The following is a 72,089-nucleotide window of genomic DNA, read 5'->3' as shown; positions in this document are numbered from 1 at the left end:
TTCTCTGCAGCGTGTGACCTCCAAGTTTATAATATGTTCATGTCTGCAATATTAACTTTTTAAAACTACCATTCAAGGCACAAATCCAAATAATTCTCTGGACATATTATGAGAGAATTACAGTTACATTGGGGAAGGAGGAAAAGGGAAAAATACATTGTCAGTGTGTTCGGTTTTGAGCAAATTCATCAGAGCACTTAAGCTAAAAGGGTAATTTCATAAATGGAGATGAAAGCCATTGAAGTGATTTGTCTACATTCCAAAGATATCTTGATAGTCTTTTCAGTAAGAGGGAGCTACTTGGAGCACTGCGTTCTTGTGGGACCGTTAGCTCTAACAAATACGTCTTTTTCAGCAGGCCAGACATAATATCACTAATCTTATCATATTTACGTTGCAATAATGAAAGAATTCATGCCCAAAGTGCAGCACTAAAGATAACAAGAGGGTTATAGATGTTTTCATGAAAGATAGTTTGTTAAGAAATCCAACATGACTAAAATAGCTTTTATCTATGCATTGTTCACATTAAAGGAATGCAATCCAGAAGAAGCAATGTAAAAAACCATTGACTATTTTAAGAAACATGGAAACGGCTTTCAATAGCAGGCTCAGGCTGTCAGTCAGGACCGCTGATAGGAATTTCAGTCTTCAGTAAAACATTTGGCATTGGGGCCCTTGTAGACTACGTGATTTTGTCTTCATGATGCAATTAAAATGTTTCTGAGCTCTATACAGACAGAGGGCTGCTAAATTATTTGTCTCTTGCAGCTCCCCTGCCTGGAGTTTTTAGAGTTTGATCATTATAAAATATTTTATCATTGTTGAGGGTCATTAAGCATCTGCCATAGCAGTAATAAAACGTACATATAGTTCATCCCCTTAAGTAATTCACCAAGCCTTTAGTTGCCAAATTAGCATATGGTAACGGTTCTCTTGGAGGCCCAACCCAAATGTGAGCCAATTAATTGCCACGCAGCTTAAAATGTCAGTTTCTGAGGCTGGAGTGAGATGAAAACTCTGGAGAACTTTAACGGCCACATCGGTAATGTAAATTCATGTTTCTTCAACTCACTGGGGCGTCTCAGACTGCTAAGGACAGACTGCTGAGGTCGTACAAGGGCAGCAGGAACGAGGCAGAGCTTGAAGCTAATCGTAATCCCCCCACACTGCATGTTAGCTCTCACTTTACCCAAGAGACCTCTTATGGCTTATCAAGACAGAAATGAAGACTTAGCCTCTGCTGATCATGTTTAATTAAGAATCACTAGTGAATGCCTTTTATGGGTGTAAGAGAGGATAACATGTCTTAAGAGACAAGGGTCATTTTGGAAATACCTCTTATGACCGTGATAGGTAGATAAGATAGATAAGTCAAGATGTGGTGTGTGAAGATGATACGCAGGTTAATCATAATAGCCAGTTAGTCTTTACCTTTAATTAAAATAGTACGCATGAGCGAACATTTAGTTTCCTGTAGCCAGAAGTAGTTCTCCCAGTTCATATCTGTGAAGTATGCACACTTTCATGAAGATCTACCTGGAAAGGTAGAAAAGGTCACAGTGGGAGTATGTGGTGATTTTTCAAGGAATTTCCTATATAGAAATGAAGGGTATTTTATGGTCCCTAAATGTACTGTCAGAGTCTCCTCAAAGCCCAGCACTGTTCCTGGGGACTTGCTTGTGGTGCTAAAAGAAAAGTCAGGGGGTCACCAAAGTCAGCACTGCAAATACACACAACACAACCAAATAGATAAACGCGCTGCAAATATGAAACGATGCAAAAAGAAAAGCACACAAACCCAGAAAATAAATGAAAAAAAAACGCTGCATCCAGATTACACAACGGAAGTTCTCCAGACCTCTAGAGGGAGCAGCTAAGTGGAACAGCTTGATTTTCGACCCCACGGGGAGAGAGCGCTCTGCCTTTTTATTAGAGTCGGGTATGGCTGCAGCCGGGAGAACTCCATAGACTGTATATTAAATTAATATTATTATTATTATTAATAACATAATATATTAATAATATACAGTCTATGCTCCCGTCTCATGCCATCCCGGCTGGTGCCGTCCCCGAGCTTTGGCTTTTCAAAATAAAAGCTCACGTCTGGTCCCTATGTTTTTGTACTAAACAGTACGGCAATCATGCTAATGAATACAATAACTTTTTCAGCAGATGTCTTACTTAAAACACGTTGGAGTTAGCAAAGCAGTTTTGTCAGCGCGTTTGCTGAATGCTGCGCATGTGTTGTCAAATTAATGAAGTTGTTTTTCTTTTTGCATCACTACTTTTTACGGGGTTTGCGTGCTTTTCTTTTTGCATCACTTCTTTTTTCGGGGTTTGCGTGCTTTTCTTTTTGCATCGTTTTTTATTTGCAGTGCGTTTGTGTATTGGTTGTGTTGTGTGTATTTGCAGCGCGTTTGCTGAATGCTGCACATGTGTTGTCAAATTAATGAAGTTGTTTTCTTAATTTGCTTGTGTTTTGTCTATTTGTGTGTGTTTTCTTAAGTTGCAGGGCGTTTGGCCCTGTCGGCCACCGTATTTTCGTCGCTCCAAAAAGAAACATTTCTCCACTTGAGCTATTTTGTCAGCCTGGATTGCTACCCACAATTCCATTTCAGAGGTGAAATGAAAAGGTAATTGTTAGAATATTTTCCATTATCAAATAATAGACAGGGCCACTGAAGATATATCAAAGTTCATTTTACTTGAGAACCCAACAAGGAGGCAGTCTCCGCACTACAGAATAGTACAGACAATGACCTAACGAAAAGCTCTCTACAGCTGCTTTTTAAATTTACCAAGTGAAATGTAATAAATCATGATACAGAGCAGATGTCGTCAATTGTTATCTTGTCAGAGTCGATGACGTCTCCCCTATCTGGTCTGGGAGGGCATGTATGCCCTCAGGAACACACCGTGCTTAGACAAGGACACAAAATGGCTCCATGTTATCTTGTTTAGAGTATTCAGTATAATATTATTCTATGCCAACAGTTTAATAATAACAAGAGAGAAATTATGTAAGTCATAATTTCTCTAACATTATTTGTTAGAATACTTACATTATCAAGAATAGACAGAGACCACTGAAGATATATTAAAGTTCATTTTACTTGAGAACCCAACAAGGAGGCCGTCTCCGTACTACAGAACAGTACAGACAATGACCTAACGTAAGCCTCAAACAATAGCTTATTTATGTGTGAAATTCAATCATAACAGAATTGATGTCATCAATTGTTATCTTGTAAGAGTCAACGACATCTCCCTTATCTAGTCTGAGAGGGCATATATGCCCTCAAGAACACACCGTGCTCAAGGACACGCAATGGCTCTTATGTTATCATAAGTTCAAGCTGTGTTTTGGTTTCTTAACAATATCCACACACATCCACAACAGTTTAATTTAACAGAGAGAGAGAATATAATATTATTCTATGCAAACAGTTTAATAAATAACAAGAGGGAAAGTATGTAAATCAAAATTTTACAGTAATTCAGTCTGATTATCAGGCTACAACCCTGTAGTCACTGAAACTGTGAGACTGGTTGTACAGGTGCAAATGTGTCCAAATAAATTATATAATAAATGTGAATAAGGGAGCGTTATGGAAAAGGAATAAACATCTTACCAATTAGTAGAGTTACATTTGACAGTATATGTCATATAACTTTCCATACAGTACTACAAATGTGTGCGTTGTTCTGTGGGATTCATTCTCGACTGTCACACAGTCCATCACTGCTCAAAACACATTATTTCCTTGACTTTCATTTGTCTCACCCAAAACTTCAAGTGGGATGTATAGCCGCAGAATTTAGGATATCATTCCTAAATCCCTCCATCATCTTCTGGAGGATTTATGAGGACAGTGTCTCTGGTCAGACCTGTCGTTGTCCCCCTACATGTCTTTGATGCTTTACGATCCGTGAAATAGCCGTTGCAGATGTTGGTATTTTGAGAGCTGGCGCTGCCTTCGCTTCTCCTTGGTTTTTCTCTTCTCTTTTCTTCTCCTGCCAGGAGCTGAGTGGGCTACATGAGGAGGATGGTCAGTGACAGATAGAGAAGAGAAGGGTTATACACTCTGTCAGACAGTCAATCAGGATGACTAACGGTATAACAACGTTAGGTTACACCATCAGGTAGGCTCTCATTCCCGAGCCTTGTTCCCTGTAATTTGTTTTCGCTATCTGTCATATCGCCACAATGGCACAACACGCGCTACAGACAGAGAATGAAGTAAATACTTCATTACTTTCACTCTATCTCTCTCTTCACCATCCTTCAACACTTGCATGATGAAAACGTACTTCTTGATAAAGATCTTTTTTCTGCAACAGAACACCTGTGAAGTGCTGTGTTAAATATTGTATATTCAACACAATCACAAAGTATAAGAGTAGCAAACCACTCAGCTCGTTTTGGTGTTTGTTGGAAGTCAGATTTATTTATACAGTATAGCCGCATCTCATAAAAGCCTGTGTGAAAGAAATCTACAGAGATAAGCCAACACACATCTGATGAACAGTCAGTCAGAAAATATAACGATTGAATTCAGCAAAAAACAACAGCAAGGCAACAAACAAAGCACAACGAAAAATTGCACGACATGCAGTCTGACCGATCTAACCTTGCCCAATTTACCCATCATGACCATCTTTAGAAAATCATTGATGTTGAGCAGGAAAACCCTGTTGCCTACAGGTGTGACATAAACCAAAATGTAAGCAGATGTGACCTTCAGTTTATTAGTGTGAAAATGTGTTTTGCAAAACATTCATTTGTCTGTTAAATCCTTGAATGTTGACACTGAGATTTGCTTGAGGCGGTGCAACAACCTCTGTGAAATTCAACCGATTTGTCTCAATTTCTCCATCAAAGTCCTTTGAGCATCATTGTGATCCTATTAGTGGACGTCTCTGGGTGAAGACGACTTCATTGAGCCATGGCGAGTGGGATCTGACAGCTGAATGGGGGGTTTGAATAGCGACTCGGGTGCGGGGGTGAGGACAGAAAGGTGCAAGGAAGGTATAGTGGAGGAGAACAGTGTGTAAAAGACACTTGAATTGAGAGTAATGAATCCAGAGAGGAGCACAGACATCTCTTTCATCTTCAAGCAGACTTGAAGCGCTCTTTCATCATCATCATCATCTGAAAGTTGTGCATGCTCACAGCTCATGGTGTACACATTTACCTGCAGGGAGGAAAGACAGATTTCACTTTCAAAGAATTTCCCTTTTGTCTGCAGTGTTTAGAAGCAGAGTGAGGAGTCAATAAAGACACGATACATCCACTGTGAGGGACAGGGCCAGGTGACAATTACTTACCCTAAAATTAGCCTTGTTATTGTGCCTGATGAATGTGTGTGGAAATTACGAGTGAAGGCTTCGAATGGCATGCTTACAATGCAGCATAACAAGGGCATGGGGGTGTTTGAAGAGTCACTCATCAGGGTGACAGAAAGCAATGTGAGGAGCTACAATTTCTTGTACATTTTAAAAGCTGAAATAATTAGAGGGGACGGAAGTTTAATTCCTCTGAGTCCTTTTGGTCTGTCTGTTGTAAGAGTTCAAATCAAGGCACATCAAGTCCGTTGTATTCTTTATTATTCGTGCTAGTGGCGTGGTTCTAGGGATGGAAGTAACAGTCTGTGACCGATCCAGACTGAAATATCTCAGCATTTATCTAATTGATCGACATGAAATTGGAGAGAAAATCATAGTCCCCAGAGGATAACTCCTACAGACTGTGGTTATCCCCTGGTTTTTCACCTATCATGTGAAATATCAACACATTTTCTACACGGATTGCCAGAAACTTCAGACATTAATGGTTTCAGACATTACATCCCTCTTTGGTTTCCTCTAGTGCCACCATGAGGTTAACATTTGTGGTTTAAATGTGCCATGATATTTGAAACAGACGTTCATGATCCCTTCAGGCTAAATTGTAATTTATAATTGATGCACTGGGTAGTGACACTTCACGATTGCAGTTTTAAACACATGGTTAATGTTGTGAATTCAAACAAAAACTACTTTTTTTAATGTGCTTGTTACATAACTTAAGTTTCACGTTCACACCGGACACAAATGGAAAAACAAACCGCAGTTTACTGGGTGAAAGTCCAGAATTTTATGACCCGCCCATCCCCCACAATGTCCTCCCTGACGCTCGTTATACACCCTAACCCAACCCTAACCTAACCCTTACGTGGATGGTTTTACATTTGAGTTAGTTGAAAGCCCAGTGCGTCTCATACAGACGCTTAAGGGTGCCTTTAATACATTTCATATTAACGTATCTGTGGTTTGCAGAAACGGAACTGTATGCTATCTCACAACGTATGCGCCGACCTTGTGTCAGTGGTATTGTACCTGTGTGCATTTGTGGTCAACTTGATCTCACCATAAACTCCAGTTCGTCCTGTTATTTTCCTTCAGTCTCTTCCATTTCTCTCATCTTGTTTAGATTCACAAAGCCTTGGGATAAGTGCTAATGTTTTACTTAAGTTCCTCAACTTCATGCCTTTGCCTCGACTGCACCTACTCATGTTTTTCCATTGATTTTATATGCAATCATGCCATGTCTAAAATTCACGTCACGCATTTAGCTCAAAGGAATAAGCACAGCACAACAAAGGCACTGTCATGGCTATAGATGGCTGTAGACTAGTCTTGCCTTTGTATCTCTTGACTGGACGCAAAGGCAGGATATTAAAAGAGAATAAAAGCCTGTGCTCTCATCTCTCTGCCCTTTCTTAGGTGATCTCAACCTGGTTTGTCACTTTGTGTGCATGTGTGTGTGTGTGTGAGAGAGAGAGAGAGAGAGAGAGTGAGTCAGTGTGTGCTGCTAAACTAAAGCTCAGTGGCCTTCCTCGGTCCACAAGCAAAGACGTGATGTGACCATCTGACTGGATTTACTATGACCCAGTTAAGCTGAATCCTCGGCTACTGCTGCCACGCTGCCACCTGGCTTTGCTTTCCTAAATTCCTTCTTAATTGAACAGACAGCTTACCGAGGGAAGACACAACAACTTTCAAAAGGCATTTAGGTAGGTAGTTTATTTTTCCTTGAGGTGAGGTTTGTCACTGGCTTAGTCATCAGAAACATGACTTTACCCCGCTCCCCTCTGCTCCAAGCACACTGAGCCTCGGACTGGGATAACTATACAACAGTCATTACTATACTGGCAGACGTATAAATCTAATCTAAGTGATCAACAAGTCTACATCTTCATTTTATTTATTCTGCTGGAGAATGCCGTTCAGAGAGATGAATGGTTTGTGATTTTGAGACATAATTACATCCAGCTGAGGTTTTCGGAGCTGTCCTTAGATATGCCATTTTCCCCTCAATAATTGTCTGCACGATTCCTGGCTGTGAGATTGCTGTTTGTCCAGTTATGGCAGCTCCTGCTTTCCAACATTCCCCACAGGCCGAAAGTGCTGATCTGCGTGCTTTTATAAGAGAACTTATTCTCTCTTAATCGCAAAATGGTCTACAGATGCCTTTTTTTTGTGCAAGTCAGCCCCAGTTTGATTAATGTGATCGGGGAGCGCTGAAAGTGCTGCCAGGCTCAGAGGTGTCACCCAACACTGCTGAATAAATGAACAGAACTAATTGTTTGTTTATTATTTGAAATATTAATAACATTCAATGTATGAGGTCGTCACTTGAAATCACCATTTGGGACAAACATGGCTATGGCTGGTGTAGCTTCGTAAAACCATTAACAGTAATAGCATCCACTGCACTGGCATTAGGACATTTAATAAAAAAGGCTACATTAGTTGGACTTTGATGCAATTATGTTATTCCCTAAAGAAAGAAAAACTGTGTCTGTTTATAATTAAAGTAGCTCGCATAATGTTTTTGGGAAGTGTTGGGGGGTAAACATTTGAAGGGGAAACTGCTGGAGATGGCAGCGAAGATAGTGGCTTCTTTTAATGAGATGATGAAATATTCTCCAACAGCTTACTGCACATTGCACATCTTCACTTTACTGTATGTCATTCAAAGAGAAAAACGAAGGGAAATGCTATCACAGTTACAGTTGCACACTGCCATAGGGACCTTGAATGCAAGTGAAAGTGGCCTTGACGATTATCATTAAGTATGATTGCACTTCAAGGATCCTCAAGTTCCAAGCTGACAAGTATTCCCGAACCACTGATTAATGGACTATTATACAGTATGTTCTGCTCTAGAGCCACTTAGAGGACACTTTAGGGTTTCCACAGACAGTGGGGTAATGAGACCGTACCGTGCTTGTGTACGAGCCCTGGACATCCAAACCAAGTGAATTTGTTCTAATATTGCAGTTTGGAGCCTCATCAGGGTTTCTGCAGTCTGCCTCTCTAATGCTGCAAGTTTAAAGAGGATGATGCTGAATCTGGAGATTAAATCCCATCTCCCTCTTGGTGAAAACCCCAGGCAAAGTTTTGTTTACGCTGTGCTTTATCAGTGATCTGGGAAGCATTGTAAAGCCTTCACATCTCCTCTTTCATCTCCATACAGCACCTTGATCCTCACTGCGTCATTAGTGCTGCGGCAATAATGAGAGAGTGGGGTGAAGAATTGAAACCTTCTGGATACATTGCTTTTGTACGGTGTATATGTGTGTGTGTGTGTGTGTGTGTGTGTGTGTGTGTGTGTGTGTGTGTGTGTGTGTGTGTGTGTGTGTGTGTGTGTGTGTGTGTGTGTGTGTGTGTGTGTGGAGAGGAGGGGTGCACCGGCACTGCTCATTATAGAAAGACTTTATGTAAATCCAAAAGCCTCTGTTGTTGTTAATCTTTGTGAGGAAGCGATCCCCAACATTGTATTGTGCAGCACACAGCTCTCAAAATGAAATAAGATGATGATGTTGATTATGGCTGATTGCTATTGAGCAAATAGCCAGATCTAAATAATTCTGAAACATCTAATCAGTAACTTAATTTTGTTTTATCGCACAATGGACAATCTTCTGGAGTAGCACAACAAACCAATATATTGGTTTGCAGATGTATAAGGTGAATACTTTCCATTTTCATATATTTTATAGCAGTCATTGCCGTTTTTGTACTTTATAGTTTCTTCTCAGGCCGCTTTCGAAAATTCTCTGAAACCTGAAATGTAATGTATATCAGAATTTTTCACCTGCCTTGCTGATGGATTTCATCATTCCATCAGTCTCGGTTATTTTGTGCCATTGATAGTGTCTATAGTCCGTGCTGATTGAGAGGATTTTCCACCCTGTCAGTAAAATCCTAGGAGAAACACTTAACATTAAGACTGCTTTTGACATTAAAAAACCTTCATTTTATAGATGCATTAATGACAATGGAAGTGAAGTGCAAAAATGTCAGTATTGCATTGAAAAGCCATCAGTCAAACTCTCCATCAATCTGATCTTGGGCGATCATATGGTTCAGTTTGGATAGCTTCATGAGCAGTGACAACATATTCAAACAGCGGTGTGTCAGATCTCATTTGATTTGCAAGTGTGGTATTACACTGCTGGATCTCCCTAACATTATTTGATGTCTTATCATTATTCCAGTCTACATTAGACCCCCTATTACTGCTGGCAGAATATAGCCACACTCTTAATTTTCTAAATGAACATGTCCTTATGCTAATTGAATGGGGTTTTAATAGCTCTCAGTAGACAGCATTTAGAGTGAAGGAGAGAAAAGCTATATGAATGTCCCCATTGCCCATCCACATCTCCTGGAGACAAAAAGTGTACTATTAAGTACTGATGGCACATGTGGACGTCCAATTAGGACACAAAGCAAACAAACAGTCTCCAAGCAGCCAGAGTATTTGCAAATGTAAAGCCAACAATACAAATGGGACTCGTAGGGATCAATAACCTTTTTCCTGCTCCTTTGTGTGCTCAGTTTATCATAAAAAGGTCTAGAAAGAAGCAATGCTCTACAGTTAGTTTCCAAGGAAGGTCTCCCTCGTGGCTTTTAAAGCAAGCTGTCTGGGCTGTTCTGACGTATCGTCAGCTATTATTCCTGATGCCTCCCATGGGGTCGTCCTCTCCATAAACTCTTCCCCTTCACTGAGCCCCTGCCTCCCATCACCAGCATGCTTGTTAAACAGACACACACATTAGTCTAACTCATGTTTCCTCCGAGGCCCACAAGCCTGCCAACCCAAAGCTCATGCTTATCACTCAGCCTCTGCCCCGTGTGTGTGTGTAAGTAAATGTGTGTGCATAGCTGCTTGCACACATTTATCCTAATGTCCTGCCCTCAGATAAAACCTCTCAAGGATGCATACATTTTTCTTTAACCAAGCATACTCTTTATCACCTTGTGTGTTAGGTTTGTGTTGCTTGAACTGTAAAGAATTTGACCCAGAATCCATTAACAGAGGAGCAAAAATGCAAATGTTCTACTTGAATGAAAATAGAAATATCCAGATAAGGAATCTTGTGAAAAATTTTGATGCATAAATCCCTGCAGGTCAAGTGGAGTTTGAATGCAGCCGCATCACTGTATCTGGATACATATAAGTTCCTCAATAGCGTTTAGGTCAAGCACATCAAAACTATTCTAAAGTATCAAATAGGGAAACATACCCCAGGGTAAGCTAAGCAACTGTAAGCAAAACCAAGTCAAAACATCAATGGGATGAACTAAATCTGCAGAACTAACAGACTGGATGTGTTAAGATCCTGGCCTGTGCAGTGGAGCATCCTGTTTCCTAGGAATGTAAAGACGTCAAGTCAGCTCCTGCATGAGCACAAACAGTATGCTCCTGGTAAACACCAGAAGCAGGCCATTACACAGCTATTAGTGAGGAAATAAACAGAGCAAGCCCAGTCCAATGAAATCTTTTGGTAATTTGACCTAAAGATTTTCTCATTATTGTCTCAGTTATTTTCTAGTTGTTACATTGTGTCGGTTATTTAAAAATCAACTCTTGTTAAATGTGTGTTGGCTGGTCACTGAGGATTTTCAAAATTGCACGCGGTGAACATTTGTGTACATTTTTGTATCTGGAATGTTTGTTTCATTTTGGATATCTGACATTAGAGTTTTGACAAGTAAGAATTGTATTGTAGAAATCTAAAATGGGAGTTCTTCCTAGTAATAATTCTATTGCAGATATCTGGAATGTTCATTCTGGATAGGAAGAATGATGTGGATATCTGAAATTGAAAGCCCCATACACATGAATGGGAAACGTGACGTCATTTGTACTAGTAAGAATGATGTTGTGGATATCTGAAATGACAATTGTAGATAGGAAGAATGTCATTGTGGATATCTGAATTGTTCTTTTTGACTAGGAAGAGCTGAATTACGGATATCTGCAATAAATATCCAGTCTAGCTATTAAATGTTAAAATGGCTTGCCATAAATGTAGCTTAAATTTGTATCCAAATCGATAAAAAAATAAAAAGACATTCTCTCTTAAAGTGTTCAGTCCATTAATCTCTGACAGAAATTCAGTCAAGGATGATGCCTCCGTTATCAAAAAATTTTTTTTTAAGCTGATACAGAAAGTGAATGTGAATGTGAATGTAAAACCAAAACTGGAGCTGCTCATAACAACAAACTCGTTCTTTTTTTTTTCTTCCTATGTCTCACCCCAGAGGTACACTGGACTGCTTCCAATAACACTGCACCATATTTTCACACCCAGATGCAGAATATTTGCTGGTTAAAAAGATTTGAAAATCACACCAGATGCTCACAGTTTTACCACAAGAATTAACTCTTTACTGGGACGTGATCCAAATTCAATATCTTTCCCCTGAAGTCAATCAAAACACAAAGTACATGCTGGTAGATTTTGGCATGTTAAATATTACTACTTCCAGTGCATAAACTGCTATAAAGTAAAATAACTTTTAAATTGAGAGCCTCAGAAAAAAGCAAAACGGCTGTAAGAATGAATTTTAAAGGGTGTTTCTAATAAGCAGTATACTCTTGTGAAGTCTGACAGCTCAGTAAAAGACTTGTGTAATAGTGTGGAGATAGCGCAGCTGTGTCTTCAAAGTGGCCAATAACATTGTAAAATCAATGTTTGAGCTCAAAGGCAGTCTATGGGAGATGCTTGTAATGAAATGAGGCATTTTGTCAATCTACGCCACATAAACTGATTAAACTGTAACACTGCAGCATGATGCATCATATAGTAATCTGAATGGCAGTAAGGGTGGTGGTAGGAGTGTGCTTAGCACCTCATTTTACAATTAAAACTTCATCAAGAACCTCTTCACATTCATTCGGAACGGTAGTATCAGAGCAAACTGTGTCTGGCTTTAATCTCAGGAGAAACATGTCCGGTGAATTCTGATGAAGCTACTTCTGTGCTACAAGTTCTTCAGATGCTCGTCTAATCAAAGCCGCACCATGCTGCTAGCCTACGGCTCCGCTGTCGACAGCTTGGGGGATTCAAACTGATTTCCCTTTTGGTCAGAGTCACTCTTTTGAGGGTCCAACTCGCTCCGGCGCTGGGCAAGAGTACTATCCTTGTCATTGATACCTAGCTTACTATTGTTTGATGCTGGGCATGTCTCTGCGGTACCCCAGCTCATCTATCACAGTAACTGTGAATGGCGGACAGGAGCAGAGGAGGAACAGAGGCAGGCTGCTCCGACCCTCCCTTCTTTCACTATACACTTAGTAATCTGTGCTGAGGCTATTCCCCCAATGGAGAATGGAGACCTTGTGTTCTGAGGCTCCAGATGGGCAAAAACAACACAGCACACAACACTACAACTCTCCAGAGAGATAAGGCGATGTGAGGATATCGTGATGCGTGCTAGCTTTTTGTGTAAAAGTGATAAAAATGTAACGTGATAATAATAAGTTATTTTCTCATTCAGCTTCTTACTATGATCAAAGGGCTCGTGCATGAACTCAATAACAACAACAGTTCACGTGAGAGATTTCTGGATTGTTGTTTGTTTTTCTCACTACTTCGAAGTTGCCAAGTTTGGAAAAGGTGATGTCACGGATTTTAATGCGCCATTCAGAATCAAAACATGACAAGATTTGTCAGGTTGGTTGCTTATGTTGTCAGGCCACTGCCAATCAAATCTGATCAAACCACATCCACACTGTCCTGAAGAAGCAGATTATTAAATGTTTAACTATTAATAAATGATATTGGTGTTTTGTTTCCCAAACTTTAACTTTGATTCTTTGATTAATGCTTATTTAGTCACATGTTTCATATTATAGTGAAATACTTAAAAACTACTAAAAAAAAAGTTTTCAGGGGCTTTAATCCATAAAACTACACTAGAATTATGAAAACATCAAATTTAATTGCACATAATGTATGTACAACAAAGCCTTGAACATGTCAAACACTTGACACAAATGGATCCAGCTGACAAAGGATACGGGCCTGTCTGTGACGAGGAAATAGTACAAAACATCAAATAGTGGCCATTAACTACACAGTTTATTTGCCTCGTACTCTGCGTAGTTTGGTTGTCTGGCACTGAAAGCTTGCAGGGCAGTGAGTATTCTGGTCACGTCTGCACTGGGCAGTTTGAGTCTGTGGCGGAGCAGACAGGCGAACAGATCCACGTGCGGGGCCCCTGGAGGCGAGAGGCGGTTAACCCTGTAGCGCAGCTCCACCAGCTGCAGCAGAGCCGAGTCCTGTGATCCCTGAGTGTACGGGTAGTCTATCTGCAGAATCAGGTCCTGGATCGCCTCAGGGTCAAAGTGTACGCTGTATCCGAAAAGCTGCATGCTGTTCACTTTCATGTAGCCGATGTTGTTAGACGGCTCTGTTGCCTCCAGAGGCTCATAGTACACTGTCAAGTTTTTGTTTCCTCCTGTCACTCCCACAGGGTCCCTGATACGACTCCTCAGGTAGAAATGAACTGTCTCAAAAAAGCTCTTCCATCTGTTTCCTACAGTTAAAGTCCAATTATAGCAGTCCAACGGGATATCCAGTTTGGTCCGCTCCCAGTCAGGGTATCCGTGCTGACCTATAGGCATGGTCCAGCTCTCTGAATGGCTGCCCCCAAAGGGATTCACAAACAGAGACAACACCGGCTCCAGAGTGCTGTTTCTGGTGAGGCAAAACTGGAGGGCGAGTCCGAGGAGCATATGAACGCGGTTGGACTTCACCCGGTTGCTCTTGAGGGTAAGCAGCATTCTTTTCCTCCAGGATGGGTCAAACCAGGTGTTAACACGCACATCATTGCTCACAAACACAGCATTCAGAGCGATGCGCGGGTCACGCCGCTGGAGCAGGTAGCGCAGCTCCAGATCCTGCAGGTCTCGGTCACTCTCCAAGCCAAGGTAGGGGTCCGTAGGGTCGGGCACGGCGGGCCGGCAGGCTCCCTGGATCAAGGTGAAGCCGAGGTTGCAGCCGGAGCATCGTGTCCTGTTCTCTGAGGAACAGGAGGCACAGCGGGCACCGTCGCCCACAGAGCAGGGAATGAGGCCCTGGCAAGGCGGATGGTTGTAGGGGCAGGAGCAGCTGCGGCTCTCGTCACTGTAAACACCAACCTGGTTGTTCTCACTGCAGTATAAAACGGAGAGGGCGTAGCTCAACCAGAAGTGCAGAGGCCTGAGAATGAAATGACAGTTGTGTTAAACACTTCAAGCTTAGAGATACAACACTTCTGTATTGCCTATTAAAGAATATCTAATGCATATTTGTTACTTTGAGTCTCATGTTTTTTTTTGGATTATGCATGCAATGAAGGAAATGTTTTGCCCAAGAAGATTAATCCTGCCATTCAAAATATGTGTTGTTTTGATGTGCAGCAAAAACTATTTTAGCCAAACTCCGACTCGGCTGGAGTTCCAGAAGCAAAATCAGATCAAACTGAATAGTTGAATCTATTGAATTCCCCTTCTGTGGTGCTGATGGGTGGTGATGACACCCACATAACAGATGCACATACCCATACATACTCTTGTAACTGTCTTCTTTTCTTTAAAGTTTATACTGTTTATTTTACAGCAGATACAGCACATAACAATGTTATTTAAATAGGAGTACAATAAATAAAAAACACAATATTCTGTTCCAAAGGGATACAAAGAAACAGACTTACCCAGTGACCCTAAACTACTATTGAGTCCTTTTTTTACAAGCAGAAGGGGTGTGATAAAGATGTGTAATTGGATTGTGAACTAAGAGAGGCTGTGCCGGCATTTGACTAGAGAGCTGATGTATTGTGTCATTTAGTTAATTTCCCTGCCAGAAATAGCTATCAATATAGAGTGTTCATGAGAGTGGCATAAATCTGAGAGAAGTTATAACCACAGTGGTCTCTGGTAGGCTGCTGAAATAAAGTATCCAGGTGGGAGTGCTGCTGAAACAGCAGCTGTAACAGTAAAGAAAATACAGTAATGAATATAAGCAAAGTCATCATGTATTGCTGGCCACAGCAGCTTAAACTCCTGGATGTGATTCCGTTCAAACACATTTTCGGATGCTGGATTGATTGTAATACAGTTTAAACCTGCAGACAGTTAAATGTGTCTGTTTGGCCAAACATGATCCTGTTTGTTCCCCCCCCCCCCCACAGTGGAACAGAGGAGCAGCTTTGCTCCTGTCAGCACATTTCGCCTCACTCCACAACTTTTCCTCAAGTGCCTTCTAATAAGTACCGTCCCGCTCTGCTGCTTTCTCCCAGCACCTGGTGCATAAATCATTTTCATAATTATAAGTTTTGGGGAGCACCTTGGGTTAACAGGCTGCGGTATAAATATTCCCCTCTCTTGTTCTTGTCTTGCCTCTTACCTTGTCCTCTGCAGGACTATTTTGGGCTTTTTTCGGCATCTCTTGCTGAGGCTGAAGAGCTTGTTAGCAGCGCGGCGAGCTTTGGTGAAAAGCTGGTTGCTACTGGTCTCCAGCTGCCTGTAGCGCTGGAGCATGCTGGCATCCGTCCTCCACATGTGTTCCACAACAGATGTGTTTACAGCGTAATGGGTTGGCAGTTTCCCAACAAAGCTTTGGAACTCCTCTGGTAGGAGAAAAAGCACATGAATGAGTAAACTCTGCCTGTGGCTATGTGCCGCAGGGTAACATTATTCCCGGAAAAAAGAACTGTCTACTCCTCATTGTTTGTCCCAGAAAAGCAAACAGATCAAGAGGAGAAATAACAACTGCAACATGCCATGAAAGCATGTTTTGTTATTTTGAATTTCTTTGGAGGGAATGCTAATCTCATGAGCATGTCAGAGGACATCGTCCTTTTCATATCTTGTTTCTTTGAGAGGATACATGTTAATCACCACCTGCGTTCAGCATTTTGGTGAGAACAGATGGACTTTTTAAAATATCTGTTTATTTTCAGACATTGCACCTCTGAGCACCTAAAGAGCACCAGAAGCATCATTTGATCTGATACAATGACTGACAGGTCTCTTGATTCAGCATCTGGCAGCTGCCAGTGTTCGACAGCCAAGAATACCTTTAGAACAAAAACAAGACAAGATTAAATTTATTTTCTTTGTGAAAAATAACCTGTCCTGAAGTCCAGCATTTTGAGAGTTTTAAAAGCCAATGTTCCACCCGTGAGTTTTTGACAGCACAATTCAAGCTGACATTTCCAGGTCTCATTTTGGTGTGTCATAGTGAATTAAAGTCCCTGACTCACCGGATTCCTCAAACTTCTGGTAGGTCAGCCTCAACGTGTCTCTGATGCGCAGCAGGTTGTTTTCCAGAGTGTCCAGGTCAGAGAGAGGACAGTTACACTGAGGGAAGTCCACACTGCACTTGCACCAGCAGTCGCTGCTCTGGCAAACAAACTGGCCCTCAGATTTACAGCCGATGTAGTTGAGAGCCGCCTGAATGAAGCGGCTCTGCAAGTAGCCTGGTAGGATGACCTGCAGCCCTGTGGAAGGTATAAGACTGGATGAAGATGGGCTGAGGTCTTTATTTTGGGCATCCTTGAACAAAAATTCCATAATAATCTTTCAACATATTGTTGCATAGTGGTCTGAGAGAAAACTAGACTCCTGCGCCTCCTCTTGGCTCTGTATTCCGGCTTCAGATAATCTAGCTGTCACGGGAGACTGTGGTCAATCACAGGTCATTTCAGAGAGAGAGAGCGTTGCTATTGGCTGTTCTGCACAAAGAGGACAGAGGGAGAGCTGCAGGAAGAGCACTCTACTTCAAATTCTGCTGTTCTTTTTGCACTCTACCCACTGCATCTTTAAGTCATTTCAAACACAAAAATTAGCAATATTGTTGCAGTGGGTACAATGTTCTTTCATTACTATGAACATACACACTGTAGTTTATTTTGACTCAATGCTACATACACTCCTGTCCTGCTGCCGCAAATACTCACAACACATCAATTAATCCACGGCTGAATATAGTCAAGAACACATACTCTATTTGCTCCTGTTTGAGTAATGTTAACAAAAAAAACACAGTGCCCAGGTGTATTAGGAATTTCTTAGTACAAACAAGAAAAAAAGGAAAAGAAAAGAAACTTATACTTGTGACCCATTTTTAAATGTTTATGTCTTTAACACACAATGGGCTTGGAGCTGGGTTCTTCAGGCAAAATTGGAGAGAATTAAGAAAAGGACGCAGGACCTTTACTTGGTCTTGAGGAGCTGCAGCATTTATTCATGGTCAAACTGAAACCTACACTGTACATTACCTCAACTTGACAACTTTACCGCTAATTTGTTCTCCGCTGCGAGCATCAAAGTTTGCGTCTGGCATTTTATAAGTTAACTTATATATATACAGTGCTGCTCATAAGTATTCATACCCATGCTAAAGTTGACTAAAAAGAGGAATAAAAAAAATCATCTTTTGGAAATTGATCTTAATGCCTTAATTAAAAAAATGAGGAAAAATCCAACCTTTTAAGGACACCAATGTTTTTGTGAATGAATAATGTATTGTAAATAAATAAATGTTCTTCCTTAAAATACAGGGGACATAATTATACATACCTCTATGTTAAATTCCCATAGAGGCAGGCAGATTTATATTTTTAAAGGCCAGTTATTTCATGGATCCAGGATACTATGCATCCTGATAAAGTTCCCTTGGCCTTTGGAATTAAAGTAGCCCCACATCATCACCTACCCTTCACCATACCTAGAGATTGGCATGGTTTTATTTCAGTTAGCCTAATAGCTGGTTTGATTTGCATTGATATGGATCTTATCTCAGTTAGCACTCACTTACAGTGGGGCAAAAAAGTATTTAGTCAGCCACCAATTGTGCAAGTTCTCCCACTTAATAAGATGAGAGAGGCCTGTAATTTTCATCATAGGTACACTTCAACTATGAGAGACAAAATGAGAAAAAAAAATCCAGAAAATCACATTGTAGGATTTTTAATGAATTTATTTGCAAATTCCTCGAGAAAATAAGTATTTGGTCAATAACAAAAGTTCATCTCAATACTTTGTTATATACCCTTTGTTAGCAATGACAGAGGTCAAACGTTTTCTGTAAGTCTTCACAAGGTTTTCACACACTGTTGCTGGTATTTTGGCCCATTCCTCCATGCAGATCAGATGTTTTGGGGCTGTCGCTGGGCAACACGGACTTTCAACTCCCTCCAAAGATTTTCTATGGGGTTGAGATCTGGAGACTGGCTAGACCCCTCCAGGACCTTGAAATGCTTCGTACGAAGCCACTCCTTCGTTGCCCTGGCGGTGTGTTTGGGATCATTGTCATGCTGAAAGACCCAGCCACGTTTCATCTTCAATGCCCTTACTGATGGAAGGAGGTTTTCACTAAAAATCTCATGATACATGGCCCCATTCATTCTTTCCTTTACACAGATCTGTCGTCCTGGTCCCTTTGCAGAAAAACAGCCCCAAAGCATGATGTTTCCACCCCCATGCTTCACAGTAGGTATGGTGTTCTTTGGATGCAACTTAGCATTCTTTCCCCTCCAAACACGACGAGTTGATTTTTTACCAAAAAGTTTTATTTTGGTTTCATTCATTCATTCAATCATTTCATTCATATGACATTCTCCCAATCCAAATGCTCTCTAGCAAACTCCAGACGGGCCTGGACATGTACTGGCTTAAGCAGAGGGACACATCTGGCACTGCAGGATTTGAGTCCCTGGCGGCGTAGTGTGTTACTGATGGTAACCTTTGTTACTTTGGTCCCAGCTCTCTGCAGGTCATTCACTAGGTCCCCCCGTGTGGTTCTGGGATTTTTGCTCACTGTTCTTGTAATCATTTTGACTCCACGGGGTGAGATCTTGCGTGGAGCCCCGGATCGAGGGAAACTATTAGTGGTCTTGTATGTCTTCCATTTTCTTATAATTTCTCCCACAGTTGATTTCTTCACACCAAGCTGCTTACCTATTGCAGATTCAGTCTACCCAGCCTGGTGCAGGTCTACAATTTTGTTTCTGGTCTCCTTTGACAGCTCTTTGGTCTTGGCCATAGTGGAGTTTGGAGTGTGACTGTTTGAGGTTGTGGACAGGTGTCTTTTATACTGATAACAAGTTCAAACAGGTGCCATTAATACAGGTAATGAGTGGAGGACAGAGGAGCCTCTTAAAGAAGAAGTTACAGGTCTGTGAGAGCCAGAAATCTTGCTTGTTTGTAGGTGACCAAATACTTATTTTCCCGAGGAATTTGCAAATAAATTCATAAAAAATCCTACAATGTGATTTTCTGGATTTTTTTTCCTCATTTTGTCTCTCATAGTTGAAGTGTACCTATGATGAAAATTACAGGCCTCTCTCATCTTTTTAAGTGGGAGAACTTGCACAATTGGTGGCTGACTAAATACTTTTTTGCCCCACTGTATCTCCGGCTTGGGTTAAAATAAACCTTTTCTGGCAGAAAGCTCTGAAGGCTAACTTCTTCTGTGTGCGCCAAACTCACGGCTAATCCAAAAATGGGCACAAAAGGTGAGGCATGAGTGGAGCTAAGGTGGGCCGAATGAAGCCTACAGTCCATACTCTTCTCATGTGGCCATTCAATAATAAACTGCAGTTCTGACATTTTCACATTGGCTTTATTGTTCAGCACCAGAGGTTGCCACTGGGGTGAATATGAGGCTACTGCTGATGTCACCATTATAATCTAGGGAGCAGATTTTACCTTGTAGTTGAACCTTGTTTTCTGGACTGTGAACCAGTACAGAGCTGACTGTGTCCAGATTGTCATAGTTGCTGCATCCGAGCGGCCCAGTTCTGGTTTCCGTCACCTGCACAGAAATCAAGAGAATGTGAATCTTTTGTATTGTGATTTTTTTGTTGTCATTTCATCTCTTGAGTTTGCCAATACAGAGAACAAGACAGCGGATAAACTTAGTTTAGTCAGTGGGGAAAGTCCTCTATCATGTAACTTTTACATGATCTTTTCGTATTAATTTGATTCGTGACTCATTTTTACTTCACATGTATTTTGAAATACCAAAAGTACATTGAAAAGCCTCATCAAAGGCTTTTTATGCCTCAAATGAATTTTGAATGCAATGAGTCACAGAAGTGATATTTAAAAGGACTGTTTAAAAAGCTTTCTCAGAGAGAATAATTGGTTTTGATCTAAGAGAAGAAATCAACTTCGCTTCAACTGAAAAACTAGGAAACAGGATATGTGGGTGGGAAAATCTAACGGGGGTCTGGGGGTCCTCTGGGGGGAGGGGTGGGGTAGATGTAATTTCCTGTATTCTAGTGCCTTTTTAACAGGTTTGTGGCTTGAGGATCTCTTAATGGTTGTATGCAATTTATGTTAAATACATTTCTTTAATGCTGTCAAAACAATGAGTGAAGTGGAAAGGAAATCTGTTGTCAAAATGCCCCACTGCATTCTCCAATAAACTACATTCATCATCCAATCATTTCTACTACTACTAAGATTCACTAGGACCTGAGACCTATGTCTCAAAGCTAAATTGTGTTATCTTGGTGGCTTTGTTCACACACACATTTTACACACATACAGTAACACTGCTAGAGAGGTACTCCGGACAGGCGGGTCAAAAAGTGTCAAAGCAGTTATTTAGAACTTACAGCAACATTGCAACAATAGGCCACTTTTTACCATCTCTTCCCCTTTCTCTGTTTCTCCCTGTCTCTCAATTTTAATTATATTAAATATGCTTTATTGGCATGATTGTAACAAAGACAATATTGCCGAAGCATCAAGAAGGCTCATAATCATATTTAAAAGAAAAAGGTACAAACCATAAAATCAAGAAAATACAAAGAAATCTATGAACACTGGCACTGTGTGTGTGTGTATGTGTGTGTACTGAAGTTGAACCGCTGCAGCGCTCTGTTGTCTCTCTCCTCAGTCCTGACAATTATGCTTCCTCTGGTTTTCGACATGGTAAAAGTGTGGGTGGGACTTGTCCTTCATATAATAGCTTCGGGGCCCCTGACTGATTTACATCTCTGCTTAATTTAAACAATAATTCATCTTGATGTTAAACTTACAATTTATGACACGCTGGAACACAAAAACACATAACTTGTGCAGATTAACTCGTGCATATTAGCATCAATTTATGCTCAGGATCCATCCTATTTCCTCATCCTCAATACCATGTGTGATTTTAATGAATGGCCATGTATCGCAGGTACTGCTTTACATCCCTCATAAAAAGGAGTATTCATCTCGCTCTCTTGCTCTTTTTCTCTCGCTCTGATCTTCAATCTGCCTGAACTCCACACACACTGCAAAGTGGCAAATAAATGGAAGTCAGCCTGGCTAGAAATTAATGGAATGATATTTATAATCCATCAAGCTGATGCACAACCATAGGAACACATTCTCAGTTTAGGAGGGGAAAGGGGGGAGGGGGGTCACTTGTCTTCATCAGTGGCTACTCACTTTAGCATCTACGTTTGCTCCTCAGGCTGATTAATGTGTACACTCTAATGGCCATTTCAGATGATAAAATGGATGATTGGTGTTTCATAGTACAGGCACCGCCACTGCTGCTAGCCTCGTTCTGCTTCTTCACTTTCCTCTTTAAAGCTTGATAGCAGGGAGGCGATGGCTTTGAGACATTGTATCTTGTAATATTGTTTTCCACTGCTTTAGTCAGTCACTTAGTCTGTAATGTAGCAAAGACACGTTTGACCATCTTACAGTAACATTTCAACAAATTAATTTATCAGTCTGATGCAAATCAAATCATCCCAGTGCCTTCTGCACACATGAGAAAAAAATGTTTTTTATGTTTTATGTGAAAATAAACTGCATGCTTAAAAGAGAAAAACAGGAGAGATAGATTTGCTGAACCCCTGCAGCTATAACAGGTGAAGTCCCTGGTGCCAAGCCAATTCTGTAAATAAGCATTTGTTCTTAATCCTACCTGATTAAAAAAGTTCTGGAAGTAAATTCCCTGAGCTGGAATTAAAGGATTTTTTAGTGCATGTTAGCACTTAAAGTTGAGTTACCAAAGTGTCATGAATTTTACCAGAAAGAGACTCATTGAGATTAAAAATCTCTTTTTCAAGAGTGTCCTGGCCAAGACAGGCAGGCAAATCCTTCAAAGTCAACCAGAATCCTAAACACATCAGGCAAAACATCTGGCCAGATGTGGCTGCCTCCAAGTCAATCAACATCCTCTTAAAAGCGACCAATGAGACCAACTCAGTAAGTTTCATGGATTTCTGTAACTTGTTCCATGCAGAGGAACCAACAAACTTAAACGCCTTTTTTCCCCAGCTCAGTTCTAACCTTTGGAACAGACAGAAGGAAAAGATCCTGGGAACGAAGATTTTAAGTCCCGGTACTATTTACACTGATATAGGTCAGAAGGTAGGATGGAAGGAGACCTAAAACAGCCTTGTATATGAAGATATGCCAGTGTTGAAGTCTCCGTGTTGATAAAGAAGGCCATTCAACACGTTCATACAGTTCACAATGGTGAGTGAGGGCTTTCATACCAGTGATGAACCTCAGAGATCCATGGTATACAGTGTCCTTTAATTTAAACGTTGCTCTACACACATTGTGTGGTGGAAAGATGAAGAAGTACTGAACTTTGAGGTACTTATATGCTACTTTATACTTCTTCTCTTTTGCCCTCTTTCTGAGAGAAATATTGTATATTCGATCCACTACATTTATTTTAAAGCTATAGTTATTTGTTACTTTTCAGATTAACACTAAAATTGTGTGCAACAATATTACACACAATCCATATGATCTGTTTGTAAAATATGAGTCCTTGTTATAGATGAAACTACCAAGCAGTATACAATGCTGTTTACATTAGCTTCACCTCAACTAATTGTTGAGTAAATGTCAGTGCATCAACAATATAGATCCAATAATATAATAAAAGACCATTGTCAGGAGTCAGTCTGCATAATAACTGTGTTTTACTGCCCTCTCTTGTTGAAATGTCAAGTCCGTTGTACCTGTAACCAGGCCCAGCAGTGATGTCAAAGTGTACTGACACACCCTGGAGTACACTTCTACGTGTACATCCTTGCAGATGAGAAGTTAAACCACTGACGGTCAGCAAAAAACATGATTTTAGCAGGTGATACATTTTACATTTTGTTGCAAAAACATGTAACATTTACTTACAGCAAGTAACATTTTCAATTCAAGACTTTTACTTGTAACTGATTGTTGTGACTGTTATAAGTGTGGTATTGCCACATTTACTTTTACGTAAATTATCTGAATACTTCTTACACTACTTAGCTTAGGCTCACAGTAAAAACAATTATGTAGGCAAGTAGTATTTCGTTGGTGCCTCATTCTGGGTCAATTCTAACTTTGTGAAATGTGTGTATGCATTTATTTATTGATCAATGTTCCTCCCCTGATGACTGAATAAGTCAAGCAAACATGTTCAGTAACTTCAGCAGAACCCAAAACCAGTCCACCTCGATGCTTTATATCTTGCTGTTCCCATATGAAATGCTGGAGGAGGCTAACAAACACCAAGCCAGTGAAACCACACAGCTTTTATACACTGCCTGTTTGGCGTTTCATCTAGCAACACTTCTACTTGACCTCCACATACCCGTATGGCGGTGGATGCAATCTGGAGGTGGTGCAGCCGGCGCAGGGTGCTCTCTCTGTCGGTGAAGTAGGAAGCAGCCAGCTGGTGAAGGTCCTCCAGGGTCACCGACCCCGTAGTGTTTGAGCTCCTGTTCCGACTACCATCGGCCCCCGTGGGTGACGACTCCTGGCTGAGCTTCCTTTTGTCCACAAATATTGTCAAAGACTCCTCCCCTGTTGACAGTCAGGCAGAGGGAAAAGGAGAGCTTCATTAGGTCTGACAGAGCAGCACTAATCTTTCATCTTTCATTAGTATGTTTTCAGATCGGATAGAAAAGCGCAGTAGTGATTAAGGCCTAGTCCACACGTACACAGGTATTTTAAAAAAATCCTGTCTCCATGAAAATGCAAAAACATAATTGAAGTGCTGTCAAGAGCATGCCAAGCCAACAGACGACGATATAACCCCAGTAGCGCGAAGAAGAAGATGTTGGCAAATCAGAAGCCTAAAAAAAAGCTGTTACTGGAAGACTACCCACCAACTTGAAGTCCAACGGCCTCGTCCAAGACTGGCGACGTTGGCGGTGCCAGTGTTGGATTATGCAGCACTGACCTCTGTTTCACACATAGACTATGGTTCCACAATACAATGGAAGTTTAACTGTACATGTATGTATAAATATGTAAAAAAGTCCTGCTAGCAAGCCTGTTACCAGTACTATTTTGGCTAAGTCTGCCATTGCAAGAAATGTCGCCTCATTTGTGAAGCCTCACAAAGGAGATAACGGCACACACTCTGACGTTACAAGCCAAAAACTTTTCGCTGTCTATGCGACAATAACACAAAAACAGTGTTTCGAAAAAAGTCTTCAAGCTGGCCAGAGTTTTCCAAAAGATCCATTTACAGTGACCTAAAATGCCATTTGTGGACGAAAGGCCAAATGCATAGAAAAAGTTTTGTTTTTAAAAATATCTGTGTACATGTGGACTAGGCCTAAGTGCTATAGGGGAACTGATGGTTTGGATGATTGGATTGGATTAGAGACCTTCTCTGTCTGGCACAGAGAAGGTCTCTGCATCTATCCCAAGGAACAGAGAGCTTATCCAAGATCATTGATTAACTTTCCCTAATTGTTCTAATTATCTTAATTATATTAACCAAAAATGACATTAACAACAAAACACAAGGTCTCAGGTCCCAGGGATACAAGCGCATTCTACAACTGGAAACATCTTAATCACAAATAATTACAATTATTACATTATAAAAAGCAGCCAGGGAAACCAAACTACCACAACAGACTAATTAGGTCTTTTCACACTTTTAACAACAGTAAAGCACGTTGTCAAGTCTGTTTCAATATGAGCTCTATAAATGAATCATTGATAATCTTTCTGACATTTAATAATGATGATTGAGATGGTTTACAGGCTCATGTGATGAATTAGTGGTATGGGCGCTAGAAATAGCTACAGCTGTGCACAATGACAGCTGTTCTGGTGCTGTTGGGAGAACTTTGCCGATGCGACACAATCGGTGAAGTTGCACTGCTTCTTTGCTGTTCTTCTCAATGACTGGTCAAATAAGCCAAGTACCCCAATGATTGAGATTTAAAGAAGTATCAGGTGTATGATTTACAAATCAGACCACATTGCTGCGTTTGTGAGTACACACACAGTTTTTGTCGTGAGTTTTATGCATCTGGCCCCAGGACTTTTTTGTGGTGAAGTCATGGAATTCCCATTTATTGGGGTGTTTTCTGACATATTTTTTCTCCAAACTGCCTCATCTACATTGTTTCTAATGCAATATTTAATTTCCCCCACATTTCTCAGTATAACTTTCAAAATGTGCCCCTGAGAAATTGTATTAAATTGCTAAATTCAGCTGTGGGTTATTACATTTGCAGGTAAAAGCAATAGCATAGTGTCCACACTGTGACCTACATAACTTCCAGGTCAATTATATGCCCAATACACTTTTATTATGTAAATAAAGGGCTGAGTTACCAGGATAATACAGCTAGTGTCTCAGAGTAGTGAGTGCAATTTGACATTAAATCCTCTCTTAACTCCAACAGCAAGTGAAGGCCATTTTTTTAATACAAGTTTCATTGGCATTTCTTTTCCAAAATGGTCCCTCGCCACACTTACAGAGCGTCACTCTGGTGACATTTGTACTTGTAATGCTATACAGTTAATACACGTGTTAACAGAATTTCCCACTTGAAGACATGTTTCAGTCAAAAAATGACCAACACCTGACATCTTTTGATGTAATAAGTCGTCAATTAAATTTCTGGTTTTCCTTCAAATGTGATTTAGCTTAATCAGCAAAACTTCTGCCTGGGATTAACCTTATTGATTTTACTCATACAACACTTCCCAGTTTGACCACAGGAATAAATACATAAGCCATTGCCATTGGTGTGCCATTATGAAAGTCCTCCGAAACTAAATCAATAAATTGCCTTTGAAAGTGACACATGAGCGCTTTCTGATCTATGAAATCGGTTGTCAGTTCCCTATACATATGACTGATACAGAAATTATTCATACAACTGTTTTCTGATATGCCACTGCTATGCTTTGTTTAGGTTTAGTCACCAAACCTGTATGCAAAAAAATCACAGTCATGGTTAAAAGAAAACAATGTCTTTTTTTTGGCAAGAAAAAAAGTATGTGACTTGAACTCAAGACAGTGCTCTTTGTTTCCTGTTTATAGCAACAATCAACATTTAACTAAATCTTTTCCTATCCTTCATCATGTAGTTTTGGAGCCCAAACCAAACCACCGTAATGTTGGCAGATCAGAAAATAGTCACATTAATAGTCATGATCTAATGCCCCTATCGGCAGGATTACATTGTTTGTAAGTGGAAACCAGAAACAAACAGCGGCCTTTTGTGTCCAAGTTCACGCTTTCCATCCACCTTGCCTTGCCCCCTACGATGTTTTATAGCTTTAGAACAAAATTATGCTATTTCTACCTTTGTTTCTGACAGACACAAGTCATAATTGTCATTATCTGCTAGAGGTCCTTGTTAGGTAAACTTAAACACAGGGCATGTTAAACAGTTGAGCAAACAACATTCTCAAAAGGCGATTCCAAAGCCCCCAAAACATCTGAATTGACTGTTCAAAACTTTAGCTTGCAGCAGACTTCAACTTCGTTTGGATCAAGTTTACCACGTACAACATCAGCTACGTTAGTCAAAGTCTGACCGTCTTATATCAAGAGTTGCTCCAAGTTAAACATAAGAGTTTCACCCTGTTATTAAACAGTTCAGTGTTGCACTGCGGTCTGCTGAGTCCACTCTCAAAGGAGGTGATTGTATCTTTGTCTTTTCTATGATGGATTTCTGCCTGAGAGATTTATGAACACTGGTATGAAATGTTTAAGCTATATAGAATTGTTTTGTCTTTAGTTCTGAGATACTGACAGCCAACCCGTATGTTTACTGTAGATTTTTGGCCAGTTACTGTATTTGTGGGAATAACATAAAAGCGCACCGAACATCAAAATAATTCTGGAAGGTGACTTGCCAATAATTGTTCTCAACAAAATTTGCCTTTGGATAGTTCCTTCAAATCTGTGTTATTTTCTTTGAGCAGACACTTTTTAAACCCACACTTATTTCTGATATTGAGTTATTAAAGATAAGCCAATTGCATACAAATGATAGTGTTGTACAAAAGTGATGAAGTTTCACTTAGGGAAACGTGCTATTTTTGACAGCCAAACAAAAATATACAATCTGCCTTTCACTGCCTTCTCCAATTTATTTTTTGTACACGATATCGGAGTGATTTGATGTTTTTTGTGAGCCAAAAAACACTGATCCAGAAAAATTATTATATGCTTTGTTGTTCAGAAAGCAACAGACGGTAAAATCAGTGCTTAAAAAAGAATCACATTAGAAGCTGTGCGAACCAGGCATGCTTTGAAGCTCTGTGTACTCCACTGTACCTCCTAGAGTGGCAGAGAACAGGACGTGGGTGCCATATTTCTTGATTAGACTCTCTGTAATCGTCTGGAGGGTTGGCCGCCTCCCCAGCTGACGGATGGTGTGCATGAAGTCGGGGTCGAGGGGCAGAGCCAGGCCGCCGCTGCCACCAAAACCTTCCCGCTTCTCCACCGCCAGGCTGTTGACCTTCCATCGACCAAACTCCCTGAAGACACAGCAACACACACACATGCACAGAGACATTTGCTTACTTGGCTTAGGCCTTTAGTGGTGTAAAAGGCCCCAGGCGGCTGTTTAACAAGCTGTGTAGAAAGAAAAAGCAGAGGTGAATGTGTGTTACATACAGTGAGCGACTGTATATTATAGTGTACAGTGTATTAACCACACAAATGCACAAACATTATTAACACACGATGAAGCTGTTACGTATCCCCTGGGGAGCATATAAGAAAACCACTTCTAACTACATGCTTGTATTTTTTCTTTTACCAAAGGGAGTACAAGATCACTGTGGGCTTTAAGTCAATCAGGTAGTGGTCAGTTATTTATCCCTTGTTAAGTTTTGCCCATGCTTTTCCCCTGAGAATCACATAAAGTTTATTAGGGCATCGATGTGTCCATTTGATTTGTGTTATTTAACACTATTAATGATGCAGTATAGTAGAGAGTGGGTTGTTGATGCTTTGTACTACTCCCACTTGGAGCAGAAGCTCAACATTTCCACCATTTATCCAGCACCTTTAACTTTCCATTTAAAATTGTCTGCTCATTTAACTAATTTTGATGCACTCTTAATCGTAGCCAGGGCTGTAGCTACTATTGAGGACATTGAGGTCATGCCCCTGTTATTTTGTCTGGAAATTTGGGGGATTTCTTTAGGCTGATACGCGTAATTGTGGACCAGGATGCAGTATTCTACCAATTGATTTTTTTAGTGGAGAGGCTTTGAAACTGCATTAAGACCTTTATGTTGAGAAAGAAAACTGTAATTTCTTTATTACAGGATAATAATATCCTAGGGGGTTTCCTGCAAAGACAATAGGGAAGATAGAAACAAAATTCCGGGATAAGCAGTTGTTGATTTTCAGAGGAATTTCCTTAAAGGAATGGTTTGATGTTTTGGGAAATACGCTTGTTTGCTTTCTTGCAGAGAGTAACATGAGTAGTTTGATCCACACTCATCTGAGAGAGGTATCAATCTACTTATCTAACTCTCACCAAGACAAATGAGTGTATTTCCCCAAATGTCAATTTTTTTTAAAGAACTGCTCCAGTCTAGTAGCCTGGTCCTACCAGACTCTCGTACATTTCATTTGTACAGAGAGTCTGGCCACTCTCCATTGACAAGTGTTAACTTCCTTGAAGGCGGGTACTCTGTTGAAGTTTAAAACTATTGGATCTGCCCAGAGCCACTCTGGATCTGCCATAACCAATTGCTAACGTTTGGTCGTGAAGTATGTCATGCGCATGTTCAACAAGAGGGGAGACCGACAACTATGCATCATTAGCGTTAGCCTTAGCCAACTCCTTCACCACTAACAGAGCGAGCTGGAAAATCTACCTTTTCCCGAACCCCGTGGGGAGGAGGGCCACAACATCATGGCCACCAACACAACTCAGCAAATATTGTTCTTGCTCTGGCTTTAACTTCTGGATATTCTGCAGCGTTGCCACAACGGACTGAATGGCTTCGCTCGCATCTTTCTAGCGCACGTCCTCAACGTCATCATTCTCAGCCACTCCCTCTGTTCGCTGATTGGACCGCCAAATATTTGGAAGTACGTAGGAGGGAGGAGCCAGTCTACCAGTCTAGTGGTTCAGGTGTTAAAACATACTCAGGTTGGTTGGAAACATATTCTGTGCAGTAAAGTCCTGCATTTCAGCCCAAGCCTGATGGGGCCCGACTTATTTACAGGGCTTTGGGCCGGGCTTTGGGCCAAAATTCGGGCCAATTTTCTCGTCATACCTCCCTCTATGGTGAAATTACAAATCACAGCTAAATGCGTGAATTTCTGTTGTATAGATGTTTGGCCATTTGAAACAACAGCAGGGAATGGTTTCATACAGTTAACATAGGAGCTGATAAATGTAAGTGCAGCCCACAGCTGACTGTCAGCTACAAGTGTACTCCCTGACCCCACCACAATTTCACGAAAGTGCAAAGAAATGGCGATTGCTAAGAGAGGGGATGTGGTTGAAGAGATCAAGGGGGTCATGTTGTTGATAAATGTGGACATGACAACTGACATATGGACGGATGATCACCGTAAAATAAGCTACATGTCAATCACATGTCACTATATGTGCAGTCTGCCTGTCATAGCTAGTGGATTGTTGGTAATTGGTACGGACAGCAAATATACTACTACTAATAATAAATCATATTTCTACGTTTTCAAAATAGCTGAGCTACTTCTAAATATTTCCACATACCCCCTGGTTGTGAATCTCTGATATCTGTCACTGTTGTCTGAACAAGCTTGCCACAGCTTTAAATAACTAAAAAAGATCTTATTGGCATGCAGCACTGCAACTCCCACAGCAACAGAAAGACGTAAAACCAAAATAAAGTCCTGCATCATCGGCTGCCATTACTTGTTATCTTGTGCCCTTTGGACACAAGTCTTACTGAACTCCAGCTATTCACAAACCGTCTGGGAGACACAGCTGCTACTCTCTCTCTCTCTCTCTCTCTCTCTCTCTCTCTCTCTCTGTTCTCCCTTCTCTCCATAGCATCAGTTAATGTCTACCTCTCCCAGCGTGCTGCCCGCTCTCTGTGTACCTCTCTCCTTCTGGGAGGCAATCAAATCACTGCCATGAGAAAAATGATCAGCAGCGAAATAATTGGGGAACCAGGACAGTGTGGAGTGTGTCATTACAGCCAATCATCATAATGAGGGGACAGGCTGAGTGCCCGTCCCTGGTGGACAGATAGGCATTGTGGTTTCAGCCCAGTGTTTAGCCTACAGCTATTCCATCAGAATGCACATATGGCAAAAGAGGGGTGTCTTCTGTAGGAATGTATTCAGTTATCTAAAGATAAAGGTTTACTGTATGTACTGTAAGCAATCAATAGTGATGTAAACAAGTCAAATGAGGGAAAACACTACAAAAGGAGCAGTGAGGAGCAAATCAACAGCTTAATAACATACTGCTGCATGACTGACAGCCATGTGATGCTCATGGTGATGTTTCAGTTATTACAGAGATCACAGGAGCAGAATAAGCAGTTCAGACTCCAGTCTATTTAAGAGCACAAAGAAAAATACCAAGCATCTGCAACTCTGTGGGGACTGTAAAATATATAGCTATGTGTAGTTATAACATATTTCAAAGAATAAATCCTTCTGTGTTTCCACAATTGATTTTTTTCCTGATATCTAAAAGACAGTATTGGCCAAAACAGGCAAATGACCAAAGTTGGGTCTCATTTTGGAGTCTTCCCTAAAATCCTTAATCCCTAATCCTTATAACAGCCTTTGGGTTAGAAATGCGAGCAGGCTTCTGACAGGTTGCAGGATTGACTGCTTCAGGGTAAAAGACCCTCGAGCGGTGAGATGTCTGCCATCCGATAGAAATAGTGGCCTGTCTTCGACAGTCCGAGCTGTCTGCTCCTTTTGTCATTTCCAATGAATTTCACTAAATGTGTGACCGGTTTGGAAAAGAAGAAGCCTCAAGTCAGGGGGCTATTGGGACATTTGTGCAGCAGGTCTATTGAAAAAAAAAATGCAGCTGTCACTAAGAGATAAACACCACAGCCTAAATGATTCCTGAGAGGAGATAACGGACCAGTTGATTCATGCACGTACAGATGCGGAGCATGAAGTAACTCTTGAGGCATTAATAAGTCACCTTAATGTTAACTATATAAAAACTGCACTAATGCACACAAGAACAGACTTCACAAGAACATCTCCTTCTCCGCAAGATCCAAAAATCTCTCAATATCTACACCCAAACAACTGTAGGTAAAGCAACAACATATCAACACACAGACCTTTGACAAAATCATAAACATAAACATTAACATATGCAATTACTAATATATTTAATTCAGACCCATCTTATTGCATGTGTGTTCCCTAAACACTGACTGGAATGCATCGATCAACTTAATGGACACCTAACAGTTGTGACAAAGCAAAAATACAGTAGGCCTATACTGCATCTTAAGAATGCTTGTGAAGAATATTTAGACAAAGGCAGCAGTGAAGTGCAGCACTGCAGGAAGTCACTGAAAGAATGTACAGTAACTGTTCACACACTGCCAGGGGATTAACTCCTGCTATATAATCAAATGTAAAAACACTGAAGCAAAAACCCAAGAAAGGAATAAATCAATGTTTGGTGCTACAGTATTCACATTAATGATAAGTTTTCACTCAGAATACATAAAGGTATTTGCAAAAAGGGCACACTTTGCATTGCTACAGTAGTTCTTCAGATTTGCTCATCAGCTTGAAACTAATTTGGTACAGGTGTGATACCTGTGAGGGCTATCCTGAGAGTGTGCAGGATTTCATTCCAATCACTAGAGCAGCTGCCTTTACTTATTGCTTCCATTTTGGCTCAAAGTGCTCATTAGTGAAATTATCCAGTGGCATGTTTGGTGAAAACCTGCAAACACTCTCACACAGCCCAAACCTGAAACTCCTGAAAGAAGCATGTAAATACATACACACACAATAAACACTAAGCTCTCCGTCTGTCTCACCTGTAGATCTTGTATCGGGTGCTGAAGCCTTGCTGGTACCTCTCCGCAGCTTCAGTGAACTCCAGGGACTGATGGAAGGGCCCTTTATCCGACAGCAGCCAACCCAGGGAGCCCGGGGCGCTGTCGCCTTGTCCGGCGGCGGCTGCGGCTCCACCGGCCCCGGAGGTCCAGCAGCAGCAGCAGCAGAGCCAGAGGCTGAGAGCCGCCCCCTCCCATAGCAGAGACAGCCGCTTATGACTGATTCTCTGACAGCTCATGCTTCACCCAGCGACACCTCATTCTCTCCGGACTAGATAGAGGACAGACCAGAAAGACAGTGTACAGTTTAACATACGAGATTTGGAGGGTAGACTATAATGTGGACATTTCCTTTTAAACCCAGCATTTGAGAGTTAAAAAGACTAAGTGCACGATCAAATGTTTTATAAAAAAAAAAGACACGTAGGCCTACCTGATTTTGCAATAGGGATTAAACGAAGCGCTCTCAAGAATAAGTGAACTATATCTATCTTGCGAGAGCTGCGAATAAAACCTCTCCAGTTCATTGATCCAGCCAAATTCATTTATTCGTGATGAGTCCTTTCTATCAAGCGCTACTCCAACTTGATTCCTGCTCTCACTCAACTTTATTTCGGGAGACGATCTTCCCGCATCCGTGCACCGAACCGCTCCTCCGTGAGAAGTTGCAGCAGCGGAGACACGAACACAGAGGAGTTCATTCTAGGGATGTCCGTGCGGGCAGAGATATTTCCAGAGGTTGAACGCAAAAGATAGATTTTTCCATCCTGAGCGGAATCCCTTTAATGATCCTTCAAGTCGCTGTTATTTTTCTACATTCTCGATAAATGTTGCGTGTGAGCTGTTATTCCCCCCTCCGCAGAGCGAGCTGGTGGATGAATGAGCGCCTGCTTCAACACAGAGAGCTTTTTCTTCCCGTTTTTTTTTTCTTTTTTTTTTTTACAAGTGAGATAGCAAGAATGCGAGCAAGTGAATCATGATCAGGGAGAAATATATAGTCTAAGTGGATTCAAGTTTTCAGGACAACAGGGCGATGATGATGATGATGATGATGATGATGATGATGATGATGGTGATCAAGGCTGCTTCCATCATTCACCATTACCTTCACATAATTCATCCTCATTATGGCATCACAGCGTGTTCCTCTCTGTGTGAACGTGGCACCAAAGCGCTAAAAAAGAGCTTTGGCGAAGGGCAAATATCTGCCAGTGTTGTCCCCCCCCCCTTTATTGTTCTGTGCCACAGTTCAGAGCCTGTACCTTGCATAACTAACTGGTCCACCTCTCTTAGAGTGACATGCACATACCAGTGAGCACATACCATAATTACAGGCCATTATCAGGAAACAGGTTTATTGGATGATGTAATTCAAATTCAGGAGTGCATATTCATTTTGTCACCTCCGAGCATTATAATTTGCATAAAAAAACCTTTCTCTGTGTAACAGGATGCTTAATTTCGTAAGAAGGCCAAAATAAACGTTGACCTGTAACATGTAAATAATAAACTTTGAACACTCTAAACATTTTAGTGTGAATTCAAATGGTATTTCTCACATGGTGATTGCCGAGACAGGTGTAGGAACAGATGGTGATGTGGATTATTTTTTCACCACCTGCCTTCCTCGCAGCAACAACAAAACTACTTGACGTGCAGTTGACAAATCTTTCAGACATGTAAAAGCTGAATGACGTTAGAGGAAAGTTAGCTGCCACAAGCCTTCAAATTATGGTGGAGGAGGTAGCAGGGACATAGCTCTGTGTGTGTGTGTGTGTGTGTGTGTGTGTGTGTGTGTGTGTGTGTGTGTGTGTGTGTGTGTGTGTGTGTGTGTGTGTGTGTGTGTGTGTGTTTGGGGATGGGGGTCGACAGGTACAGCAGATGAATCTCCAATTAGACTCTTGTGTCTGCTCCTCGGGGACTACAACAATGAAAAAAAGCCAAATTCCAAAGCTAGAATTTGTTTGATGTTGTGGCAATTATACTTTATGTTTGTCAGGAGACTCCTTTGTGCTGCTCTCACAAGTAATCTTGTCATTATGCTTGTCGTTCACACTAAAAAACGCATAGACAAAGGCCTCCTGTGTTAAATGGGTTGCAAGGAGAGTGTCTGTTGATGTGGTTGAATCAATTGCCTGCTTCCATTGATTCCCTTTTTGCTTTAATGTTATTTGGCAAGTGCCCCTCAGTATCCCAGTGGACATCTTTTTTCTTCCTTTCCAAGCTCAAATTAGGACAGTCAGTTCAATAACCGGAGATCACATCTTTAAAGCCTAAATAGCTGTAGTAACCGTCAGTGCTGCTGACTGTCTCAATCAACTCAAACACTTAGAAATTTACAGCACAGGGGCAGTTTTTCTTGTAATCTTCCAGGTAGCTGATCTTGGCATTCAGGATATCTGTAATGATAGAGAAGCCTGCGTTTGCTTGTGCTACAAAAAGAACACATTAAATATTCCAACTTGTAATTTGTGTGGAGAAAGGACAGGAGAAATGAAGGAGGCTAAATGAGCTTTTCCCTCCGGGCTGCAAACTGTTATAGTCTCTTGAAATCTGGGTCTTTGTTGTCTGTGTGTGCTGTAATTGAAAAGTTCCAACCCCCCGTTTCGCTTTTCCTTCCTTTGCTTTCCTCTCGCTCTCTCTATCCTACTTTCCCAGTCTGACATCCCTTACTTCCTTTCCACCACACAAACCAGCAGTCTCTCCTTTTCTTTCAGCGTCTCGCTTCTTCTGTCTATTTGAATTCTCTGTCATCTCTAGTTTGACTCATTCCCTCCCCCTCCCCTCTTCCCTCCTCAGCCGCCTGCTGAGCTTTAGGACGAATGTAGCCGGTTTTGATCATTTGTGCCCCAACCATCCCGCTGAATCAACCTCTACCAGCAGAATTGAGCAGATGAGAAAAAAGGGCAGAATTTGTCCAGGAAGATGATGTGAAATGGCTTGATGTGACGTGTGGTGTCACTATGCCTGAACACAAGTGCGTAACCTGGTTACATGCAATGTGCCAAAGTAATCACAAGTCAAAAATGACATTATGATTTCCTCCCACACTAGGAAGTCAGGGAAAGAGGTTCAACTGCAGCTTATGACATGAAGGCTTTGGCATAAAACAGGACTGTGTGTCTGTTACTGTGTGCATGTGAATCTTGGCGTCATCTCTGTTGAAATTAGTATTTTTTCTCAAGCGCTCTGGCATCTCAGAGGTCTGTTCACTTCTTTCTGTTTCAAATAACACGCTGTAACTTTCCCTGACTACTATGGAATGCCATTGTATTCAATATTAAATAAATTAATAAATACATAAATCAATTAATAAACACATAAATGCATGAATAAATAAATAAATATGACTTTGAAATACATCATGAAATAAATAAATGAGGCATTAAATACATAAATAATTAAATAAATGTAAATATTCATTTCAGCTGGGAGGAGGCCTCGGGGGAGACCCAGGACTAGGTAGAGGGATTATATCTCTAACCTGGCCTGGGAACGCCTCGGGATCCCCCAGTCGGAGCTGGTTAATGTGGCCCGGGAAAGGAAAGTTTGGGGTCCCCTGCTGGAGCTGCTACCCCCGCGACCCGACCCCAGATAAGCGGATGAAGATGGATGGATGGATGCTAAATATTCATATATAAATGAATTAATTAGTTAAATAAATATATTAAAAGATTTTACTTTACTTATTTCATGGTACTTTTATTTCATACGTCCACGCTTATTTATTTCAAGAGGCTTTTATTTCATAAATCCACATTTATTTATTTCCGTGGACTTTTATTTTCTAATGCCACATTTATTGATTTCCCTCTCTATTTATTTCCAGTTCTTATATGCAAATCAGGGGGCATGACTATCTCTCACATTCAGAACAGATCCGTGAAAGGCAAAAAAAAGGCTGGCGAAGTGAGAGTGCAGACATAATGGAAGACATCGGTTGGCTCTGAGATAGCATGCTATCATTAGCAGATCAAATCGATCAACATTGTTTATCAGCAGATACTATTTTGGACATTGAAGAATTTTTGGAAATACTAGGGCGGATAAGTGCTCTTCAAGAAATATACATAGACAACGAAGTTTTAAATTGTTTAATTTTGAAACTTTGATTGAGCTCCGTGTTCATGTGGAAGATGTCCAAGTCCAAGAAGTCAACGTTACCGCTGGTACTACAAGCACAGGTGCTGGACGCCCGCCTCTGGAAATTCCAGGCGACATGCTGGCTAACTTTGTGTTGTCCGGTCTATCAACCCAAGAAATCGCGGATCTGTTTGGTGTGTCATCCTGCACGACTCAGAGGAGATTGGCCAAAGAAGGCCTTAAGCCCCTGACACACCAACCCAATGGCTGACCGTTGGCAGAAAAGGCAGTCGGACTGATCAGTCTGCTCCCCGAGGTCCAAAAAGTCCCTCGGAACACACCAAAGCGACGCCGTCTTGAGCGTACGTTCTGCGTGTGCGTGAGACGTAATACAAAAAATGAAAATTGGAAATGACGAACTCGTCACGTGGGTGTGGCTTCTCCAGCTGATAGTAATGGCGGCTTGTTCGAAATATGATCTCTTATTTTACGAAAATAGTTCAGGTCGACAAAGGTTAGTTTAAAAGATTTTCGTCAGATTTTGAGAGCCATTTGTCACTCATCCCGCTCGTTATTTCCGGGTTAGCAGGTGAGTCCGACTGCCCGCCCTCCGACCCAGCAAGTCAGGTCAGCCAAAATGAAGGCCGACGGCCCCTCCGACGGCCCCTCCGACGACGGCACGGAACACACCAAACAGACTTGAGTCACCAACCTCGCCAGACTATCCGACGGCCAATTATCGGGTTGGTGTGTCAGGGGCTTTAGGTGAGTTAACTTACTTATTGAGCTAAAGAGTAGGCAATGGTGGGCAAAAACATTTCTAATACAGGCCACATTTTACCCCCCCTTACGGGCTGTGGTAGTAGCCGTATATTTTATGAGTCGGCTGTTATGGGGTGCTGCCGTGCTATCGCTAGCTATAGGTGGACAAATTCATTAACCCAGCTGCTGAGTTGACACAACATTAGTTGAGGCGTTGTTAAGTGAGCTAGCGGGCAATCGGCTGTTCTAATTCACATTAAACTGAACATTTCTGTTGATGGTGAAGTGAGACAAGGTGAATAGGACTTCTTTGGGACTATTTATGTGGACGCTTCTGTATTTGTTTATTTTATATAACATTGTGTTTACAGGTGCGTCAACTGCAGCGGCTGTGCAAGAAGGAAACAAGATGAATGAGGACGCCCTAGTATTTCCAAAAATTCTTCAATATGTGCCAAAATAGCATCTGCTGTATTTATGGAATGGACCACCGGAGGAAAATAGGGGAGGGTCATGTCTTTTTATTCTTTGTTGAGGGGAGGGTCTTCCAATTTGTTTTAGTCTACGGGAAGGGTCACCCAACTTTTGTATTCATGAATAGAGCAAAATTTCAAAGTGGCTTGTTTGGTGCATATTTATCCATGTAGCTCCATGTAGATCTCTCAGTCTCTGCCCCTATCGCTAGCAGATGGATCCCTCCCTGTTTAGTCAGCCAGACCTGTAGCTTTAGAGACCGTGGGATTACCAAAACTGAAAAAATCTCGCTTGCACATATACATATACACAAAACTGCTTTGCTAGCTCAATCGTGTTGTAACTAAGACATCTGCTGAAAAAATAATTTTATTCATTAGCATGATTGCCGTACTGCTTAGTTCAAAAACATCCAAAACACCGTACGAAAACATAGCTGACCAGACACAAGCTTTTATTTTGAAAAGCCGAAACTCAGGCTGCAGACAGCACCAACCGGCAGCCCGCAGCCGGGAGGGCATGAGACGGGAGGTATATCCTTTCGGTCCCGGTGATTATTTGTGATTATTTGTGAAAATGTGCAAACGACAGCCTTTTCAAGGCATTTGAGAAGGAAGAAGTGGTAGCATGCAAGCTCCCAAATTGACGCTCATCTGAGAAATTGAGTTTTGGATAATGTTCAGCTTCGGCAAGCTTACCTATGCTAAAATATACAATGACTGAGGAAGCCTAGTGACGAGTCCATAGCAACCAGTGTTGAATTACCCAGTGTGCTTTGCTGAATGGTCTCAATGTTTTATTGTTTTATTTCATGTGAATACTAGTTCGCTAGATGAGTAACTTAGTATTTGAAGTAATGCAGTAATGCATGAAGTGTCCATGTAGTTTCCATGCTTATTGTGTTTTCACAACAATGTTAGAGAGTAAATCTAGTGAAATGGCCACCACACCATAACAGAGGAGTATGATGCGTCAGATGAGAATGCAGAGGTTTAGCTACTGTAGTAAAGTAATGGGAAACTTGTCCAAGTGCAAACCAGTACAATAAGTTGTTGGGGAGGGTCATCCCTTCTTATCCCAGTCATTTTGGAGAGTCATCCAAAATGTAATGCTGGAGGGTCAGGTCTATTTTGACTGAAGGTCCTAAAACTTCTCCAGTGGCCCATTAATAAAATAACAAACAGTCCCTAATGATAGCATGCTATCTTGGAGCCCACCGATGTCTTCCATTATGTCCGCACTCTCACTTCGCCATCCTTTTTTTGCCCACTGCGCTGTTCTGAATGTGAGAGATAGTCATGCCCCCTGATTTGCATATAAGAACTGGAAATAAATAGAGAGGGAAAACAATAAATGTGGATTTAACTAATTAATTCATTTATATATGAATATTTACATTTATTTAATTATTTATGTTTTATTGCCTCATTTATTTATTTCATTATGTATTTCAAAGGCATATTAATTTATTTAGTCATGCATTTATGTATTTATTAATTTATTTAATATTGAATAAAGCGGCATTCCACAGACTACAAATGTGTTTTTACTGAGTTATTAATTGTCCTGCACCTTTAATTGTGAAAGAATGAATTGTAGTTAATGAGCATTAAAGCAGATCATGGCCACACTGTGTGCCGTGTGCCCATTGTTCTTTGAAAGTCTCAGTCACAGAATAGAAAGGCGATGTAACTTGGCAGGTGGTGAATGTGAAAGTGCGAAGAAAATGGAACGGATAATGACGAGGTCTCGCCTTTGCTAATTCCATTTAACCCTGGAGTGAAGACAGCGATTGGAGGGAAACCTCTCTGGTGTGGGTAATTGGACAAGCATGCAGAAAAGATGTTTGGAAACGAAACAGCATATGCCTCCCACGCTTTCATTTGAGTGTGAGGGGGACCGAGACACATTAGCAATCGTTTCAGCACATTAAACATAATCTCAACGCTGATATTTATTAAAATAAATTAATTCAGGTTTGATTAGTTTTCCCCTTTACACTATTTAGTTTAGTGAGTAAAAAAAAAAAAGGTCAGCTCTGCTATTGCTTGTAATGTAAGTTGGGGAAGAACAACAAATGAAAAGTGCCGATAGATGTGAAAGAAAAATAGTGTTATTTTCCGAACGTGTCCGGGGCCCACCTGGTTGAGCGCACCGCAGCTCTTTTGGTTATTCAGGTCAGGGAACACACATGTCCGAGACTTTGTCAAAGCTTTGGCTTCTGTGGCCCAGCTGCTATTTTTGCTTCTTCCCTGTGCATGCCCTTTCATTCTTGAGTCACACTGGAGCATTGTAGGGCTGACCTAGAATACTGAAGGCCTGTCACACAACAGGACAGGAACCTCTGTGCACAGAAAAGGTAATTAAACACCACTCAGGAAATAAAACTGCTTTTCTATCTATTAAATATCCTCATGCGGTGCTATTAAATGCACTTAAATATGATTGGTGCATTTTTAAAAATGCACTTCATGGCCTCGCTGGGTACTAATTGAGTGCTAGGGTTCAATCTATTGCACATAAGGACTCTAATAAAGTGGTGTCACTTCTCATAAACCCTAAATATGATTGTTTTAGCTTATTTATCCAGTAAAGTGGTAAAAACCACACAAAGCCAATACAATTTGAAAATGTAAATCAGTTAACTTTAGAGGCAATGTTTATTTCCACACTCCTGCAGAAAAAACTGGAGTCAATCATGCCATTAATCGTGATTCAATATTTGAATCGATTGACAGCCCTAGTATTTAACAAATATTAGTTGTGCTTGTGGTTGACGTTGGTCGGGGATGGCATGTGGCTATGAGTCGCTCATCTGGAACAAGAAATCAACTTGCCAGTCTCCCGCTGACTCTGCTAGCCTGGGCTAGCTAGCCAGCTGGAGACTGGCAAGTTTTCAAATGTAAACATCAGTGTAAACACAGAGGGAAAGTTGGAGATGAGTTCAAGCTAGCAAGACCATCTCTGCAGCAATCTCATGACTACAAGTCGCTCATTAGGACAGGGAAGTCCACTCACCAGTGACTCTGCTAGCCTGGCTGGTCGACTTTTTCACGTGTGGGCATCAGAGTAGATACGTAGGAGTGGGTGAGGATGGCTGTCAGCTGCAACCTGTTGCTGAGATCCTGACTGCGTGGACAGGCAGGACCATCTCTGCGTCCATTTCCATCTCTGCATAGGAGGGGGTGTCGGGGCAGGCGTGGAGGACTGGAATTCTGGGCGTCCTGCTGGACAGTGTGCAGGCCTTGGATGGGGAGGCCTCCGTGCCTGCACTGGTTTCCAGCGGGATGTTGGAATCTTTTTGTATTTTGGTTTACCTTTTTGTTTGGAGGAGTATAAATAATGTATGCAGAGGTAACCTTTTCAAATGTGAGAGCTTTAAATTACTGACAAACATTTAAGTTAAAATTCACTTAAGGGCAAGTTACGGTTAGAGTTACTGTGCACTGAAAGAAAGAATTGAATGCTAAAAGAGCATTAGGTTTGGCAGGAAAACAAATACCTTGCCATTATGAAAATTATCTCTCACTGGGACGTCCATGCAGAGTTCAACTTTGAGTCACTTTTTTGTTCACAGGAGTGGTTTTTTTCTCTTTTAATGTGATCATTATTCGGAAATTGGTCATGATATTTTACTGCATTTAAAAAATGATGAAAAGTTCTTGAAAAGTCATTAACTTTTTCCTTTCCTGTTTCGTTATATAACTGAACTTTGGAAAGAATGAATGTAAAGTAATTTGCAAGTTTTCTATTAAACCCCCCCCCCAGAAAAAGCATGTTGTCTTGCACCAGTTAATAAGAGCCTATTTTCATCGTGAACGTTTTGTCACATTTTGTTAAATGTGCACACAAAAGAGCCAGATCCTTGTCAGCCACATTATCATATTTTATTATATTCCTGTAATGCTTGGAAATGGCATTACTTTAAAAGAATAAATCAAGGCTCTTTTCTCATTAGAAGTCAAGCTGTTCATTTTATTGTGTGTATTTTGTGAAGTCCATATTTAATCACCTTTTAACCCTGTTTTAAGGCTGTTTTATGCTTCTGTGTCGAATCGACGGCGTTCCCCCGCATACCACTCTGCGTCTACGCCAGACCCTACACCATAGCCTGACGTACACCTCTCGAAAAATGTAACTACTCGTTGCAGCGACGCACGTCGCGCGGCCGTGGCTTGGTAGCGTTGCATTTCTCCCTGCTCATTTCCTGGTTCTCCTTCTCCACAAACATGAAATCAAGGTGAGGGTTAACTTTTCCTGCTAAATATTTCCTACCTTGGTCAGAAAACACAGGGGAGACACTTTGTTTCTCTGACTATGACTCTAGTCAGTACTCGCTCCGAAGCTAATCACCGTCCACTCAACCACACACTCCCCATACACACGCATGCCGGCTCAACGCACACACCAGCGCACAAGTATAAACATCAGGCCACTTACGTAGGCTACAGCGAAAGCTCTGCGTGGAGCCTCCGCAGAACCATAAAACAGCCTTAAGTCTTCATCAACTACTGAGGGAAATTCTTTGTCTATTGAATGCTCTGTTATGTTCACTAACTTTGTCGTTCTGCCATTTGGTGCTGAGCAGGCAGTGTACAGTGGGAATTTCGAGCTTTATTGCTTGCTTTCTGAAAACATGGTGTCTGTTGCAGTCAAACAAAGCAGATTAGAGCGCTGGGAGTCAACCCTTAAAAGTAGGCCTAAAGTCCCAAAACATTGGGCTGAAATATATTATTATCAATAATCATGAATGTCTGCACAAAATGTCTTGACAACCCATCCAATATTTGCTGAGACATTTCAACATTGTCTTCCCTATAGAGCCATGCCATGGATACAGAGATTCAATGCACATACAACGGTCCTTTAACTGTTTAGCAACTTTGACAATAATAATATAGTCTCTTCTGACAAGAGGATACACAATAAGTCTGACCTTGCTGCTAAAATACATTATTATATATTCTTTTGGTGTGGGTGTCTCCTGCAGAATAATTTTTGGAAACTGAATTTTCCATCTCGAGCAAATTGCAAACACAATGTAAAATAACAAGAGCTGAAGGTCACACTTTGTTTCAGTAAACTGCCACCTGTACGGTTTGAAAGGTTTGGAGGTGCTCAGGAGAGTCAGCATACTGGTCTATTTGGAAACGGTGCAACAGGTTTTAGAATGTGTACACAGCTTTGCCCACTGAGGATGGATATATTACCAATTGTTTGGATTAGATGTGATGTGATGTATTCAAATTGCACCGCCCTCGCAAAATGCTCATGATGTTTTCTTTTCACGTGTTAATGCGCCACTGACCGAGGAATCATTACATATTCATTAAAGCTCTGCAAAGCTTCTCCTGTGCTAAGGCTCACAAAAATACATTATGAGCAATTATGATGCACGAGGAGCATTACAAGGCTGTCAGATAGAGCACTCTTAGCATTAATTTTAGCCTATATAATAATCAAATGATGACTTTGTTCTTTTGTTTGGTTTGTTCAGGACACCCCCGTCTGTCGCTTTCACGTCACCTTTTGGTATCAGCTCAGCTCGCTTGGAACCTCGACTGAGGTGGTACTAAAAAAAGTACCTGTTAGCAGGCACCAGGTACTTTTTTTCGTAATGGAAAAACAAAAAAGGCGAGTAGAGTCGAGGCGAGTCGAGCAGGTACCACGTAATGGAAAAGTGCCATTTGTGTCTCTGGGCGGCCGGCTGTCTGACTGAAACACCCGGTGGGCTCAACACTGATTCTGAGGTCAATTGAGGCGATCAATGGAGCGGCCCAGCATGGGAAGTGCAAGTTAATCAGTGTTTCACAGTTGCAGTTGAGAAAAGTAATGATTTGAAATGATTCAAAGTAATAAAAAAAGGATTGTTATATAAGGGGCTAGCTAACAGTTACAGGACTCTACCAGTGTTTTTGCATGTTTTAGCTTATTTACAAATGAAAGAGATGTAGTAGGTGTATTTGTGCTTTTTAACCTGCTAACAGCCACCTGATTCCACTCTATTCACTTTGGTATAACAACTCGCAGCGATGTGTAACTTGCTTGAGATTGAAAATCCATCAGAGTGAGCATCACACTGTGTGGGCTCTTGTTTTTGTCAAAGTTGCAATGCAGTGCAGAGCTTTTAAATCAAGCCACACTTACCACTGCATTCTCTCATGATGATAATGTAACAGACAAAAAGTACACATGATGTTCACTGTCATGGCTTATTGATCTCAAGCAAGTTGAACTTCAGGAAGAAAACAAGTGTAGTAACTTACATTTTAAAATGACAGGCATGCAGTGTAGACTTTATTCCATAAGCTGTCATTTTTTAAACAGAGTGCCGTCTTCACAGCTCAGAGTGGAAATCATGACAACATTGTATTTATAGCTTTTGGGCAACCGAATGTACTGTAAGAAGTCATCTGTATGAACTAGATAATCAATTGAATAAAAACAAATTCATACAAAATATTGAATAAGCCTTTTTATTCTAAAATTATGTAATCATACAGTAACAGTAATATTATATTTTTTTCCTATAATGGATCACATGACTAAAATTAAAAAAATAAGATGAAATGCGATACATAGAATGCATAACATAAAATGGAAAATAAAACCCACTGAATAATGATAATAAAGTTACAAATATTTAAATCACTACCCATATTTGCAGCATGCATGCACATATACATCAATAAACACTGCAGCAGCATCAAAAGGTCTCCATTGTCTCCTACTCTGTTCAAGCTATGTAAATGTTCGTGTTCAGGGATTCAAAGTAATGGAATATATTTAAATGCATTTCCATAGTAGCATAGCAGTTTTATTGATGTTTTGCTATTTATAATCAGAGGTTTTAGGTACAGAGAGTGAGAGCGCTGTATACATTGAGATATGCACTCAGCATGCATTTGAATTGATTTATATCGTTATTTTGATATTAATAATAATAATACATTTTATTTGGTTGCCTTGCAGTAGATCAAATACATGCTCAGACAGATAAAACAGTGAGACCAGCAGGGGAGGAGCACAGAGAGCGGGAGGGAGTGTAATCCTGGATGAGGTCAGGTATGAGGAAAGTGTTTGTCGCTAAAAACTGCTCGTTTTTACACTAAACTAAGTTGCTGATGTTAGCATTGTCACTGTGAGCATGTTAGCATGCTGACCTTAGCAAATACAGCCTCACAGAGCTGCTGGCATGGCTGCAGACTCTTAGTCTTGTTTGTATTTCATTTTAATAAAGCTTCTGTTTTGCCTCCACAACATCCTTGACTCCGAACAAAAGGTAGGACACAGGACATCATGTTACATTTTGTATTTGGCAATGACTTGTGCCACAATGAACCGTGTTATTGATGTGGGGAACTGTTTGAGATTGTTGAGTTTTGTGCTCATAGAAAGACATGACATTCACTCTGACCCTCGCTGTCAGGATAATCTGCCCTGTCAGCTTTCATGAAGAACCAAAGGACACTAAAAAATAGGCCTTTGACTAAAACTAAGCCTCTTACTTGAATTTTAAGTCTTTGCTCTTTTATGTGCTCTCCCATTCCCCGTCACTGTGTATTACTGTCTGTCTACGTATCTATTAATCTCTGCCCCGCAGCCTCTCGCACTCAAACCTTTCTGAAACTTTTGAAGAGGAAGCACATTTGTTGTAAACACTCCTGCTTCACTTTCCAGAGGTTAGTTAAAAATCTGTAAGCATCTGTGCACAGATGCAGTGTTTTCTTTTACTCAGTGCTCCTTTTGTCTGCAGCACACCTCTCATTATATGAAAATCACTCCCTCCCTGTCACTGTTACCTGGTCTGGGTCCTCATCCACCTTTTCAACTGCAGTTGTCTGTTTATCATGACAAGTCTTGCACCACACAGCATACATGACATGCTTTCATGTACTAAATTCTTAGTGAGTTGGAGACAGGGGGAGTGAGATTATGCTGTCCAGTGGATGAAGTGTGTCCAATCCCTCGCCTGGAAAAGAGATCAAGAGAGAGAGAGAGAGAGAGAGAGAGAGAGAGAGAGAGAGAGAGAGAGAGAGGCAGTGTGTGTGTTTGTGTTTGTGGACTCGTTTTTTTTTTTTTCCAGTTGGTGATTGAGGATTAGGATTTTGAATTAGGAAATCATTTTTAAATGAGGTTTTGCTCTGAGTAAGAGTTTAATGCAGGAATAAACTCAGAGAAGTCACGTTTAACACCTGCTCATCGAGATAGTTTACAGCTGATGTCCTCATTTCCTACTTGCTCTGGTTTAGTTCGATTTGTTTGGGGTGTGTTCTCAATTGTATTTCTTATGTCTTATCCCCAGGGACATCACTATGATTGAAAGACAGGGGGGGCTTAGCCCCAAGGCTATGCAAAACTTTCCCTTGCAAAATCTTACTTACAAACTCTAATATTAGCCTTTAGATACATCAAAGCAGCATGGGGGGGGTGGGGGGGGATTTACTTAGGCCAGACTGTGCTCCTGCTGAGTTATTCTGTAGGCTAAGACTTAACTGCTATCTATCTGCCCGTGTAAATGTGTGGTAAAGTAATACCATACATAATTCCTCTCTCTATTAGATAAGTTGCAGGTCAAAATAAGACTATTTAATTACTAGGGGTGTAACGATACACGTATTCCTATTGAACCGTTCGGTACGAGGCTTTCGGTTAGGTGTGCATTACAAACTGAACAATTCGTTGGACTAATCCTATTTCATTTTTTAAAAAAGAGCTTCAATTGTGGAAAATGTAATGTTCTCAGTGCCGCTGCACTCAACAAGGCAGCCCAAATGACGAAACAGGCAACATGCTGTCTGCCCTTCCCACTCCTAAAGAAAAACACACTACTCCAGTCAGGCATGATACGCTGAACTAGCTCGTTGCAATATGGTTGACAAGGATTTAAAGTATGTCTGAATTTAATAACCTGATGGCGAGATGAATCAAAGTTCTAGTATGTATGTATGTATGTATGTATGTATGTATGCTCATATATAGCCTAGTCTACATTTAGGCAACATCTACATACTTGTTTAATTTATTACAGCAAAGGAATGCAGAAAGTTAAGTTGGTCAGAATCAAGCATATATAATAAATATCATGAAATAATTGAGTTTAGGCTATGCCTTGGTGCCTCTCTCTCTCTCTCTCTCTCTCTCTCTCTCTCTCTCCTAAAATATCTTCCAGTATTTGTTCAATGAATTGAAGGTTATACTGGTACAATAGCATTAACAGTGACACTATGATATTTAGGGACTGATATTGTTTTAATACTATAGAGAAAGCAGGCTATATTAATGGTAAAGAATAGAGAGCTTCGGATACCTTACTTGGCGAGCTATTTCTTGTATTTCACTCGTTTACACTAGATAGACTATTGTTTTCTATAGCCAACTAAAAATATTCCTTTATCTTTACCTCAAGTAAATGTAGCTGAAGTGAAGCAAGTAAAAGTCATTAACAACAACTTACAATTTCACTCTGTATCACTCTGTGTGCGGTGGCAAGTCCAGACCAAAGATTTGCGACGAGACAAGATAAATCCTGCAGCTACTTGCAACACACCGGTCTGCAGCATTCTGAAAGCTGCCAGTTTAAACCATATCTGTTTAACTTTCGACTTTCCGGCTTTTTTGTAGCTGGATATATTATTTGTTGTTTCTAATTATGAATTTGGATAACGTTGATGATAGTGAGATACTTGCTACAGTTGCATTTCGAGTGATAAATCGGCGAAAACAACATTTTATTTCTCTGATTTACTGCTGTGTTTTAATGCTGCCTGGCGCTCTCTCTCTCTTCAGTAACTCTGTACCTCGCTCGTCCACATACCGTTACCGTGCAAGCGGCCGCTCGTAAGCCTCTCTCTAAAACACTGCCATTTCGACCAGTTGACAGTTCGTGAAATAAAAATAAAACACTGCAGTGCACGACGACATCAACAGATGAATGGTGAAGGAAGATTGATTCCATGTAGTGAGTGATACAGAGTGCACTGTAAAAAAAAAAATATCCATCCATCCATCCATCTTCATCCGCTTATCCGGGGTCGGGTCGCGGGGGTAGCAGCTCCAGCAGGGGACCCCAAACTTCCTTTTCCCGGGCCACATTAACCAGCTCCGACTGGGGGATCCCGAGGCGTTTCCAGGCCAGGTTAGAGATATAATCCCTCCACCTAGTCCTGGGTCTCCCCCGAGGCCTCCTCCCAGCTGGACGTGCCTGGAACACCTCCCTAGGGAGGCGCCCAGGGGGCATCCTTACCAGATGCCCGAACCACCTCAACTGGCTCCTTTCGACGCAAAGGAGCAGCGGCTCTACTCCGAGCTCCTCACGGATAACTGAGCTTCTCACCCTATCTCTAAGGGAGACGCCAGCTACCCTCCTGAGGAAACCCATTTCGGCCGCTTGTACCCTGGATCTTGTTCTTTCGGTCATGACCCAGCCTTCATGACCATAGGTGAGGGTAGGAACAAAAACTGACCGGTAGATTGAGAGCTTTGCCTTCTGGCTCAGCTCTCTTTTCGTCACAACGGTGCGATAAATTGAATGTAATACCGCACCTGCTGTGCCGATTCTCCGACCAATCTCCCGCTCCATTGTCCCCTCACTCGCGAACAAGACCCCAAGGTACTTGAACTCCTTCACTTGGGGGTAAGGACTCATTCCCTACCTGGAGAAGGCACTCCATCGGTTTCCTGCTGAGAACCACGGCCTCCGATTTAGAGGTGCTGATCCTCATCCCAGCCGCTTCACACTCGGCTGCGAACCGATCCAGTGAGTGCTGAAGGTCACAGGCCGATGATGCCATCAGGACCACATCATCTGCAAAAAGCAGTGATGAGATCCCCAGCCCACCGAACTGCAACCCCCTCTCCACCCCGACTACGCCTTGATATCCTGTCCATAAATACTACAAACAGGATTGGTGACAAAGCGCAGCCCTGGCGGAGGCCAACTCTCACCTGAAACGAGTCCGACTTACTGCCGAGAACCCGGACACAGCTCTCGCTTTGGTCGTACAGAGATTGGATGGCCCTGAGAAGGGACCCCCTCACCCTGTACTCCCGCAGCACCTCCCACAGTATCTCCCGGGGCACCCGGTCATACGCCTTCTCCAGATCCACAAAACACATGTAGACTGGTTGGGCATACTCCCAGGCTCCCTCCAGGATCCTTGCGAGTAAAGATCTGGTCCGTTGTTCCACGACCAGGACGGAATCCGCATTGTTCCTCTTCAACCTGAGATTCGACTATCGACCGAACCCTCCTTTCCAGCACCTTGGAGTAGACTTTACCGGGAGGCTGAGAAGTGTGATACCCCTGTAATTGGCACACACCCTCTGGTCCCCCTTTTTGAAAACGGGGAACCACCACCCCGGTCTGCCACTCCTTAGGCACCGTCCCAGACTTCCACGCAATGTTGAAGAGGCGTGTCAACCAAGACAACCCCTCCACACCCAGAGCTTTAAGCATTTCTGGGACGGATCTCATCAATTCCTGGGGCTTTGCCACTGTGGAGTTGTTTAACTACCTCAGCAACCTCCACCAGGGAAATTGATGCCAATCCCCCCTCATCCTCCAGCTCTGCCTCTACCATAGAGGGCGTATTAGTCAGATTTAGGAGTTCCTCAAAGTGCTCCTTCCACCGCCCTATTACCTCCTCAGTTGAGGTCAACAGCGTCCCATCCTTACTGTACACAGCTTGGATGGTTCTCCGCTTCCCCCCTCCTGAGGTGGCGAACGGTTTTCCAGAAGTACCTTGGTGCCGACCGAAAGTCCTTCTCCATGTCTTCTCCGAACTTCTCCCACACACGCTGCTTTGCCTCTTTCACGGCAGAGGCTGCAGCCCTTCGAGCCCTTCGGTACCTTGCAACTGCCTCCGGAGTCGTCTGGGATAACATATCCCGGAAAGACTCCTTCTTCAATCGGACGGCTTCCCTGACCACCGGTGTCCACCACGGTGTTCGTGGGTTACCGCCCCTTGAGGCACCTAAGACCCTAAGACCACAGCTCCTCACCGCAGCTTCAGCAATGGAAACTTTGAAACATTGTCCACTCGGGTTCAATGCCCCCCAGCCTCCACAGGGATGCACGAAAAGCTCCGCCCGGAGGTGTGAGTTGAAAGTCTGTCGGACAGGGGCCTCCTCCAGACGTTCCCAATTTACCCGCACTACCCGTTTGGGCTTACCAGGTCTGTCCAGAGTCTTCCCCCCACCCCTGACCCAACTCACCACCAGATGGTGATTGGTAGACAGCTCCGCCCCTCTCTTCACCCGAGTGTCCAAAACATATGGCCTCAGATCAGATGAAACGATTATAAAATCGATCATTGACCTTTGGCCTAGGGTGCTCTGGTACCAAGTACACTTATGAGCATCCCTATGTTCGAACATGGTGTTCGTTATAGACAATCCATGACTAGCACAGAAGTCCAACAACAAACAACCACTCTGGTTTAGATCAGGAGGCCGTTCTTCCCAATCACGCCTCTCCATGTGTCTCCATCATTACCCACGTGCGCGTTGAAGTCCCCCCAGCAGAACTATGGAGTCCCCGACTGGAGCCCCCATGCAGGACTCCACTCAAGGTCTCCAAGAAGGCCGAATACTCTGAACTCTTGTTTGGTGCATATGCACAAACAACAGTCAGAGTTTTCCCCCCACAACCCGCAGGCGTAGGGGAGGCGACCCTCTCGTCCACCGGGTTAAACTCCAACGTAGCGGCGCTCAGCCGGGGGCTTGTGAGTATCCCCACACCCGCCCGGCGCCTCACACCCTGGGCAACTCCGGAGAAGAAAAGAGTCCAACCCCTATCCAGGAGTATGGTTCCAGAACCAAGACTGTGCGTAGAGGTAAGCCCCACCAGATCTAACCGGTAGCGCTCCACCTCCCGCACAAGTTCCGGCTCCTTCCCCCCACAGAGAGGTGACATTCCACGTCCCCAGAGCCAGCCTCTGCTGCCCGGGTCTGGTCCGTCGAGGCCCCTGACCTTCACTGCCACCCATGTGGCAGCGCACCCGACCCCAGCGGTTCCTCCCACAGGTGGTGGGCCCATGGGATGGAGGGATGTCCGCCACGTAGCTTTTTCGGGCTGTGCCCGACCGGGCTCCGTGGCAAACCCGGCCACCAGACGCTCGCTGACGAGCCCTCCATCTGGGCCTGGCTCCAGACGGGGGCCCCGGGCTTCCTCCGGGCAGGGTCACTTCATCCCTTCCTCGATTTTTCATAGGATTTTTGAACCATTCTTTGTCTGGCCCCTCACCTGAGACCACTTTGCCTTGGGAGACCCTACCAGGAGCACAAAGCTCCAGACAACACAGCCCTCAGGTTCATAGGGACACACAAACCTCTCCACCACGATAAGGTGATGGTTCCCGGAGAAGTAAAAAAAAATAATAAATAAAAAAAAATATATATATATAAAATCAAATTATTATTTTTCTTAATATTATTTGGGGGGGGCTTAGGAACATTTTGGGTTAGCTTCAGCCCCCCTAAAATAGGCCTAACGACGTCCACAATATACCTGCTTAACAACGTCATTGTGAACATGTTAGCATGCTGATGTTTAGCATTTAGCTCAAAGCACTACTTTGCAAGTACAGCATAACAGAGCTCAAACTAAAAAAGGAATAAAGGGAAATAGGAATTTAGTATTCCCAAAAATAATTACATTAAAATAATCAAAGTTAATCAAATATTGTGATTTTCTTTGATCATTTTTACAGGGTTTGGTTGGTGGCTAGTCAAACATTTCTTAGGTGGGTGAAGTGCTGCTTGGGGGAATTTTTTGACTCCTTTTTTCAGTATTTCTAAAACATATGCACTTGTTAGAGAAAGATTGTGGTATGGGTTAAATGTAAAAAAAAAAGTCAACATGTCAAAGTCAACTAAGAGTTTAAGTTGCCTAAATTTAACAACACATAATGTGTACCCCAGGTCTTGCACAGTATAAGAAAATCAACATAGGGCAGCAATTCAATTCATGACAAAATGCATCTGGCAAATAATATGTCTAAAAATATTTTGTAGGGTAGAGTTGTTGATGTTAAGACCCCTATCTGGCCCACGGGCCTCTGAGCTGCATACTCTGTTTTGGTTAATGAATCATGATAGTCCAACAGTCTGGATCCACATCAGCTGGACTGTGTCCGCTCTGCAGCCTCTGCATTTTAATAGACAGGTTCACTGTAGGACAGTGTTTGACATACTTCAGCAAAAAAATACAAAAACTAAAGAGACTGAGAGAGAATTATGATGTACACTGATGAGTATGTTTAAAGCATCCAGTGACACATCAATTCAGGTTATTAGTCACTTTTTTTTTATCAAAAAGGAAAACATCTTCTTCTGCCGCTGTGTTGTTAATGGCTGACCTGAGATCACTGTTTCCCAAGGGCATACACTAACACATCTTTATACTTCTAAAAGAGTGCAGTCACATGGCATTTTGATTTAAGGTCTCTTTGACTGCTAGTTGTCAGTTATTACTGCTGATGTCTACTTAACAGTGACCAGCATACAGATCAGAGTTGGTCTGGAGGTAATGGCGCTGCAGGTGTGAGACTTCCAACGTGTCACTTGTGGAAATGAAATGAGAAACCATCATCACCTATTGTCAGGGATTACATAGAATGACACATTAAAAGCTCTGAACACCCGCACAGATGTTTTCAGTTATTCAGTCTGATTAGACCTCTTCCCAGGACTGTGTGAGTGTGTTTAGACTGATTGACTGACATCTTCCTGAGTCTCCTGTTAGCTCTGTTGCACCTGTTAGGGCGTGACAAATGACACCTTTATCATTCTTATTGGTAGATAAAGATTTGTGACCTAATACATCTCCATCAAAGCTCTTGCCTTCTACCTGAAAGCTTTAATAGATTTCTCCTCTTAAATCGAACACTGGAACCTCACTGAATTAATCACTTCAGATTTTGGAGAGATAAAACACAGATTATTTATATGAAAGAATACCTTTTATCAATACTGTAGCATGTGATGGCCTGTTTACAGGAACTCTCTAATCAAAAGGATTCTAATTTTTACAGCTTTAATCATTAAGATTATCATACTTCATATTAACGAGTAAGACTCAAGTGGGGATATAAATAGAAAGGGATCAAAGTGTTGTTTTTTTGTTCTTTGTTTTAAAGTGGGATGCTTTCATGAGCCCCTTGGGTTTTTAATATCACCTGCACACGTTTCATTCTATTTACCCCATGTGTTTTTTGTTACTGTATTTTGATCGTGTTGTTCTTCTATCTTTGTCTCTGTTGCAATAAGATGAACTAAACTTGTTAACCTTGGTAGAACACTCTTCAGCAGCACTGAAGTGACAGAACATCCCACACAGCTGAAACCTGACAAAGTTCAGCAGCACTTTAAGGTAAATTTCCACCTCACTTTCAACCTTATGTTTAAGATGGCGCTCTTGTAAGAATAAGTGGATTTCAAGGACCTTCTGTGGCATTGAGTGCATAAAACCGCAGACATTTTTCAGAGTGAGTATGTCATTTCACGGTGAGTTTGTGGTGTGTGTGTGTGTGTGTGTGTGTGTCTGTATTTTCTTTGCCTCTTGGCTGTTGGTGGCTGGAGGAGAGGTGGCAGGGACTCGGAGTGCAGGTCAGAAGGTGCGGACACCATCATCGATCCCTCTCAACTGGATCCCCGGGAGCTCTGGAGTCTGAGAGTACATCTGTGGGGAGTGTGCATGTGTTTATGTGTGGGTGCACCTACAATATGCATGCCTTTCTGTGTGTGAGTATCATGAGCAGTAGATGGCTGTGCAGCCTCATTTGCACCGCTTAACAATAGAGGGAGATTCCTTCTGGGGCATTAGAACAAATATTAGTTCAGAGGGATGTGACACACAGTGGCTCAGCCCTGATTTTTATGTTTATGTGAGGCAGCAGTTTAACATTAGCACAATACTGCCCTGAAGGAAAGTCCACTTATCACAGGACTTTGCAGGTTATCACACCTAATGACAATATGTCTATTTGCATATCTGTATTGGGAAATCTCCAGTCTGAGCTCATTAAGGTTATCCTTCTGGTCTGTGTCAACATATTTCTGTGTCTTGCCTTAAGCACCATATCTGGTGTAATAGAAGCCCATTTACTGATACCTCATTAAGACAAAGCCAAACAGCAAGTGCTAAAATACCAGCAGTGAAGCTCATCTGCATTCCAAATGTGCAATACAAATGGGAGTATGAAATGAACACCGGCACAAGGCATGAGTCCCCATGCTTCACTAAGCTAAATGAAAGAAATGTTTTGTGTACACACACACACACACACACACACACACACACACACACACACACACACACACACACACACTCATGCAAAGGCTTACACATATTGACACACAAACATGAACGCACACTCGCATTTTGTCTGCAGCTTAAAAAGAAACCCATCAAAACATTTCTTATAGCCGTGAAAGACTCATGATTAATATCGAAAGTGGTGGAGCGTAAAACTACGAGAAAATAAAGAAGAATGCAATTCAGAGGAGGAATGTGTTTTTAATTTTTATTTTTTAGCTCTATTGACATCTTCAGCTTTGGTGTGGAAGGAATCTGTGTCTCACATCACAATATTGATCATAGCTGTAATCATTTGGCCTTCATATCATGTGAGTTCTCATCTTGTTAATAATTTAGTCCACTGGCCAAAAGATACCTGGAAGCAACAGATCTGACAGCAGCCACTGACTCAGGGCTACTGCTGCACACAGTCTCTTTATCAGTGGTGTCTGTGAGTTGTTTGCAAGTTTCAGCAAAGATTGACGAGTTAAAGCTATAGTGCACACTATTTTATATTCATGACGGGCTGTAGTCACTGGCCAAGGGCTAGCTGTGACTGTCGAAGTACGAAGAGTACGAAGTACTCTCTAACATATTATCTGGTGTTCCCAGACATTTCTCATGTTTTACTGGAAGTTCTTCTTTTTATTACAGCAACTGGGGTTAAAGGATTTATGATGCCATTGACAGGAGGCCAAATGACACGCTCCGTTTCATTGATTAAAATTACAGATTTCTCTGGGTTTGAACATTGTTGGAAACATTTGGGATAATGTAAGTAGTACATAACTTAACAAAAAATATAACGTGTATAGTAGTTTTTAGACATTTTAATTCGGAAATATTAGATATTATATCTTTAAAACTAGCTCCACCTCGACCAACAGCAATGCATCACAATCTAATAATGTAATATGCAGTATAATAACACTACACTCAGAGGCAACATTATTCTGATTGAACAACTAATCTTACTCTTGATACTTCAAAATACATTTAGCTGATAATACCTCAAGTAGTATTTTGAAAGCAGGAAGTCATTTTAAAATGTTGTTTTTGTATTTTTTAAATCTGAGAACTACCACCACTGCTCTTTATTATTCCTGTGAATGACTTCAGGTGGATGCATGTGAATGACCTTGATCATTGTTTCACAGATTGTTTGTGTGGCAGGCAGCATCAAGGTCTAAGTGTCTTCAGAACATCATCATACATTTTGTGACTTTTGGTGTCAGCATGAGGTAGTTATCAGAGCACAAAGCGTTGTTTCAGATAATCTTGTCTCTCAGTCCCTGATTTGTCTGTTGTCTTGCATACAAACGCTTCAGCTTACACTGATTTTGATTAACATAACAAGCCCTGATGAAATGGATTTGCAACTGAATGGTACTGTATACTATATAATTCAGAAAAATAGCCTCCATTTTTCCAAAATAGAAACTTCTTTCTCCCTTTCAAAGAAATATATTTTGGTCTTGTCCCCTGCCATTTTAACTAATTAAACAGCAAAAACATTTAAATTACATTAAGCTCTCAATGTGTGTGCAGATCAACTGGCAGATATCTTCACAGACATTTTCAAACTATCACTGCTCCAGTCTGTAGTCCCCACATGCTTCAAGGGACCCTGTCCCCAAAAAGACCAAAGCCCTCTGCCTGAAGGACTAGCGTCCTGCAGTAGCACTCACCTCCAACATCATGAAGTGCTTTGAGCAGTTAGTCAAAACCTTCATCACCTTTTCCCTCCCTGTCTCACTGGACCCACTACACGTTGCATAGAGGCCAAATAGATCAACCCACAACGCCATCTCTCACCTGGACCAGAGGAACACATATGTGAGAATGCTGTGAATGTTCATAGACTACAGTTCAGCATTCATCACCATTGTGCCCTCTAAGCTTGTCACCAAGCTCAGAGACCTGGAACTCAACATTGCCCTTTGTGATTGGATCCGGAGCTTCCTGATGGGCAGACCCCATGCAGTGTGTATAGGCTCCACCACATCATGGCTGCATGGCTCCACACAGCTCCAACACCAGCATAAAGTTTGCTGATGATACAACCATCGTTGGCCTGATCGTCAACAGCGACGAGACAGCCTACAGAGAGGAGGTCAGAGCCCTGATATATTGGTGCAAAGACAACAACCTCCATCTCAATGTCAGCAAAACAAAGAAGCTGATTGTGGACTACAGGAAGCGACAGAGAGAAGGACACTCCCCTTACTCCATCAACATAGTCTCACATAGCCAGACCTTCCTCAGAAGTGCTGCAAAGGAGGGTCTGGCTAGTCCACACAGCATTCTGGGATGGGAGAAAAACGTGGTCTGGTTTATTGGCATTTCTTTAAACCAATCACAAACATCTTGACCGGTGCTGAGCGCCGGGCGGAGCCACGGTGCCGCTGCAAAATTGCCTCAGTAAGGAACTTGTTTTGGTGGGACATTCAAAGGTTGTTTTAGTCGTGCAACAGAAAACTTAGATTGGACAGATAGTCTAGCTAGCTGTCTGGATTTACCCTGCAGAGATCTGAGGAGCTCTTAACCATAGTTCTCATAAATCGACAGGAGTGTAAAATTACAACACAAAGAAAGTGGAAGTTAATGGACATCCGCCCGAAAAGAGGGACATCCGGCGGAATTTCCAGTGGCACCAGAGCCGGATCCCGGAAGTGGAAGGTCGTGGATATAGACTACCATCAACCGGACTTTAGTGGAGAGAGTCATCAGCTTCAGGTTCCTCAGTGTTCACATCAGCGTGGATCTGACCTGGACTTACCTCACCGACACCATGGCAAAGACTGCCAGACAGCAGCTCTTCTTCCTCCGCAGGCTGAGGAGGTTCAACATGGACTCCAGCATACTCTGCAACTGCTAAAAGTGCACCATCGAGAGTATCCCGACTGGCTGCAACACCGCCGGGTTTGGCAGCTGCACCACCCTCAACCGTAAGAATCTACAGAGGGTGGAGACAACTGCTAAGAACATCACCGGGACAGAGCTGCCATCCATGCGGGGTCTCTACACCCAGTGATGCAAGAAGAAAGCCAACAGAGACCCAAATCACTCAAGCCACAAACTGTTCTGCCTGCTGCCCTCCCGGCAGATAGTGCCACATCATCCGGTCCTGTACCACCAGGCTCAGCTTCATACCACAGGCCCAAATACTTTTTAACCTGTTGAACTTTAAGCTCATCGCATGTCACTTTACCCTAAAGGCGTCACTTTATATACTTATATAAAATAAGTACAAGATTGTCAGTGACAACAACTGTTTCTGTAATTGTTAAAGCTTAATACAATGTCATACATGACATGCTGTGAAAATCGTTCATAGCTTGGTTGCCTGAAGGCTGAAGACAAGCTATTTTCACCTTGAAAAACATCATGTTTCTTTTTCGTGTCTTTTATGAATGTTTATTTGCTGGGCAAATAGACAACTCAACTGTCTTTTGCAATTCATTATGAAACAATAGCCTGTAGGGATAAGAAATAAATAAATAATTCCAAATAATTTATTTAAACTAAAAGAAAACCCCATCTCAGTTCTGGCTTGCTGCTGGCAACAAAAGCAGAGATAACCTGATGGCAGCGATTATAAACCATGTGCAGTAACAGAGGAGACAAAAGAACTCAGCTGTAATAAATACCAGAAAGATGGTGCAGAATCCTGTCCTCAGATCAATGTCAAACAATTCTCTGTGTCATTCTTATAAATTAGACTAACTTGGCCATTACAACCCATACAGTATAATTTACCTGTTTTTTTTTACATCAAGTATGGGGGTTAAAGTGCACCTTGTCCAGAAGTGACTATTACTGTAAGATAAAGAATGTGAAAGCGTGCAATTATGTTTGACTCTTGCAATTTGCATGTATTATAAACAGATCATAAATGCAGCTACCGCACAATTATAATGACTGCAGAAGTCAGCTCTTCATGTGACTTGTGTTCTGTGGGAAAATAAAAGCAGGCTTTTAATGTGACTGATGTCAAAGTTTCACCTTTAATTAATGTATTGCAATTGTATAGCTTCAGATGTTTTGGTAACACTATAATTCATATTACCATATGGTCAGCACAGAGATCTCATAGTGACTTTATAGCTCTGAGTGTGCAATAACGTGGAATAATTATTATGTAGTAAATGCTTTACAGTAAAGTACCCCTGTGTCATTGGTTTGGTCAATGGGTTTATCATAGACAGAATGATCTTCTGTGTGTGTCATTACCAGTGATGGGAAGTTTACTTTGGAAATGTAATAGGTTACCGATTACAAGTTACCCTATTTAAAATGTAATAGTAGCAGGCGCGGAGGTGAATCAGAAATTCACAACAAAAAAATACTACTCTGTATAGTTAAACATGGTCAGGATATTAGTACTGTATGTGGTGTATTTTATCTATAACATGTTAAAAACAGTAAAATTATAAGTAAGCCTGATAACTATTTAAAAAGTTAAGTGTGTTGGTGTTTTCATTGGTCAATGTAACATCAATGTAGCACTATTAAATCTGGCACGAACAACGGTAACGTTCGCTAGAAGTGTCATAGTATCTTGATTTTGCTTTAGTATGGCTAAACAAGTTGCACTCACTCATTTTTGCTGAGGCTTAGCACACAGAAAGTGGACATAGTAGGCCTACTGGGAGTGAATGTCTGCAGCTGGGTGTGTGTAAACTCTCACTGTGTGCGGGTGAAGGCTGTGTTTCTCCCCGCAGGTCAGAAGCAGAAGCTCTGGCAGCTTTCTGTCGGTTTAAACCAGTCCAGAAGAAGACGCACAAACGGAGGCGAATTTATGTTTTCCTAGGAGGGCAAAGCCATGTCCCGCCCTACCCTGCCTCTGATTGGCTTACTCTGGTATTCTCTCAGCTGCCTAGATTCAGGCCCACCTCGACTTAATCCAGGCCCACCCATCTGTCACGTTCTGCATCCGCCACTGAATAGTAGTGTAACAATTTCAAATTTTTATCACAGCAATGTGATTACATTTAATTACTTTCTGATTAGTTTTGTAAATTTCTAATGAATGTTTTCAAATGTTAACCATTTTCAAATGTTTAAACTAGAGCCCGACCGATAAAGGATTTTTTAAGGCCGATATCGATACAAATATTTGGTGATTTAAAAATCCGATATTCCGATATATCGGCCGATATATATTTTAAAAAAATAATCCTGAAACGCGTAACAGAACATAAACAGATTTCCCTAACATTAGTTATTTGTAGTTATTTATGAGTCCTCACTAAAATAATATGATAATGCAGTTTAAAATTAAAGTTGTTTGTTTTATTGTCACAACAGAACAGAGGAACATCAAAATATATTAAAGTTCTGATAAATAAAATATAGTATATAGTATATAGTATAAAAATACAAACTTAAGATATGAAATTTAAAGGGTTAAACACGAGTGTTACCAACAGGGACGTTGTGGAGTGCCCTCTGCTAGACAAACACTGATAACATGGTTGAAGGGTGTTTCGTCCGTTTTTATTTTATTTTTTAAATATTCATTTATCAGCCATTATAAATGCCGATACCAATAGTTTGGAAAATGCCTAATATCGGCCGATAATATCGGCCCACCGATATATCGGTCGGGCTCTAGTTTAAACCTGGCAGTGTTAACCTAACAGCAGTACTCAACACTGACTACTGTCAAACTCCTTCATCACATGAAGAAATATTATAATAATAATTTAACTGGATATGCACCAAGCATTGTGCACATGAAAAACTTGCAAAGCAACAAAATTAATATTATTCAACATTTAGTCCAGCTTTTTACAGAAACTATTCAGATGTAATCATTAACATTTTCATAGGTAACTGTAATTTAATTACACATTTTCTCCCAGTAACTGTAACGGATTACACTTACCTTTATTTTGTAATTAAATTATGTAACACCATTACATGTAACTAGTTACTCCCCAACGTCTGGTTATTACTAATACCTCTTTCACACCACCTACCAGGGTTGGGCTAGGGTTGTTTGATCAGGGTTCAACCCTCCTTTTGGAAATTCAAACCAAGCCAGTCTACATGGGTATATCCCTCGTCATGACAATTCAGAGCTCACCTGGGTCAACCCGGGAGCAAAGAAAGTACTCTAGTATTGATTTTTGACCATTTTAAGACAAGGGGAGAACATTTCTCTTTGTTTGTTTTCATTAAAAGTAAAGTTGGGCAAAAATAAAGAGCGATTCACACTACCCAGCAGCCGCACTGAAATGCAGTCTGCAGACGGGTGCCAGAGAGAGGGAGTAAGAGTGGCGGTGCCGAGAGAATTAAACAAGACTTATTTTCAAGTTTAAAAGTTGTAAATAAGTCTATGGTTTACCCTGATCAAACCCACCTCGCTACCTGGCTCGCGAAACAGAGTAGATCAAGGAGGGTTACCCCCATTCAAACACTAGGTCGACCCGGGTATAACCCTGATTGAGCCATTGTGTGAAAGAGGTATTAGAGGCCACAAAGTCCTTGACACTAACGTAGAAAAGTTTGAGTCAACAATTGCTTCAAAGCTGTTTGTCTATATGAAAACATTATTCTATCCACTATCAATATAATTCATATTAGTTTAAAATCAATTCAAATGAAAGCATTTGTAACTTGACAAATGGTCTCGATGAGGAGGTATTTGGGTTCATCTGACAGGGCTGCGTTCTGTACGATCTATACAGAGAAATGTGAACTCACTCACACGTCATCTTAAATCGCTGTTATCACCTGCATGTTGCTAGGTTTAGCAAAATTCAATAGACCAAAGTCTGCTTAAAACCTGCCCAACAGAAGCTTAAAGTGACTCAAAAAGGCAATTGTCTAGAGACCTTTAAAGGAGCAGGCTTTGAATTAAAAAGAATGATTCTACTCGGCACACACACGCACATACTGGTGTGTGTGATCACCAACTGTACATTCACTTTATATATAGAAGCTCTCTTGCCTTAGGAACACTTCCATTTACTCTATCCCCTTCCCCTCTGCCCGCTAAGTCATTATTCTTCTGAATACAACTAAATGAAAAAATATTTCTGAATAAATGTCTCTCTTTGAGAAGTAAGGAGATGCTCCTTATTACTCAAATAGTTTTCTTTTCACTGCTTTGTGACTTCTCTCTCTTTGTTAATTTTTTTTTGTTGAACTTTTGATAATAAGTAACTTTTAAATTGGCAGACTTTCATCGAGACGGCGCACAGGCAGACCTCAAGGCTGCACAGTGGTCATAATGTTCTTTCTGTGCAGAGTTAGCAAGTGTTTTCTAAATGTTTGGGTGGGTTTTTCTCCATTTCTCTTTTCAGACACATCCACCTTATGTGAGTATTGGAAACACCATTGCCCTGACCTTGAGTGCTGCATTGTGGCTAGCCCACTGTTCATATTTAGGAAAGGTCAAATGTAGTGGACACATTTTCCCATGGAGAATATTTAAGTAAGGCTTAGATTTAGATGTATGCTGATTATTGTGAGCTTTTTTGAAATAATGATCGTGATTTCTTAAAGAATAAACAGATAAGTAGAAATCAACATTTTGGGAAATACATTCATTAGCTTTCTTGATACCACCCCCATGTAAATACAGTAATATATGAACCTACAGCCAGCAGCTGGTTAGCTTAGCTTAACATAAAGAGTGGGATCATGGGGTTCTACTACTTTGGTTATTTAGATTAAAAAAAAACACATATTAACTAATGAGCTTTAAGGGCCATCCACACCAAGAACAATAACTGTAACAACAACGATGTGAGCGTCCACACTGATGAACGTTAGCTTTCTGTAAACAGAGGCGCTAAGCACACGCTGCTCGCTCCAGCTGATAATACACACACTATAGTAGCAGATGTTGCAGCGTAAGATTACGGAGATGTCTGCAGTAATATCCTATATATTCGTGAATTTGGGTACATTAAAGGAATATAAAAACATAAGGTTATTGTGCATAGAGCGCAAAGAGCCAGGGATAAGAGCAGACGGGCATGTGTCACCACCTACTTCGTACAATAATAAAATCCAAAACACAAAATTCACTTGGAGGTTTCTGTGACATGAGAAACACTTTCAAAATACAAATGTTTGACAGAAAAGAAAATTTTTGCACACACTCCTGTTTACTTTAATTGTAACGTTTCGTTGTCAGTCCCTGTTTTACCTGATGAAGGTCTAAGGACAGTGTGCAGAAATGTTCTTTTCTCTCACCTATGGAGATTTCCTCCTATGCACGTGTCCATTATATATTGAAGGTCTGCATGTGCCTTCACAGTCAAAATGCTAATGTTTAAAAATATAAAGACAGCCAAAATACACGGAGCATGCTACGAGTCATACATTTAATAGTTAAATATTTTATTTTCTGTTTTACAAAGGAGAGATGGAAATTCAAGTCCTACATAAATGTAATCTCTCTGCAGTGTCACCTGCTGTGCCATGTTGTAAATTCAGATGGATTTCGATTGGCTGTCAGTGTTTCTATCATTCATCAAATCGCTCTGAAAGTGATTCCAACATTATTGTTTGCCACTGTCATCATTATAGTTGTGGAGTGCACTCTAAAGCTTAGATCGGGCCCAAAAGAATCAAGCCCGACCCTACCCGAGCCCGTGCACGTTGTGTCTGAGCCCGGCCCGGCCCGACACATTAACTGTAATTATGAGACACCCGACAATTTTTTAATACGTGGGCCGTTATAACTGACGTTCTCAACTACAATTTCGAATTGTTTGAACTACAGAAATCTGTTTAGACTTATCTTAATGAATAATGCAACAAGGACAAAGCTTGTAAACTGTGTTGTTTGTTTATTCAGAATGGAATGGATCGCAAATGGATCCGAATGAAGAAACGTAAAAAAAAAAACCTCCAGCCGAATAGTGTGGGCAACAGATCAAGGCAGCAACATAATCAAAGCCCTGGAACCATATAGGAGACTTTCTTGTCTCGATCACCTAATTAATAGGCCTACTGTCCTTCGCCACGGTCTGCATGCTGACGGGGACATTCTAAAACGCTTAACGTGAAAAAGCTTAACGTGGTTTAATGTACCTACACAACGATCAATCATCACCAAATTTCTCATGGTCATATCTTGTCATGAACACTTAAGCTTGTCAAAAAAACTAAACCGAAATCCAACGATTATAGAAGTTATCTCACATTAACGTTTTCTGCTTCATTAGAGCCTATTATAAGGAAAAAGCTTAACGTGGTTTAATGTACCTAAACAACGATCAATTATCACCAAAATTCTCATGGTCATATTGCTCCTCATAACCACTGAAAACGGTCAAAATATCTAACCCAAAGTCCTATTTTTAAGGACGTTATCTGACATTAAGCGTTTCTGTTTCATTAGAGCCTATTGTAAGGAAAAAGCTTAACGTGGTTTAATGTACCTAAACAACGATCAATCATCACCAACTTTGGTGATGATTGATCGTTGTTTAGGTACATTAAACCACGTTAAGCTTTCACACTCACACTCACATTTATTTGTAAAATTCAAGAAACATGGACACAGTAAGAAAAAAATATTCTTCAGGATGCAGTCATATCTCACCAATGCCTATATAACATTTCAACTCTGGTTAAAAAAATATGGCACTGTGTTGGGAAGTTTTATGGTAACCAGGTTATTGCAGTGCATGTGAATGAGTTTTCTGATTTCTTGCCTTAACCTGATTTCTCTCAGTAACATGATTTACTGTGCGCACATAAATGTAGTCATTACCCCAGAGTTAGTTTACATCTCTAAGATGTTATTGTTTTTGGTAGTTCAAACATCTGCGGTATCATTTAAAATGAGCTACAAAAGGATTATATACAGTATGTTTTCAGATCATTACTATACTTTTTCAAAAAAAGGAAATAGTATGACTTGGGTTTTCACACACATACACGAACACACACGCACACAACACACACACACAACACACACAACACACACACACACACACACACACACACACACATTAACATGTAGGCGTGTGAATTTTATTACCATCTGCTACACCATTTCATGGGCATATAAAAAGTGGCAGCAACCCTCATACATATAAATATGTACTCATCAGGTATTCCTCCGATGCAGGATTATGTGTTAACTTTCTAGACCCCAAGGTAAATTCCACCTTTGCCATCTCTGCTCTTGGGTTCGCCTATTTAATGTTAATTTAGTTACTGCGCTGACATTAACTCCAGTGCTGCTGTGATTTGTCACAGGGTGGAGAGCCAAAACTAAACTTCAAATGCAACCCTCCCATTTATTAAATCGGTCCACTCACCAACTTCTACTTCTTTTGACCCACTTTTCCCAATAGTTACTTGATGTCTTTTGAATAATGACATTGAAGTGATGGATGCAGCCATCAGTCACACGCTAACATTCAAGTAGGCCACTGCCCAGATAAACCCTGCATTCATCAACTGCTTCATGTTGCCATTTTAGGCCAAACACAGAATTGGAATAAAACTGACATAACTTGTGGACAATGAGGGGAAATGTGTGTGTATTGGGATCATAATTCTCACTTTTTATCACTTGTTGGTGCTCAGGTTCAAGTGAGGTGAAGGCCATGTTCTGACAGCCATGTGTAGTCTAGCTGGAGGTGCGCTGAAGGAGCTGTGATGGATGGATGTGGACCAGAAACCAAGGTCTTGTGCCATGTATTCTCAATGACACTACACAGTGTTACAGCATGTGGTCATGTTGACACAGTGGCAGGTAAAAGCCACTCGCAAATGACAAATGACACTGTGAAGTTGAAGGACAAAACTGCCATCACTCATTGTGTTAATTTTGTTTGACACTGATATCCATCAGCTGATGGAATCTGAGACATGACTTACAATATTACATTTTAATCACTTTCAGTTAGTAAAACAAGGTTAAACAAGGGAAATGTAAGCATATCGGGATCAGTAAAACATTCGGGAGGTCACACTCGTGGAACAAGTACGTACAGCTCCCCTGGGATCAATTGTTGTGATCATTTTCCACAGCTCTATGGCTTTTAGTCTCGATTTAAGGACAATTATTAGTGTTTTGCTATAATATATTTGTTTAATTTGAAAGGGTACATTTTGGCTGAAAGTCCTGGTAAGCAAAAATAAATGTATTCTGAGTTTCACCATATATACATATTAACCACCCAGCCAAAGCTGAATGATTAAAAAAATCGCTAAGTAGCCTATTTAAAATGAGGTTTCAAAATCTTGAAAAAATGAGCAGTGTTCTCTGCTTAATCATTTGAATGAAGGTCACAGCATGACGATTCGGTTGGTTGATTGGTGTGAGAGAGAAGCAACGGCAGACAAGCCAAGCAATACAATAGTTTAAAGCTTTCAAATCTAATAACAAATTCCCTTCAACAGTTCCCAGAATCAAGTGATACAAAACTGTGTATTTAGTTTGACCTACAATCTGAAAAAAAGAAACTCAAAAGTATCCAATTCACAAAAATATGAACAAAAGAAAAGCATCACATTAGAGAGCTGTAACCAGCTACTGTTTTAAATGTACGGCTCCCCTGGGATCCATTGTTGTGATTTTGACAAAATGCTATAATGTAATAATGTGTTGCATCATTTCCCACAGCCATAATGTAGTTGTGAAAAGCATAATTTCCCAATGTTTCTAGAACATTAATCTGGCTGCTTCAGAGATGTTACATGCATGGACATTTGGGCAAAATGGGCAAAGACTCTGCTGTGGGTCACAAACTGTGAGTTCAGGAATTAAATTAACAAGCCTGTTTCATTTACGCCTGCTGAACCTGTATGCAAGTAATTATACAAACATTACATTGTCTGATGGATTGCAGCAGTAAATGTCTCTTGGTCCCTCCCTCTTTCTTTCTGTCTGAGTCATCGGTGTTAAAACAGTTATGTCACAGCCACAATGAAGTGTTTGATTTATGATTTATACAGTTATTCTGCCTGTTCCAGTGTAGACAAGTTATGGGCCTGTTAAAAGTGGCATCTGTCAAAGCAGGGATGAAGGCTGAACCTCAACTCCTTTGCATGCAGAATCAGTCTGGATGTCTGTCTCCCCATGGAAGAATAACATTTCAAACAGCCGGAGAGTTGTCATGTGAACACAAGTGCATGTGCAAGTGTATGTGACTTGGTGTGATGGATGCCTTTACACCTTTTTAACATCTTGCTTGAATGACGGAAACCACCTTCCAAGGGGGTTTTTAGCTATCAAAATTCAATCCTTCTTGATTGCTTGTTGGATGCACTTAGCTTTTTTGAGATTCGATTGCTGTCAGGTCCACCCAAAATGCATGAAGTGACTAAGTTTTATTGGGTTATGACGGTCTAACCTCTGTTTCCTGCTGCTACATTTTCGGATGTAGGAAAGTGCATTTACTTTCCTCTCTGCCAGGATTCTATTTTCATCTCACATTTCATAACTACACCGCTATCTGGTGACTTCTATGAGTAAGGGATGATTGCTGTAGCTGTGTCTTGTGTCAGAGTGCTTTGGCATTAAGGTGAAAAAATTTAACACCTACAAAAACATTATGCAACTGAACAAACAGAAGGCTACCTGGAATATTTAATGTACTCTCTTCTTGTTCTGCCTTATTTTGCACCCTGACAGCATGGCAGGAAAGGTGAAAGTCTTGAGCTCATGGGGACTGTGGAACTGACAGATTGGGTCAAGGTTGCTTCTCTACATGAACTCTGAACATCCGGGCGAACATCATGGCCAACTCACGCAATACAATAAGAAAATTAAAATATGGTTGTTTGGTTGCTGATCTAACTCTAATCAGTGGAGTCAGTCTGTATTTGACTTTCCAGATGGCAGTTAGGCAAGGGGACATGGCCACATGACCCCATCTTTCTCTGGAGTCCACGCTGCGAGGAAGATGGCAGTGTGGTTGCTGTCTGCAGTGACAGATTGTTGAAGAATAAGCTAGTCTAAATAAAGTACAAACATCTGTAATGAACCCGATCCCATGTTTAGGATACAGAAAATGGTCTGCTTCGTTCTGCATGTAAAATAAAGTTTCCTAATCACTTAATCAAATGCTATTTGTGCTTCTGCTGGTTAGACTGGACACAGGTGCTTGCGGGGTGTTTTACTTCATAAATGGTACACAATAACAGCACATTGATGTGGCTTCAACTGCTCTGGGTAAATTACTGTAAGCTTACAGGGGGTCTGTGAGGAAATTTAAACCTTTTTTTAGCTCTTGAATTGATTAATTTGCTTTAAGACTTGCTCCACCGCTGTCATTATTACAGTGAACTCCACACTCCACATGTAAAAAAAAGCGTTTTGAAGAAATTACAGGGCTTGGGAGCACAGCAGCCACTCTGCCCCGCAAGTGTGTTTTTTTAAAGGACAATTTCTATACCTCCAGGAAACAAGTGCTGGAGGGCTGCACTGCTTCTTTGGCATTGAAAGTGCTTCATTTTGTTCATAAGATTGGCTTCTGAAGAATGACTCAGTGTGAAGGTTGTTTTATTTTTTCATTATTGATGGCAACCCATAATCCACTGGGTTTATTGCATTCATTTTGCAAGAAAAACATAGGAAATAACTGCTCTCAGTAGTAATAGCACAATGTAATGCATGAGTAGAAAATGTATGATTTTGAACAAATCTACAATAGTGCAACATACAGTAATAGGGTTGCAAACAACATTGAAAACTGTACTGCATGTATGTGATTACAATAGATAGAAAAAGCTCTTGAACAGGGAGGACAGCTCCTGCTTTAATGGAGGCTGCGAGGGAGCCATCTGGTGAAACATGGTCTGGAAAGAGCACAAGCAATCAAGACCTTGTTCTCAGCTGCTTTGGCAATTTGGAAGTAAAAGATTTACATGGACACAGATCAGTCCACCAGCTTGAAGGTGAGCATCACACGGGACACAGAGTGACAAGACGGAAACTGACACAGAAAACAGATGCGGACACAAACGCCAAGACGCGCAGCGGGAGAAGATCAATTGTGTCTTTTTGGCTTTCATCAAAGTTTGTCAAGGAAGGAAAATGTGTCTGTGCTTTCTCAAAGCCCCAGAGGTTTATTTGTAAATGTCACACTTGTCAAATCGTCAGCAACTGTGTCTCCCGTTGATGCCACATTTTCTCTGAAAGCGAGAAAAACCAGTGGATGCAAATTACAAAATAACCTGCTAATATATTTTATTTAATTTTTGGATTCTTTTTTTGGTCATTTGTAGGCAAAGGAATCCTAAATTAAGACTCCAGCATCATCAACACCACACACACACACACACACACACACACACACACACACACACACACACACACACACACACACACACATGCACGCACAGATAAACACAGATGTTACAAGAACCTTTCTGCTACACATCAGAAGACAGACAGCATTCATTCACCTCTCAACCACATCTTCGTTTGTGTCTCATTAAAAATGTTTGCCTGGATGACACCATTCTGTCTTCAATCAACTGTGACCATGTCATCTGTCCCAAAAATCTGTAAATAATCTGACAGTCCATTGTTTTCCTTTGTCTTAGCTATAGACATCAGTTTCAGTTTCAAATTATCCACCAACATGTACCAATTACTTAATATCTTTCTAAATTTTAAAGTTTAATCTACCTAAATTACACCAATAATGACTTGAGACAACAAATGAAAGGTTCTGCTAAATCAAAAACATTTAACTGAATTAATTAAAAAATAGTGAATGTGTCAGATTTGAATGTGTAATAATCAATATTTGCTTAGTATTTAGTTAAAATTATAATCAAACGATACAATATTTTTGAATGTATGAGTATTCAGTGTTCAGAAGTATCCAATGTCTAAATTAGAGAGATCTGTAAACTTACAGCATGATTTCAATTTACACAATTTAAAGGAATAGGTGGACATTTTGGGAAATACACTTACCGGTATTCACTTTCTTGTAAAGAGTTAGATGAGAAGATTGCTACCACTCTTAAAGGACAATTCCGGCGCAAAATGAAACTAGGGGTTAATAACACATGTGTACCGAGTCGACCGTTCTCTGGGATATGTTTTCATGTTAATCGAATGTGACCAGTTTTATCGCACACCGTTAATTAGCTTATAACGCTAGTCGTCGGGGCATGCAAAAGTAAAAAGAAATCGCTATTTCTATACCACTAACATGGCTCAAAATAGCACCACACTTCCACGTTAGCATAATGAGGGTCCCTACATGTAAACCGAAGCATTGAGAACTTTGTAAGTGTACAGACAGTTTATTACAAAGATAGTTTAGAAAGGCAGTACCGTTCGGTATACAGGCAGGCGCCATCTTGGGAAAACAGTCAGGACCAGTCGAACAACGAATGCCGTGGTTGAGCTATGTTACTGGTTACTGGTTACACGGCGTTTGTCGTTTGACTGGTGAAAACATGAAAAACATATCCCAGAGAACGGTCGACTCAGTACCCATGTGTTATTAACACCTAGGTTCTTTAATACTCATATATAATTTGAAAACATTTTGGCATATATATCATGATTTAAAAATAAATAATATTACAACACATTGTATTGCAAGTACAGTACTTACACTGTTACCCTGATTCCTGTTTTTCCCCACATTATTATCCGCTAATAATAGTTTTGTTTTAATTAAAAAAAGGAATAATTGTAATTTACGTGTATGCCCCTCTTAAACACAAAGTTGCTAGCCACATTACCTACACTCTTGCCTTCTGCTATTGTACTGACGTTGTTTGAAGTATTTTACTAATACCAAAATAATTACACTGTAATGTGTAGGCTGCAATCTAAAGCATTACTGAAAGTCTGTTCTTGAATTTGATTAACTTTATTTTCTACTTTCAGCCCTGAGGTTTCATCATTTCCAAAAATATCTCAATGAGGATCTACTCTATATCAGGGTATCCTGGTGTGGCACTATTGTAATGTTGTTGCATAATGTAATTCAACATGTGGTGTGCCAGCAGCTTTAATAATCACATCTACAGTATTGTGAAAAGTACAAATGGTTGTTTACAATCCTGCTGATTTGGTAAATTTGATACAGAAAGACACAAATAAATTCTTAAGTAGGTTGTCAACATTTTATCGTTCCAGCTGTGTTAGCATCATTTCAAATCAGCATGCCGCTGAAGTAAACATGATTAATTCATAATGACTATCAGCTCCAGTCTGCAGGAGTTAACAAGGATAGGAATTACAGCTCAGGTGCGTTCTGCGTTTGAGAGTGCAGTTGGAGATAATGAGCATGTCTCATATAGAGGGAGTGTGGATAACAGAGTAGAAACTAACATGTACTGTAGGTATCATTAGAAGCACCACCAGGGAAATGAAAACATATACAAGTAGTGAGTGGCAACTAGTCATCTGAGCCCCTGGGAACTATTATTGACAGAACAAAAGTGTTTAAATAGAGAAAGGTTCAGGTTCAGGTGAACTCAGGTCAGCGGCGCGGCCTCTCTCTTTCTGTGTGCCTTCAGCCTGTGTTCAGCCCCCAAGGCTTAGATGTTTAAGTCTGACTCAGAGCAAATTATGATAAGCCTGGAGCTAATTTTGTACATGCAGATTTTCCTGTCTCATTGTTGCTTTATACTGTGATTTTTATAGAATGAAAGAAATTGTGGTGCTGAAGATAGGGGGATTTGAATTCCTCTGAATAGTTGTTCATTTTTATTATCAGGCAGGACTTCATTTTAGGTGGCCATCTGCACAGCGCTAATTAGTCTTTTGATTTTATCTTGTTGAAGGAAGACACCAATTAAGTCATCTTGGGTCAAAGTGGTTTTTTTATGCATTTTTTGTGCTTGTGGATATGTCCTTTAGGTCCTTCAAATATGAACAACAGAAAGCTTTTTACCCTACAGAGGACAACATTGTTAAGAACAGCATCTATCCATGGAGAAGCCTTATGTACGTAATTTCCCAAGGCATGATTTTCCTGTTCCAGAGCTGCACCATGCCATTTGATTGTAGCTTATCTATCCTGCACAACATGGCTCGAATCAAATTGGATTGGGTTTCATTGTTTGCACACAGTCCACCTGCTACACAAACAAACTACAGTATGATTTGGCACAGACATATGATCCCTTTCCCAGTTGATTGAGTGAACATCTGAGCCCTTGAGCAGCTCCAACTTTTGGAAACTTTTAACATGATAAGCTTCAGTGTGCTGGGAAGAACAGTTTCATCTCTGATCTAAAGAGATTGCCTCTAAAAGTAAAAATAATATAAAACATTGAGCTTATTTTGTCTTACAGTGTTTTGTGCTGGGCTTATAATTAATTAAGATGTACTTGCTATGGCATCATAGTGGCTGAAAGAGCTCAACATATCGTAACTTAACAAAACATCCAACAAGAGAAAACACAAGCAAAAGAAACATCTTAACCATTTTGACTTTTGACAACACATAAATGGCATAAAAAGCACACTGCAAATTAAGATCACTGCAACTACAGAAACAGTGCACACAGTACACAACAACAACAACACAACAACAAAAATTCTGCATGAAATTTTTATTCTTGGCCTGGGGAATTAACCTTGAAAAAGCAATCCCAACTCAAGGTCCACTTACCATCTTTACCCTTTCAATCATATCACATGGTCTTCATCAGCGTATCATCTGTGTTTTCTGATTCATAACAGGAACTGAGCTTGCTTGTCAACAGATACATCTCAATTAAATTAAATTTTATTATAGCCCAATAGCACAAATCACAAATCTGCCTCAGAGGGACTTACAATCTATACAACATACGACACCCTCTGTCCTTTGACCCTCACATCGGACAAGGAATAACTCCTCCAAAAAAAACTTTAACAAGGAAAAAATGGTAGAAACCTCAGGGGGAGCATTG

The 72,089-nt window shown here is 41.1% G+C and overlaps 1 protein-coding gene across 1 annotated transcript; it reads right to left on the bottom strand.

Moving 5' to 3' along the window:
• Positions 1-13,357: 13,357 nt before the first annotated feature.
• LOC144526493 (BMP/retinoic acid-inducible neural-specific protein 3-like) lies at positions 13,358-32,850 on the bottom strand. Its single transcript, XM_078264005.1, has 7 exons — positions 32,594-32,850; positions 27,882-28,084; positions 23,934-24,145; positions 20,039-20,144; positions 16,591-16,827; positions 15,732-15,954; positions 13,358-14,546 (listed from the first exon to the last, which is right to left on the bottom strand). Exons 1-7 carry the CDS (start codon positions 32,848-32,850, stop codon positions 13,412-13,414), a joined length of 2,373 nt encoding a protein of 790 aa, XP_078120131.1. The 3' UTR covers positions 13,358-13,411.
• Positions 32,851-72,089: the final 39,239 nt, after the last annotated feature.

The sequence above is a fragment of the Sander vitreus genome, chromosome 12, assembly GCF_031162955.1.
Source record: "Sander vitreus isolate 19-12246 chromosome 12, sanVit1, whole genome shotgun sequence".
Taxonomy (NCBI): Eukaryota; Metazoa; Chordata; class Actinopteri; order Perciformes; family Percidae; genus Sander; species Sander vitreus.
Note: the sequence above shows the minus strand (reverse complement) of the source record. Positions and strands in the feature narration are given on the sequence as shown.

What these genes read in the sequence shown, in the direction of transcription:
- LOC144526493 (XM_078264005.1), bottom strand. Translation starts at nt 32,850, where the DNA reads ATGAGCTGTCAGAGAATCAGTCATAAGCGGCTGTCTCTGCTATGGGAG. An exon ending in TTGCATCCACCGCCATACGG is followed by an intron (nt 20,145 to 23,933) that starts GTATGTGGAGGT and finishes ATTTCTGTGCAG; the next exon opens with GTGACGGAAACCAGAACTGG. An exon ending in ATAGTCCTGCAGAGGACAAG is followed by an intron (nt 14,547 to 15,731) that starts GTAAGAGGCAAG and finishes TTTCATTCTCAG; the next exon opens with GCCTCTGCACTTCTGGTTGA.